This window comes from Micropterus salmoides, unplaced genomic scaffold, assembly GCF_014851395.1.
Source record: "Micropterus salmoides isolate LMB-PRFRI ecotype aquatic unplaced genomic scaffold, ASM1485139v1 Ms_hic_scaffold_4, whole genome shotgun sequence".
NCBI lineage: Eukaryota > Metazoa > Chordata > Actinopteri > Centrarchiformes > Centrarchidae > Micropterus > Micropterus salmoides.
In genome coordinates, this window is record NW_024043372.1 from 15,275,000 (window position 1) to 15,347,088 (window position 72,089).

General features: G+C 40.6%; 2 protein-coding genes across 6 annotated transcripts in view; one reads left to right on the plus strand and one right to left on the minus strand.

The window, feature by feature from the left end:
- Positions 1-1,582: 1,582 nt before the first annotated feature.
- snta1 (syntrophin, alpha 1) lies at positions 1,583-54,093 on the plus strand. The gene is made up of 8 exons (XM_038695927.1): positions 1,583-1,924; positions 11,543-11,728; positions 47,483-47,678; positions 48,024-48,213; positions 48,555-48,685; positions 49,176-49,372; positions 51,362-51,549; positions 52,440-54,093. The coding sequence occupies exons 1-8, from the start codon at positions 1,642-1,644 to the stop codon at positions 52,530-52,532; spliced, it is 1,464 nt and encodes a 487-aa protein (XP_038551855.1). The 5' UTR covers positions 1,583-1,641; the 3' UTR covers positions 52,533-54,093.
- Positions 54,094-69,786: 15,693 nt separating this feature from the next.
- The window catches only part of tox2 (TOX high mobility group box family member 2), a 118,227-nt gene continuing 115,924 nt past the window's right edge, over positions 69,787-72,089 (minus strand). For all 5 annotated transcript variants that reach the window (XM_038697244.1, XM_038697245.1, XM_038697242.1 and 2 more), the window contains one exon: positions 69,787-71,803. In XM_038697244.1, the coding sequence (XP_038553172.1) occupies positions 71,761-71,803 (43 nt within the window). In that variant the 3' untranslated portion in view covers positions 69,787-71,760. The remainder of the gene's footprint in view (positions 71,804-72,089) is intronic.

The window sequence follows — 72,089 nt, forward strand, 5'->3', positions numbered from 1 at the left end:
CAACGGATGCAGGAAAATCAGTTACAGGAAATACAACTAGAACTCAATATACCACAGCAAACATTAACCAATAACACATCAATGAAATAGTTTTGGTGGGGGTAGTCTATCTGCTTAGCTGCTTTTATGTTAGTAGGAGGTTTTAGTAACAGATGAGGATCTTTAAACCATCTGTGTGGTTTGAGAGCAATTTTCTTTAAGGGAGGTTGTCCCTCACCAACCAACCCAGAAGAGTGTTTTCTAAACTTGGGTGCTGGAAATTCTTTGCTATTTCACCTGTTGTGAAGCAGATGCAGCACAGGCTGCCCCACACATGGCTGAAGGGCTGTGAGATTACTTGCAGATGCAATAGAGCACAGAAATGTGGACTGCTTCATCAGCTTGTTTCAGTGACTCACGCATGTTCTTAATGTCTACTCTGCGCAATTAAGTGCACTTCTGCTGAGTCACCAAGACAATACTTATCCCTGTTGAGTTGGAATCAAGACCAAGACCAAGCGGCTTGGTAGCTTGACTGAAGTCATAGCTTATTACAAATCAGTTTCAAACATATAGACAAACATTAGACAACATTTTCAGTGTTTTCCATATTATTTGAGATATAGATTATTGAAAGACTATAAGAAAAACTGAAAGTACCTGTACAGGTATATTTGTTCTCTCTCAAAGTCTTTCTCGTCGCTCTTATGGAATTCCCAATCCAGCACATCCGGTCCTTTGGTTTTGGTCTGTGGCCAGTATTGATTCAGCTTTGTCAGTGCTCATATACTGTGCTGCCAACTCATTTAGTGCCTACTGGAGGGAATCTTTGGGCTAACCACCACCCTTTAAAGAACAGCATGCTTATGATGTGTCTACCTTTTATCAAGATTTTGCTGTACATTGATTTGGAGGGTTTATTTTCCGCAAGCGGTTTCGAGAAGTTGCAGCCACAGCCTAGAATTGTCATGGTACTTATGATCTGCTATCAATTTTCATCTGCTCTTTCAAGGCAAAATTAGCCTTTAAACTAATACAAGTTATTCTGTTTTAAGCGGAGATATTCACAGGGCATGAGATTTCTTTGCTGTTCACATCACAGACTTTGTGAGTATGTTTTCTGTCAACAGAGTTAAAACTGAAGACGATTTGTGGATTTCAAGCCTGATATGAGCTCTATCAGATGGAAAGGCAAATCAGTAGCCTATCTCTGCCCTGGGAAGAACAATTGATTTTATTTTCTTTATGACAGAAAGCCTGTATATCAATGCTGTGATTTTGTGTCTGTTGGGCACATTGCAAATTAGAGCTGTGATCTGAGCCGGGGTGATTCGATGCGCTTGAAATAAATAAATAAAAGAATGAATCAAAACGTAATTATGTGTGACTCAGCCGCAAACAGTTCATTAATGGAGGGGCTGCACACGAAGCTCTTTGAACTTTGAGTGTGTGAGTTTGTGTGTCAACACCGTTGCTAATCGTATCAACCTCAATTAACTTTAGGCTACTTCTTACTACTGGATAAACCTCTTTGGAGGGGAGCAAAGTCTGGGGAGTGAGAGACGGACTTGTGTGTGCGTTAACCCCTACCCCAACCCCTCCACCCCTATCTCTTTACAGGACTGCCAGCCCGTCTAGAGTTATTCCAGGAATGCGTTGAACATGGCTGCCGCGATGAAGGCGCAGAAAACAGGACTGCTGGAGCTTCGACTGACCGTGGACCGCTGGATCCGGGTGCTGGGCACACTTAACGAGGATATGCTCACAATAAACCCCGGGGAGGGTGCCGAGGAGCCCGCGAAGCCCAACCCGAGTCCCGCCGGTGCTATCAACGGAGACCCCCCGAACCTTAGCTCGTCCCCGGTCCCGGAAACCATCACCAACGTCAAGCGCACCGTGCGAGTTACCAAGCAAGATGTTGGAGGACTTGGAATCAGTATCAAAGGTAAAACATTAAAACGGCTAACTTCATTAACGGCGAGTCAATGCCAGTTAACACAAGTTTTTGCTAGGAGTTTCAGTGCAGTTTCTGTCAACGAGGGCGAAAACACAACCGTCGACTTGTCAGTTAACTTCAAACTGACCGTTAAACACCTCCAATGTGCGATAAATTCCACTTGTCTAGGACGTTTTGTCAAGACCAGTTCTCATCCGTATTTTAACACACACTTGAAACGTTTAGGGCTTTTGCACATTTTTAAAAATAAATGACAGCTGTGATTATCTCAAGCCGTGCCTCACCTCAGCAGGGAACCATTTCAGTGTCTCAGAGTCAACGGAGATGCCAATTAGCTTCTGTCGTGTAACTTAACGTTAAGCTCACGTTTAGTACGTAACCGTGTGGCTTCGCACACAACCTTGCAAAATGGCGAAACTTAAACAAACTAACGTTAAAGAGACCAAGAAAAGCAGGAAAAGGGACGTTGTTTATGCTGCGTAGTACTCTTTTTGCTTTAAAGTTGCCGTGATACATGACTAAATCTTATGCTTCTTTCATCAAAAACAGATGAAAGTGAACTTAGACAAGTAAATTAGCAACAGAAGGTCTTTAGAAGACTCCAAACAGCAACCAAACGTGTATTAAATTATAATTACCAAACCTCAATTTTGTTCTGTATATTTTTCTGTTGAGTTCGTTATGGTTCCCTTAGACTTAACAAAGCCAGAGGATATACTGTTAAAATGAGAAACACCTACTTCCCAACATGTTATTAAACCAAGACAACCCAAAACACATCAACTTTTAGCAACTGTATGCAATTGTTTTATGTTCTAAAACTCATCTAATACCTCTATTTTAAGCCATATATCTGAAAGGTGCTTACACCTGCAATAAAAAAAGAATTATCCTGTCTCTGAAAGGTATGGCTATGAGTACTAATTAAGTACTATACAGGTGAAAGTGGAGTCACAGAAACAAGAGTAAATCAATGACTGTTTCTACGCAATATAAACTAGTTTGGTTGCCTAAAATATATTTTTTGCTGAGTAAGTTTCTCTTTGAATGAGCAAAGATAAGCAGCTCCAATGCATATTGCTGCTGCACAGTTACCTCTCAATGCAATATGGTTGTGACCTCTCCATATCTTACAAGCCAGGCTTACATACCTGTGCTGTGTACTGTGCAGCGGCTGATAAAAGCCTTTTCCTAGTCCTGTTTCTTCAACCTGCAGCAACAGGCTATTATCTCAGTAGTGATCTCAGTGGGAAGAAGACTTGGGAGGATTGAGCATTGGGAAGCTATGTAAATACAAAAGATAAAATGGATAGTGCTGTGATACTGCTGCAGTCTGAGCAATATTTTGATTTTATTTCTAGGAGGTGACCAACATTGTTTTCCAGTTTTGTTTAGCTCAAATTTGGTAGGCTCTTTGAGCAAGGGAGATTCAAACCCACGTCATTTCTTCACTCCTTTTACACTATGTGCTTGCTCTGTGGTACCCTTGGCATCACATTTGTAATTTAGTTACCTATTTTATCTTTAATCTGTGAACACACACATTAGGGTTCAATCTCCCTGGTTTAAACTAGACTTTTTGTGGGGTTGTGATGGTGACATTGTGATCTATGCCACTTATCTTGAGTATCTTGGTGATTATTGGATTGTAACAACAATAATATTGAATAATGGACCCGCATTCTGATATGTATGTGCATTGTGTTTAAACTTGCATGCATGTGAGTTAAAGCCTCCACTTCCTGACACCACCTGCAGTCTGCATGTTTTGGCAGGTTATCACTTGGCCATTGTCTGATGCAGGGTCGATTTGATTGACAACTGTGGACTCTCACTGTTGTCGCAAAGATGGCTCGTCATTGTTGCTGTTGGTGAAATGCTAATTTTAGTTCCCCCACGGCTGTCACCACCAACAACAACAAAGCGAGCCCCTAATGACATAAATGTAATGTCCATCTCTGTGGAAATGGGTGGCTTTGAAAATCAGACAGCATGTTATTAAAACAAAATCATAGCTGGGACCCTGCTGGCTTGTCACTGTTGTGATGCTAGTTGTTCAAAGGCAGCGAGGAAGAAAGGGAGGAAGGTGCAGCAGAGGGATAGAAAGAGAAAGGCAAAGGCACAAAGAGCAAGCCATAGATGAAACGGGACATGGTATAAACCAAATAGGTCAGATGAAAAGAAAGGGGGGGGAAAAGAGTGAAAAATAAAGAAATAGTGAAGTGTCAAAAAGAAACTAATGAAAGAACAGGGCAAAAGATGTTGTGGGCTAGCTGACACCGCATTCTGAACAGCTGAGAGGAGCAGCCCACAGCAGGCAGTTGTCATTGCACAAAGATGAAAGCTATGTGGCTAGGAGTGGAGTACTCCACTAGTGTTAATTTTAGGGAGCCCACCCCAGCTTGCAGGGAAGCATGGAGGCAGTCAACCTTTACTCTCACTGTCTAAATTTAAGAGGAGAGGCTAGGAAGTGAGGCTCCAAGTCTCTAGACAGGCCTGCTGGTCAGAGTGAAGTGTGCAGACCTGGGTCCAGCACTTTCTTTTCTGAGCGACTTAGGTGGCAGGTTGGTGTTGGTGTTTTCTTTTTAGAAGTTAAACCAACTGTGATCAATTGGTTAACCACACCACAGAAAACATTAATTGGGGTATAATAGCTTTGACATTGTTTAAATTGTCCCAATGTGCTCTGTCACACTTAGGCAGGACTTTGTGTGAGTTTAAACACTAGGATTTTTAGGGAAAATATTATGAAACCATGCTTTTAGGCCTCAAAACTTTAGTCACAGACCATCTCAGATTGCATAATAGACAATATTTTCTTCCGTTAACATGGCTCAGGTGCGGTGTTATGTAATATCTTTTTAATCTATTATTAAAAAGATATTCTCTCTGGCTGTGAATGTTCATCAGGAATATGTAACCACATTATTGTCTACATTTTTTGTTAAAAGAAATTTCTGTTGTTTGCTCCATTGTTGATTAGTGCTGCATGCAACTCACCTGATGAAGTATGTGTGTGTGTGAAGTTAAATGCTGATCATACTGAATTCTTTGAAAGGAGCATTGTCATAGCAAACACATTGTTAGCACAAAATTACCTAATTAGGTACATGTCAGCGTTATATAAACCAGCACCATTCATTTACATGTCATGTAATGGCTCCACCCCACCTCCACCACCGCCACACTCCTGTCAACTGAGAGACAGGCTGCCAGCTAGAGGGTGCTGAACTTGTATTTGACATGAAAAGTTGGACGAGGAAAGTTGGAATGGGAAAGAAATATGGGAGGATTTGGGAGGTTTGTGTTGGGGTGGCAGACATATTGATGATATTTTTCCTACAATATGTCAGGGATGTTTTTTCAGTTAGAGGTATTTCAGATCAAAAGGAAACCTAAAAGCATGCGGACAGATAAAGGTGGAAAGGGGTTACTGTGTACCAGGGTTGGACTATAAACAAAATTTGTCCCTGGCAATTTTCATCTAGGGCTGGATCATCCACATTATCCAGTCCATTGTAGGCCTACAGTTCGCCCTCAATTGCTGTGAGAGAAAGTTCCAAAGGGCATTTTTGCGTCATCTTACTCATCTCAGTTCATTTTAAATCCTATATGTTACCTGAAAACATTTTGCATTTTCTATTTAATGTGTATTTTATATTCAGAACTCTGCTCTTTCTGTTGGTTTAATTTTTATTATTTCCTGCTTGACCTCTAACATTACATGGATGGACAGATCCACTTGAAGTGGCTGGTAGAGGTGACGACGATTAGTTCTCACTTCTTCTTCTATAAATTATATAAATACCTGAAATGAATTGGAGCTATCCTTCCCAGTAGAGTAAGTAGTCTAGTGTTAAGTTTTAAAGACTTCATGCAAGCGATACAGACAATAAGTCTGTGGTTTGAGAAATGTTATTCACTAGAGTTGACATGGTGGTGCAGATTAAGGCAAAGGTAACCTGAAGTTTAGAGAAGCAAGTTGTGACTGGAAGGTATTCAAATTTAATCCTCGAACCAGCTGGGAAAGTTTGGATGGGGGCAGTGAGCAGGACACTGGCCTCACAGGACAGCAGAACTTTTTACTTGACATTCAGAACCACAGTTGTATTATTTGCTAGTAGTAACGTTGCAACTACTCTGCTACGGTAATGTAAATACACAGTCTGCATGCAGAGCCAAATAGTTTAGCTCACCTTACAAACCCAACAAAACAATCTCTCTTTATTACAAAGAATTGGATAAGAGTTCAGCTTTAAAAAATGTTTTCTACAAGGTAACGTATTTAGGAGATAATAGCCTGAAACTCAACAATAGTAAAGAGATGTTCTATTAGCTTTGGCCTACAAGGAGTGAGGTAGAAAAACAGGGAATCCAGTAACTCCAGCCCCTGAGTGGGGATTGTTGGTGTTTTTTCAGACGATGGCAGTTCAAGAATATGCAGACAGAAACCATTGGTTATTCTTAAGAATAGAGTCTGACCGATATGGGATTTTAAAGTCCAATATGAGTTTCTATATTTGAGGATTTTAAAATCCGATATGCTGATAACATAAAGATAATGTGGAGACCATACCAAGATACTATAACATAATGCAGTATAAAAATAAACTTTTTTTATTGTTAGAAATAGTACTTGGAACAAAAGTGCAGCTAAATATATTAAAATTTAGATAAAAGAACTGTCAATTCTTTTAAATTAAGAATGAAGACTTTTCTTTTTACCATTGCTTTTAATTAAATATTTACACGGTGAGAAATGAGTAGGTAATTGAGTGAAAAGATAATGAGAGTGAGATTGAACAGAGTGAAGGAAGTGGTCTTAAATCTCGCGCCTGAGTGATTTGCAGGAACCTCTGTCCACCTGTAAACGCGCAGGTGGGTCCAGAGTATAACCGGATCAAAGCGGCCTGTGGACAGACATGTCCTGGTTTCTCTGTAGTGTCCGAGGGTTTTTGGAGTTTCAGTGGACCCAAAGATTGCTATGGACCCGAGTACAGACTCGCTAGAGAGAGTAGATTAAGTGTACTTCTCTGTTTATTCTCTTTTCAAAATAATTGTAACTCAATTATTTGCTCAACCCCTCAGCCTGTGATTGTACACTGCACTGTAACTTTTATTATTCTTTTTAATTTCCCTGTTGCTTTTATGTTTTATGTAATGTGCTATACAAATAAACTTGCCTTGCCTTGCCTTGCCTAAATAAGAGTCAAATGTATAAAACAACAGAAAACATTTTTAAAACAAATAATTTGTTATAAATTATAGAGTACTACCACTAATGAACATTAAATTAAATATTGTGGGGGCCAGCGAAACAGAAACAATAAAAATACCAATATAGTACTACTACTAAAAAATAATTATAATAATACATATACATCTCTCATGTCATTGTTATCATAACAATGATAAACAGGGCTTTCCTACATAGGCAAATAATTATGTATATATTTTTTGTCATGCAGTAGTTATTACCTTACATATAATCTTCCACAATGACTCATTTCTACATCTAGTTTATCATCTGCACTCTGTTAATTCTATCCAAAGCTATGAGAAGCCATTTCCCAACCACATTCTGGCTCTTAAAAATGCTGTCTATGATACAACGGCACAGAGGAAACTCTGCCCTTGAATTAATCTATAATACTACATGGCTGTCTACAACGAGGACCTGCAGCTTTGAGATTTCACACTGACGTTTCACATTTGAAAGGTGAGATAAGTTAGATAACTTTTGTAGGCAGGAAGCAGTGTTAGATTCTTGTTCAGCTCTCAATTATTCAGATGTCCCCTCTGGTTTAATCATTTCTGACACTAAATGTAACTAAAGACAAGCAGCTTGCAGATATATTTACAATATGTTAAACACTATAATTTAACCACTCATTAATGTTAGTGCTTCTCCACTGATAAACATGGCTAATTTTGCAACGGTCAGCGTTAGCTGCTGTACGTGATGTTAAAAAATATTTCGAAGTAATAAATTAGAAATGAGAGGACCGGTCGATAGAACTACCACACTATTTCAGAAATAAATCTGCAATCACGTCTGTCAGCAGCATTGCCTCCAACACCCAACTACCGTAACATTAAACACACTGCTGTGACCCCGGAGAGGGGGATGAAAAACGGGAGGATTAGCAAGTCTGGTTTCCAAAGGCGAGAAGTGATGATTTTTTTTGTTGTTATTATTATTATTATTATATTATAAGTCATGTAGTTGGCGCGTCAAAAGACCAACTCACCGGGAACACTTGAGTGTGAGAGCTACTAGGAGCTACTCTTCGTAGCTCCGGTAGACTCTGGTCAGCTGATGTTTTGTTCTGTGTTCATGACCTGAGGGAAGGATCCAACTCTCTGTTCAATAGTCATATATCGGCTGTTATCAACGCCAGTGCAGATTAGGGCTGGGCAATATGGACCAAAAAGTCATATCCCGGTACTGTTAGGCTTATCGGTATTTTCTGCTAAATGGGCTTCAAAACAAAACCAATGTGGTAGCTAACAAATGACACCTCACTGGTATGTTCACTGTCACTTTAACTGGTCTGCTCTTGTAAAATATCCACTGTGTCAAAACTTGTAACGTAATAACTCTGTGTTTCTCTGAAAAATGCTACAATGTGTCGCCAAATATACCTGGACGGCCGTTAATATACATGGACTGCCCGCCGAAGTAAAGTCTATGTGGCTGTGTCTCCCTCCATGTTGTTGAGTAGACTTTGAGTAGACTTTGTGAGTAGATGGCTGCCTGCAGACACAGAGGGAGGGGCGAAGCTGTGCGGTGAGGGAGAGAAAGAGGAGCAAACGCTGGCAGGACTTTACGGAAACATTAATTAACTCACTATATCGGAATAAACTCCGTATTGACTAATTTTATATCTCTTTTGAAATTTTATCGGTATACCTCATTATACCAATATACCGCCCAGCCCTAATGCAGATATATCTGAAAGTAGCTTATATCGGCCGATAATAGCTGCAAAATGATAAATTGGTCGGGCTCTACTTAAGAATAATAAGGGCAATATAGGTCATAGTATTGGCTAGCGGTGTTGTGGCAAACACCATGTCTTACTTCTTGTTTGACAGTCACAGCTCCACTTCCACCTACAGCTGCATGCATACTGTGTGCTGTATTACTTGAACAGAGATAGAATATTGATGCTTTAAAGATTGGGTAAAGTATTCAAAGTGTATGGATTACTGTCCAGTGCAAGACATGTACTTTTCCTTTGCACTGTACAGAACTTTATTATCATGGGAAATTCTGCAAATTGTCTTTATCTCCCTGTGCCAAATTCCAATACTCTTATTATATTTAAAGATTCAAAACAGTCAGGTTCATGATTTTGGTAGGTAATGTGATGACATATATTAATGATAACACCACCGACTTCGCTGAAGGTTCCCCTTCACCTCATCTTCACTTCCTATCAGTGCATCATGATTCAGAGACTCAGTAAGTACAGGGCATCACCCCACCTCTAATACTCATGCAGTAAAAAATATATATATATATACTATAAACTAAACTATCTGATGCCACAGAGAGGTCAAGTAGCAGGTAAATCCCTCTTTCTCAAACTTGAACAGCATAGTGATTGCAGCATGGTAAAAGTCAGCTCAGCCCTGATTTTTTAAGAAACATGAATGAGTTAAATCCCAAGGAATCACCCAGAGGAAGCAACCTGTGGAAAATGTATTTGAAATTAATTAAATGTAATCCTCTTTTTAGATAATTTCTCTCCAGCCAGAGAAATTAGTCCAGAGTGTAGGCAGAGTTCAACTGCCAGCTGACATTAATTACGATATTTCTCATGAAGAGTGGAAGTCTCAAATATGAGGATTACAGTGGTTGGAATCAAAATATGTGTGGCATGCATGCTTTTGTACATCGAGTTACAGATACTTATCTGTTTCAGAGTTTTCTTATATTGTATAGCTAAGTTGGTTGCACTCTAAGTCTTTATATTATATTTCACTGGCATCTCCTGCACCGTTACATGCAAACCCCTACAGTCTAGTGTGAAGTTGACATTTGCACCCAGTGCCATAATCCACAGCCTTTAAAGAGGTGGTATTATGCTTTTAGGCTTTTTCCCTCTTCTTTATTGAGTTATATATCTTTTTTGTGCATGTAACAGGTTTGCAAAGTGAAAAAGCCCAAACGGAGTTCCCATCTCCCACAGAAAGCTCTGCTCTGAACCGCTTGAAAACAGCTTGTTTGTAGTCCAGCCCTTCACTTCCTTTACTTGTGACGTCACAATGAAAACGTCATAAAGCTTGCCAAGCGGCTCAGGCATGCCCTCAAACCAAGCTAGTCTGAGCGGAGGCCCTTTGGCTCGACTCGCCTTTGTTTGGGTTTCCATTGTAGAAATGTTTTACCTGCTTCCAGTTACTTTTTTTCATATCACCTCACCTCCGTCGAGGTTCCAAACCAGCTGAGGGATACTAAAATGTAACATGAAAACAGGACAGACTGCTGATTGGTAAGAGAGAATATTCTCTATTCACTGCATCGTCATTACGAGGCCAGCAACAGAAAGTTTTATATTTTACAGTTTTCATATGTAATTTCATCACTAAATCCACTTCTGAGAAGTTTTGAGGTGAGAAATCAGCTGTGTAGATTTCGAATATTGACAGTTTTACGAGAAGTGATGGTGGAACAAAAATGTGCTTGAATATTTTCGGAGTTGAGGAGTGGCTGCGGGGGAAGCCTGTGCCAACCCGCTGAAGGAGCGTGTGAGGCCGGCCAGCCGCCCGCTCACAGAGCTCTCTGCTCCCACCGTCACACAGACCGCTGCAGCAACATGGCAGAGGAAAACACAGCTGGAAGGTTTTCGTACCGCTTATCTGTCTTTAGATTCTGAGGAATGTTGAAACGTTTTAACTTAAAAAAAGAGAAAGCTGTGTGGATCGCTGGTGTGTGTGTTGCATTGAACATTACGTCGCAGCAGTTGTGTGTGGCGTCGCTATGACGACAAGCTACGTACTATCTCTGGCTACTATCTGCAATGGAAAATGGAGCAGAGCTGAGTAGAGTCGAGTCTATTTGCGCTATGGTAGCATTTTTCGGCAAGGCAGCATAGATCGTCAGAACACCGGCAACAGTTCAACGTTTAGTCCTAATGGTTAGATGTGGAACAATGATGTTGTGTGGTTGTGGACTGGTAATAACTTATACCATCTGTTAGGTTACGGTCTCAGTCTGAAGTGGCTTTGATTTGGATCACACTACCTTGTTTCTTACGACCCGCCCTTCTCTGCTTCTGATTGGCTAGTAGTCCTTACCTGGGAACTGCGCATGTGCAACTCCCAACAAAGATTTTGTACAAGTAAGATGCATCACTCTGTAGCTCAAGAGTGGAGCGTACAACACACAGGGTGAAAAGAGGAGCTGCTGCAATGTGCAGTATGAAAAATATGGTGTTTTTTGAAAATTAAACCATGTAAACCTGTTCTGGTACAACACCTAATTAAGATTTTGAACCTGAAAATTAGCATAATACCACCTCTTTAACAACACACAGTAGTTGTTAGTGTACTGGGGGGGAAAAGATGAAACAGCAACATTTTTCCCTTCTTGTCATGCAGGTGGAAAGGAGAACAAGATGCCAATCCTCATCTCCAAGATTTTTAAGGGCCTGGCAGCTGACCAGACAGAGGCTCTTTATGTTGGTGACGCCATATTGTCTGTCAATGGTTATGACTTACGAGAAGCCACACACGATGAGGCGGTGCAAGCGCTGAAGAAAACTGGCAAAGAAGTCATCCTTGAAGGTAAGATATTTTCTATTCAGAGAAAAAAATTAAACCCAACATTGACTCTTTTTTTTCTATGTCCAGTGAAGTCTTTCTTTCATTGTCCTTTCTATTTTGTCCCTGCTTTGCTGTTAAGACGTTCTGCAGTGACAGGAAACTAGGAGTTAGGGTTAGTTAACTGCAAGACACACTTGCAAACTATCACAACTGCACAAACAACACAATTGCACTAACTATCTCGGTTGCATGATAAAGAAGTACTTCATATTTCTTTAACAACATAATCCTCAGAGTAGAAGAGAAAAAAATTCCAGTCTTTCATGAGAAAGAGTACTTCTACCTACTCTGTCTTCACTCCACAGCTCCAAATAGAGACGTAGATGGAAGTCATGGGAACTTTTGATACTTGGATAGGTTTTGATAAATTTCATCTGCACTTTGGTTGATTTTTGCTTAAGGGCCATATATGACGAGCTGAGAGAGACGATCTGTTAAATCAGAGCTTTGATTATACTTCCTTGGAAACATCCAAATAATGAGTTGAACCGAAACAGCAAGAGGAAGCCAAAGACCAAATTCAATAATATTGTTGTGGCTCACACCTTTGAGAATCTCAGCGCGCTAATGAGCAGTCCTACAGAACTGAGAACTGTGGAGAACTTATAGGGTAAGTAGACTTCATAATATATCGTTTCAGCATCCTCATCGTTATGTGCCCATGTGCAATCGCAGGATGTGCGATGTCAAGCCAGTCAAATTAACTCAAACAAGAATAACATTGCAATATCAGTTTTTTCCAATATTGTGCCACCCTATCGTGCACGCACACAGACACACACACCAGTGCGGAGCAGAATGGGCTTCCGAAAAACATTAACAACTGCGCTGTCGTATAGCTACAGTTCCACAAAAAACAACATGAAAAATGTGTTACAGGCATCCAACCTTCTAGAGATGCCACAATACCAGAAATTTTGTAGTCTATACCTATACCAGTGAAATTACAAAATTCTCTATACCAAATTCGAGACTGTGTTAAAAAACAAACTAATTAATCCCATGTACTACAACATACACTCCTTTAATAAATGATAAGGTTCAGCTCAATAACTGGAGGGAAAAACTAAAAGAACCAGCAGAGGCTACATACACACAGAAGTACAGAACAGAAGTATAAAGCAAGAAGAAGTTATGAACATAGCAGTTGTTGCAGTTGCTTGCTATCCTATGTGGTAGGCTTGGCAATCAAATATGCGGTTTGGGTAAGACCTGCTGAGCATAAGAAGGTTTGCAGTGGAGTTAGCAGGTGTTTTCCTTCCTCTTGCTCATTTACATGAGCTACCAGAGCTGATGTACTGAAACGCTCTGTCCTCACCCAGAAAAAGACAACATACGTCAATAGTTGAATGGATTAAAACCACCAAATTTTACTTAATGAGTAACCTCTTGCGGCTGTGTGACGAAGTGCATGTGAAATTTGAGGGAAAACACCAGGTATACATGATAAATAAGCACAAAATTCCTATTTAGGAGGTGGTGGGGGACAAGGAGTTTGGTTCCCGTGGTAAAAAAAAACAAAAAAGGCCAACATTATTTTTTGTTAGCTAGCTAGTGTTAGCATTAATTTTGGGGGGGTTTAGTGTCAAGTGTTTATTTTTTAGCACTTTATGTTGCATCTTAGCTAGCTAGCAATAACCTTTTTATGTAGCGGTATCTAGCCAGCGTTGGCTACCGTTAGCGCTAACTATGTTACTATTAAATGCATTTATAGCCTCCAAAGCTCCTAACCCTTAAGCCTAATTCACGCTATGCGATTTTAAGCCCGATTAGCCGGTTGGTGAGCTTGGCGACCTTCAGGCTGTGATCGGGGGTAAATCAGCAATCGATCGGCAGCGGCCAACGTTGAAAGTCATGTAGTCTGCACGAGCCTTTACATCACAAGGGTGTGTGCCTAAACCATGATTGTATACATGTCGACTAGTTAACCCTGCTACCACATAGGCCTCCCTGTGTTGCAATGGGGGAACTAAAAAGAACACTTATATATTTAGTTTTTGGAGTCATTAAAACACTCATATAGGCTGTTTTGGAGACATCAACTATCGACCTATTCTGTCGTTTCTATATGAGGACATGTTGTCATTTTGTTGGATGCGTTTGACTGTACACATTTGCCTACCTCCAGCAGGTAATGCCCAAGACAGAATTCCCTTAGGGGACAATAAAGTTGATCTTATCTTATCTTATCTTAACATGGTTAATCAGAGATGTGATCTTTAGCTTTGTGGACAGGGAGAGGGATTTAAAACAATCTTTCCTTTTGCCAACTGATTGCATCACAGGAATTCTGCATCCTCCACCAACCTGACTTTAGGTCATTGGGTTGAATTATAAATTAACTCACTACAAATGCACTTAGTGTCTAAAGGCAAAGTTTGAGTGATGCTTTATACTTGATATTTCTATTTAAAAACAATATGGTTTTTATCAGGGACCATAAAACTTGATATTTTTTGCTTTTATTATTCTGTCTATTGATCTGTTCCCTGTGTGTCAAAGTTTGTGTTTTGAGAGAGCGCTCACCCACAGAGCCTAAACAGAGGCTAAGATTTTATGTTCAGTGATGTGAGTTGAGCAGATGCTTCAGACCTTAGGCGATCTCATCGTATACTTCCAGATGAAAACCTAGTGACTCCAAAAAGTCTCTTCAGGAACTGTGAGAATCAAAGTCTAGTATTTATGTATTTTCTAAACAAAGAAATGGGTTCTATAAACTGAAATAAGAATTACGTATGAAACTCTAAAACCAGAGTTACCAGTTTTCCATGTGACATTTCTGTGGGTTAACTTGCACAGTGGGCTAGCATCAGTAACTTCAGTCAGTGGAGCAGATACAGCGGGAGCCACAGCCAGGGGAAATCATTGCAAATCCTCCTGCCTTACTTGTCCACAGTCAGGCAGAAAAGTGTTGATATCAGACGGCTCAACCAGCGCTGCTCTGTGATCCGTCATGTCAGGAATCATTTCATGGGTTTCCCTTCCCCCTGAGGACCTGATAGAGGAGTGAAGAGATGAACGAGGCTTGGAGGCTCACTGAGGGGAGAGTGTTTGTGTGTGTGTGTGTGTGTGCGTGTGTGTGTGCGTGTGTATTTTTCTGATGTCCTTCAACTCCTGTTTGTGCGTGTATGCCTGTCTGACCCAGAGATTGCAGGACGCACATCTGTAGTGAGAAGCTTTGGAGTGTTTTTAATGGAACAGGGAGAATAAAATAAATATGTTTTTTGGTCAGCACTACAGGGCTATGAGCTTTTCTGCTGCATTTTTTAAGATTCCAATTTATTTAAACACTATTTGTGCATCATAAAAATACTTGTGAATACAAATGACATGAAGTTCAAGTACAATGCTTATTTTGGTTTTGGCATTTTATCAAGATACTCAGAAACAGTCAGAAACAAACTCCTTCTTGGCAACACTACAGTGTTAAAGGTCAGTGTAACAGTCTTTCTTATATGTGCATAGCAACAAACTGCTGTGCTTGAGGCAGTTTTTCATCGCTCCGTGTTATTCATAACACAGGCGGCCTTGACTGAGATCAAGGAAAAACTGCCTCCATCACATTAAAATATCTGGAATGTGTGAACAGTAATACTGGAATTTGTCAGATAAGTACTTTGACAACATTTAAGGGAGTTAAATTAGAGGTCTCACTGTCGTTCTGCGCTTGCAGAAGGATTTCAAATCAGGTAAAGAAATATTTTTAGTAGCCTGTATTAAACTGATTTCTGCTCACTTAGATTAAAGCCATTTTGATTGTTGCAGCAGCACAGCTCTGCTTCATACCTTTTGGCAGTTTGAAGCATGTTTTCAAGGATACTACCGGTATGTAATTCTTTCAGTGAGATTGTACTGGCTAAAAGGTTGTCTTCAAAATTGCTTTCATGCAAAAGATGAAAACATTAGATTATTATTTTGATAGGGGTTAAGGGTTTCCAGCTTTGCACATGTGGCACCCCATTGTTCACTTAATAGATTTTTAATAAATAATGTGATTTTATTGTCCCACACAGTTGCTTAGCAGCCAACAGAAGAAAGAGGTAGCACTGGGTAGCTCCAGGTGTGTGACTATGTGTAAAATCTTCCTGATTTTGCATTTCCCAAACATCTTACCATAAATAAGAATTTGGGCCAAGCCCATATGTCTGTCTGAAAAAAAAGAGACTTACTATATGTTCCTAATAGGATGCCCTCTGTTCCTCTTCCTGTGTTCCTTCAATGTGTATGTGCGAGAGAGGGACAGTAAACACCTGAGAGGGTCAGATAAATATAACAGACCAGATGAAACCATAAAACCTCAGCTGCCTTCATTTCCTTCCAATGACATTTACAGCCTGACTGTGTGTGTGGGTGGGTGTGTGGGTGTGTGTGTGGGTGTGTGGGTGGGTGTGTGGGTGGGTGTGTGTGTGGGTGTGTGTGTGGGTGGGTGGGTGTGTGTGTGGGTGGGTGGGGCAGAGAAAAGAAATGAGAGGTGCATAGGGCACGTCGACATTTTCCCAGTCCTACTCACCTTATTATCACACCATTCCATAGGGCGTTGCTGTCAAAATGAATTGGGAGATTTATCAATTCTGTAAAAATAATCTGCGTGACAACATGAAACAATTAGACATGGCGTAGTAGTGGTTGTGGAGCAAAAGTGCAACAAATGGGAAATGAAAAAGAAATGAAAAGAGACTGCAGACATATATGAAGCAGCTCTACAGGGACTGGATGAGCTACAATATGAAGCACTTGTCTTTGAACTGTCCCACTGGGATTATACCCTATTTTGATTTGACTCTCACTGAAAACGCATACATCATTGCCACCAGCTTGCCAGCCAAGACGAGGCGTGTTCCACTACTGTATGGAGAACTCACGGAAACAAGGAAAGTGTGTGTGTGTGTGTGTGTGTGTGTGTGTGTGTGTGTGAAAGAAAGAAAAGGTGGTGGGTAGGGATAGTTCACTAGTAAAACTGTTCCCTGGGAAACCAAGGTCTGACAGAAAAGCACACACAAATATAACCCCATACTACATATACACATAATTACACACATGAAAAAATAACACACGTGCACAAGGTCTAGCAGAGAGGAAGGATAGATAATAATACAGGTAACAAAGTGCTTTTCAATCAATCCAAAACATAAATAAATAAAGATAAAATAAGAGCAAAAAATAAGAATAGGCCTCACACAGTGGTTTATAATAATAATAATGAATATGGCCACAAGCGGCGATTTGTGGGTTCAGCCCTTTTTTTTTTCTTTTTTTTTTTTACATTGTTATGAAACATCATGGACATATAACATTATGGGATGTGCACCGCCCAAGCCTCGAGGGCTCTGCAGCGGGTGATTAAAGCTGCTCAGAAGATCATTGGTACCCATCTCCCGAGCATCAGTGATATCGGTGAGGTGAGGTACCGATGCAGAGCCCAAAGGATACTAAGGGACAGCACCCACCCAGCCACAGCCTGTTCACCCTGCTGCCTTCTGGGAAGAGAGATGAACGTTTCTGCTGCCACCAGACTGCAGAGCAGCTTTTTCCCCCAAGCTATCAGACTTTTAAGCTCAAATTGATCCTCAGCACTGCTCCACTGATTATAGTTTATTTCTGTTTACCATTTTTATAATTGCTTCTGTATTAATGTATATTGCCGTCTATGTAGCAGAAGGGAGTTACAATACTCAATGTCATTATATAACCTGTTATATTGTGTCAAAATCAATGTACCTACCTACAAGGTTGTTAATAAGTCATTATACAGCACAAGGCTGCATAATGAAATGAAATTTGTAGTTCTTTCATGCTACACACACAGCTTAATTAAGTGTAGGCCTATAATAAATTATAAATAAAATAAAATAAAACAATATATACAGTTATTTATATACTTACATACATATACATATACACCCCTGAACATTCCACAGTGCTTTTTTTGAATTTGCATCTGGGATGAATGTAAACAGCAGCAACCAGATGATAATATAAAAGTTTCATCTTCACAATAAACAGTCTGACATTTGTGAGTCCATCTTGACCTCGTTTGTGCACCCATCATCGATGTAAAACACACCTCCTCTCATCTTGCCAGGTTCTTGTGCTGACAGCTCGGAACATGGACCACCTGCTGAGTGCTTGAACCGGAATGTTGATGAGGCAGGTCTCTGTAACGATGTGGGCACAACAGTCTCTGAATTCCTTTGTCTGGTCCCATTTTATCCAGTCTGGCTCTTTAGGAGCATAATGAAAACCAAGCTGGGCCAGCATGGCTCCGCTCCTGGCTCTCTTTCCTCTCCTCTGAGCGATCACTGCACACGCCGTGGTGCTTGGTCCTATTGTTTGGGCCGGGTGGATTGTGGTCTGCTGCTCTTTAACCCCAAAAACCCTGTCGTCATCTTCTAATGACTGTACTTATGTCAGAGATAACGCATGTTTTGGCAATCTACAAGCGCTGCCAGTTGCCATAACAATCTACCTACCTAAACATATCCTGCTTTTATCTATACTGAACAAAATTATCAACGCAACACTTTTGTTTTTGCCCCCATTCATCATGAGCTGAACTCTAAGACTTTCTCTATGTATACAAAAGGCCTATTCCTCTCAAATATTGTCCGATTACAAGTTACCATTTTTAAAAGACAGCTTGAGAGGCATTTTAACTGGTAGACTGGTGGCACTGCACATTCAAACATGAGAACCAATCAAAAGCATCTGAATAGCATCAAACTTTCTAAACGGCTGTGGCTGGAAATGGCAAAGGAAGACCTGCAAATTAAAAAACAAAGTGAATATTATTTAACATATAGCCTAGCTTTCTACAGAAAATATTCAGATGTAACCCCCATTGTTATCATGAATATTTTCAACTGTACTAATTTAAGTACACATATTTCCTAGTAACTGTAATGGATTATAGTTACCTTTATTTTGTAATTAAAGGTCCAGTGTGTAATATTTCTGAGGCTCTATTGACAGAAATGCAATATAAGATCCATAACTATGTTTTCAGTGGTGTATAAAGACCTTACATAATGAACCATTATGTTTTTATTACCTTAGAATGAGACATTTATATCTACATAACCGCGGGCACCCCCTTCTATGAAGGTTGCTGTATTTTGTCTTCATGTTTCTACCGTAGCCCTCAACGAACAAACAGCGCTACAGAGCGGGTTTCGTCATCACGGCGTTCTTCTGGTAGTGTAGATGCCCGTCACTACATTGAATACCTACAAAGAAGAAGAGGAAATAATAATGTAAGCTACTTTGTTGAGTAGAGGCTTTTATTTTGAAGTGGGGGAGAAACGGAAGTTGTCGTGCTGTTCCGGTTCAACAGTGTGCAAGAGACGAAGAGAAAATAATAAAGATGTCCCGTCTTGGTTCAGACAACGGTACCTCCGTGTTGTTATTTTGGTAACCACATAAAACGTATAGGCGAACTAATAACCACTCGGTTACATTGGTGGCAGCGGTGGTCGCTTTGCTGTGACGTCCGCCGATGAAAAAGTGTATTTTGTGAGACTGTCGAGGTAGTTTGTGAAAGTTTCAGCTAGTTAGCTCATGTTAGCCACTGCTAACACGCACGTAGCTTCACTTTGTACAGTGTTCGGCTAGCACGAGTCGTGGAGTTCATGCCGCGGTTTCGCCATGCGGTTGTAGTAGGTAGCGAGGGTAGGCAGGAATTACATGCATGAAGACAATAACACACGGCAAGATGTGGAAGTGCGACGAGGACCCCCTGGACTGCAGAGAGCGGCGTAGGGAAAGGCCATTTGCAGGCAACGTGAGGATTGAACTGCCGCCGCCCTTCGCGGGAGAGGAAAAACAAAGCTTTCCCTGCTGGGCCATGCAATATGAGGTCTACGTCCACATGCTTCAGGTGAGAGTTTGGAATTATATGCAGCGGAAATAAGCAAGCTAGTTCAAGAAGCATTCCCTGGCTATGGTGACATAGCTCAGAAGGAGGAGAAATTTCGCAGGTTTCTGGCTGGACTTGATCCGACTTTGAGGGCCAAATGTAACGAACAGGGGGCTACTGATCTGGAAGAGGCTCTGGTCATTGCTGGCCATTGTGAAGTGGCCAGAGAGACGTTTAAGATGGACTATGTCAACACGCGTGTACAGCTGGGGGTGGTGCAGCTGCTATGGTGCATTCCATATCAGATGGAGGTGGTTTGTACAGAGCTATGGACAGACTTCATGAAGAAATGAGGGAGATGAGGATGGAAATGAGACATCTGGCAGAAGAAAATAACCGACTGAGATCCAGTGACGGGAGAGGCAGACTGAGAACCTCCTCACCGGGACGAGAAGGTCAGTGTCAGTGTGCTTGTGGGGAGCAGGGCTGCCAGTTATGTCGCCCCAGAGATGATCGGAGAGGGCGTTCACCTGACCGCGGCTGGCGTGAGAGCTGTGTGGGGTCCCGAGGAAAGGTGGGATGGCCGGGTGCCCTACAATACCCGAGCAGATGCTCAACACATTGGGCACCATAACCGCTACTCTGCACCTGGGAGGTGAATCTTGGCAGCAGGTGTTCTATGTGCTTAGAGTCCACACAAGCGGGACTATTAGGCCTGGACTTTCTCGCCTCAAACCACGCCCTTTTGGATTTTGCTCGAGGCAGACTGCTACTGAAGGACACTGTTATTCCCCTTCTAAGTGCCTAAAGATTTGATCCCTGAGTGTTGTAACGTTTCTATTGCAACTGCCGTGACATTGCCCCCCCTCAGCGAGAAGCTGGTGCCCGTGACTGTATCCCCGCCCGGGCCTGTGGATCAGCTGCCTGACTTTGTGGGCTACTTGGCGCCCAACCTCCAGACTAAAAGTGAGTGTGTGGTTGCTCACACAGTGACAGTGGTGAAGGACAGGGTGACCACTGCCCGCATGTTGAATCCTACTGATAAGGACGTTATACTGCGAGAAGGCATGCATTTGGGGGAACTTTTTTCCCCACTGGTCCTGGTGGAGACTGCCCCTGCTGTTCCACCGACTATGGTGCCCTTGGTGTCGCTGGAAGAGTCTTCGGCCAGTCTGCAACAGAAGGCGCTACTAGTGTCGTTGCTGTCGTCCTAGTAAGAAAGAAAAATGGTGAGTGGAGATTTTGCATTGACTACCGCCGCTTGAACTGCATCACTGTTAAAGACTCTCACCCCCTCCCCAGAGTGGATGACACCTCGGATGCGTTGGCAGGCTCCCTGTGGTTTAGCACCCTAGATTTCTCAAATGGCTACTGGCAGGTTGAGGTCGCGGAAGAAGACCGGGAGAAAATGGCATTCACGACAGGCAGGAGCCTGTATCAGTGGCATTCGATGCCCATGGGCCTCACTAACTCACCTGCGACGTTTCAACGCATGATGGAGCTGGTGCTCAGAGGGCTTCCGTGGCAAGTGTGCATGGTGTATCTTGATGATGTACTGATATACAGCCCCACATTTGAGGACCACCTCTCCACTCTCCGGGAGGTCTTCTCCAGGATTCAGGTGGCTGGCCTCAGGTTGAATCCTATGAAGTGCCATCTGGCTTGGGATCATGTGATTTTCCTGGGGCATGTTGTCTCTCACCATGGCCTGCAGCCAGACCCCCGGAACACAGACAAAGTCACCTGGCCCACACCACGGAATCCGACTGAAGTGCGGGCATTTGTGGGGCTTTGCTCTTACTACAGATGTTTTGTCAAGGACTTTGCCAAGCAGGCTGCCCCCTTGGACCGCCTGACGGGTAAAGACACTCATTTCCAATGGACTGCTGAATGTGATGCTGCATTTCAGTACCTGAAAAGGGTGCTCTCATCGGCCCCGGTGGTTACTATGCCTGACTTCCGCGTCCCCTTTAAGGTGTACACAGACGCCTCCACGGACGCAGTGGGGGCTGTGCTGGCTCAAGACAGGGATGGACTGAAACGTGTGGTGGTCTATGCGAGTCAGTCGCTCACTCACACTGAAAAGTGCTGGTCCACATTCGACAGAGAATTGTGGGCTGTTGTGTGGGCTGCATTCACCATTATAACAGATCACAAGCCTCTGCTGGGGCTCCGCAACATGTCTATTGACAGGGATCCCACAGGCAGAAGAGCGAGATGGATACTGGAGCTGGATCCTTTTAACTGGGCCATACAACAAAGGGATGGTCGACGGCATACTAACGCCGATGCTCTGTCACGGCGGCCCCCAGATCCCGAGCCCGGAGCGGTTACTGGCACTTCAAAGGGAGCGGCCACCCAGGTGAATGCCATAGGCTCAGATGGGGAGTCTGGTGCCCACCACAATGACACACTGCTGTCTCAGCCGCAAGCTCTGTGTCCCCAGATTTCAGACCTCGCCACTGGGGGGCAGCGTGCGGACACACATGGTGAATCAGAGGACCTGTCTTTTATGCATGCACTGTCACATGATGGGTCCGGCATGAAAGAGTTGCAACAAGCTGATCCAGACATTGGTAGGGTGTTGGAGTGGATTGAGAGCAGTGGGTCCCGACCACCTTGGGGGCGGATGAGAGGTAGCTCCCGGTGGCTTAGGAAATTATGGACTGAATATCTTCGCCTTTCTGTGGTGAATGGACTGCTCTGCCGGACTGTGAATTCCTCCCTCACGGGGGATGCTCAGTGTCAAGTGGTTGTGCCCTCCTTGCTTGTGCCGGAGGTGTTGCAGCACCTTCATGGAGGCCCAGCAGCTGCACATTTCTCAGCAGAGAGGGTATGGGCACAAGCAAGGCAAACCTGTTTCTGGCCCTCTATGTTTAAGGACATTAGGCAGTGGTGTGAGCAATGTGTCCCGTGCCAAACCCGCAGGGCCCCTGTGTCTAAGCGGCGTGCGCCGATGGGGGGTCCCAGGTAACTCGGCCCTTCCAGAGAGCGGCTACTGACATCCTGGAATTGCCAGTGACTTCAAAGGGTAACAAATATGTGTTAGTGGTTGAGGACTACTTTACCAAGTTTGTGAATCTGTATGCCCTTCATAATCAGACAGCCCAGTCGGTAGCGCAATGTTTGTTTGAGGACTATGTGTTAGTTCATGGCATCCCTGAGGCTGTTCACAGTGATCAGGGCCGGCAATTTGAGTCTGAGATTGTTCAGAGACTGTGTCAACGTTTGGGGATTAAAAAGACATCCCATCTGATTTATAATCCCAAATCAGATGGGATGGTTGAACGCTTTAATCTGACTCTCATTGACCAGCTTGCCAAGTCACTACTCGCATTTGGGGGTGAGTGGGACGATTATCTGAAACACGTGGCTTTCGCCTATAACACATCTGTCCATGCCTGCACTATCTACACCCCTTTCTATTTGACTCACGGCAGGGAAGCCCGGGTCCCCGTGGATGTTTTGGTGCCCTCTCAGATGGGGCGTTCGGACTTACCTTTTTCTCATGCTGACTTTGTGACCTCTCTGACAGGGAGGCTGGAGGCGCATGGCAGTGGGGTGCCAGCGCCTATGAGAGACAAAAACTGTACCATGATGCGGCTGCCCGCCACCGGCCATACTCAGTGGGGGACCTGGTGTGGCTGCACAATCCTACTGAGGATCGCATGAAACTTGCTCCCCACTGGAAGGGCCCCTACAGGGTGCTGGCTGTGTTGGACTCTCAGGGGGAGCCGGGACTCACCTATCGTATTGGAGATCATCTGACCGCTGCTGGACAGGAGCAGGTGGTCCATTATGATAGACTGAAACCCTACACTCTACTGAGGCCTCCGAGTTCTTAGTGTAGCCCCCTGGCTCCTCTTCATGTTCCCTCGCTATTGGACGAGGGGCTGCTGGATGTGAAAAGTGGGGCGGAGGAGCTTCTGGCCACTGGTGGTTCAGGGACTGTTTATGTTAGAGACTCCGGTGAGCCACAGAAAACTGTTTCTCGTGCCGGCAGAGTTGTGAACCGGCCAGTTCGTTTCCAGGACTTTGTCACTTATAAGTAATGGTTTTCACCTGTTATTGAGGTTTCATGTTGCAGTGACATAATGTACTAAGGTAATGTGGGTTAATGCATTCCCTCGCTGGTGTGGTTCATTTAGCTTGGGTGTGTCTATCCGCTAGTGTGTATCAGCCACCTCTGGTATATGGTAGAGATTAGTGGGGCATACTTTGCTCGGACTGTGGTTTTTTTTTGTTGTGGGCGTGCCCTGCATTATATGGTTTCCTGTGTCATGTCAAGTTTTATGTTGGGGTGTGTTTTGGCAAACAAGTGACTGCTGATGTTAACATGTTTGTTTTTGTAGCGGTGTTGCTGAAACGAGGATGTTTCTTTTTGTAAGGGGGGAGGTATGTAAGCTATCTTGTTGAGTAGAAGCTTTAATTTTGAAGTGGGGGAGTAACGGAAGTTGTGGTGCTGTTTCGGTTCAGCAAGAGATGAAGAGAAAATAATAAAGATGTCCTGTCTTGGTTCTATAACGTTAATGTGGGACAGATGTTTTCAAAGCGGTGCTGAAATTGTTTGTTTTCAGCTGGGCAGGTAATTAACTTTGTCAGACTTTAGCATGCAAATGGAAACTGTTGTTTAATAGCTTTAGCTAGAAGTTGGCCATAATCAGAGAGCCGTGACATGTTTCCCCTGTCAGTGGTGTGAAATATGGATTAATTTCATGGCGCCTACTTATTCTGCAGCCTGTGGTTTGGTTTTGCTGGTTACTTAGCGAGACAATCAGCAGATCAGTAACGTTAATTGGCAATAAAATTGTAATGTTAGCTTAGAGCATGGAAGCATCAGCCAGCTAAACTTTTACTGTTAGTAGAAAAACATTTATTGTTAGCTGGATTGGTTTATTCTCCAGCGCTGTGCTTTGGCTTGTGGTGTTATGTTAGTTGGATTAATTTCATGTAGTTTCTCTCTCTCTCTCTCCAGCGCTCTGTTTTTGATTCTCACCAGCCAATGCCTTTGTAAACTTCATGTATTATGTGGTTTATAATGGATTGTGGTGCATTTACTTTGGTATGTTAGTCCAGATGAGCCAACCCTCCCAAGATGTAAGATAATGTATTACAGGAGTATGCGACATCATGTAGCACTTCATTTCTTCATGTGGCTGTTGTTTATTAATGAAAAAGTAACAATAATATTCAAGAAAACATTTGGTTTTACATAATTTATGTAATTTCGTAACACATCTATCTAAATAAACCTAATTTCTTGAATGGCAGTCTCTTTTATCTCATAGAGGACATCTTTGTCCTGTCTCAGGCACCGTAGCTGCTCGCTTGGGTAGGGGAGGGGGGTGCAATTCGCAAACATCACCACTAGATGTCACTAGAACTTACAAACTGAACCTTTAAATTACGATATTAAATTACATATAACTAGATACTCCCCAACACTGATGATTGGCCTAACGGTTGCTGATTTCTGCCTATTTATGTCCTGAGCCACGCCCCTTTCAAAGTTTAATGGTCAATATCTTGAAAACTAAAAAAGACATCAACAAGCTTTATGCAACTTTTGATAAGCTTGGTCCTATGATGATCCACCAAATATTCGGTGGCAATCGGAGCCATGGTGTAGAAGGAGATGTCAAAATGTTTATTTCAAAAAATTCAAAATGGCAGAAAATGTTATTAAGCGCACCTTAATGGTCCTTGAGGCTTTTTTGTATAGCACATTAGGCTGGATGTGTGTAATTACATTAATTACAGCGCCACCATCTGGCCGATTGGGCTCTTATTTATGTGAATTTTTGTGTGTGTGAGTGCTCTCCATGTATCCTAGGTATCAAAGTGCTGATACACCATGTTTCGTAGCGCAGGGGAATCAGGCGAATCAAATGGGAATAACAGTGCCCAGTCTCTCCTTTAAGGCATTTGTGGTCTTTGTCCACACCAAAAGTGATGGAATAGTCGTGTAAAGAGAGCTAAGAGAAATAAAGAATTTCTCACACTTAGCCAATTGCTGTATGAAGTGGGTGTTACAAGCTTGTGTTACAAATGACTGATAATGCTTACATACCAGAATGAGAAAAATACTGTGGTCTCCCCTATACACATTAATAAAGGCACAAGCAATTGATCACTGAGTAGCACAATAAAGACAGAGTACCAATTCTGTAATCTTAAGTGACTGAAAAATAGAGTAACATTTTATTTTATTTATTATGATCCGCTTTTCCCACTTGGCACCTAAAAAAACGTACCATTAAAAAGTACGTATTGGCCTCTGTCTGATAAGAAAATTTGAAGTTCTTGTTCCATGTGGTTAGGTCCATTCTTGTACTTGTTAAGGGTATTAGCTTAATGTCAGCCTGAATTTCGGCAGAATTTAATCTGATATCCAAGGACACATCATTTTCTGTGTCTGTGTGTGCATGTATGAGATAGAGGGACAGAATGAGAGAGAGAGCTAGGTTCCTCTGCCAAGACATTTCTGGACACTGCTGGTTCCTTCTTTCCTGTCCTTTTCATTAAGGTAGTTGTGCTCAGGTTCAGTGCACACACACATGGATTAAGTAGGCTTAGTTGCGGAAGCGCTACGATTGCACTCTTTCTCTTGTCAAGAACTTTTTTAGCAGGGAGGGAACGTGTTTTGGACATGTCTTGTTAGCTGTATCAAGTCTCCTGATTTTTGAATTTGGACTGTGGATGAATGCGTACGCATGAAGTATTTATCAACTTTGTAAAAGTGTATTGAGTTTGGGAAAAGTATGTCATGTTTAAAAGCAGACAACAATTAAAAAATAATGCAGTTTAGTAAAGATATGTATATATATTTATTGGTTTGAACAAAAGCCCAACCTTTAAAAGAGTGGACTGTAGATGTACATTTTGACTTCATTGTAGAACATTGAAGCAAAACATTTAATCTGCTCACAAATTTAATCACATTTGCTATCTGATATGTTCAGAACCTTTTGCTTGATAAAATTGCACTTGAACCTCAAAACCTTTGTTTCAAGGCGTGTTTAGTGTTAAGTGATTTTCTTAGTTGGGAGTTCATCTTTAACTTCTGCACTAGTGTCCAGTGATGGAGGGAGTCGGAGAGAGCAGCGCACTCCTATATATACAGATACATTTCTTTTATTTTCAATTCTATAAATCAACAGTTTGTCACATTTTGCCTTCTTCAGGAGAACTGAAAGTGCCAATCATCCTGTGTAAAATCAAATCAGTCGAATCAAAATGCTCATGGGGCAAGCGACATGAACGCAATTCAGCAAAGACAGGTCTCAAGAATATATTGCTTAATTCGAATGGTTGCATGCAATTGTTTTATTTATTTTATGATTTTTAATTGGTAATTTTCTACTTTGCTGATATTGCCTATATTATGGACACATGAACTTTGGTGTCCTTGCTTTGCAATGTCCCTCTCTCTGTAATCTGTTTCTATGTTCATGTTGATTGCTCCTTGTTACCTGTTCTATACACTATATATTTCCTTCTAAATGACTTGTATGACTTTTTTAAAAATTCTAAAGAAAGTGTTGAAACACATGCATAGACTTAAAAGTAAGGGTTTAATCATTTATGAGTGTGCAGCTCTCTCCTTAAAAGGAGATAGCCATTAGAGGCAGCCTCTGTTGAGCTAGACTCGTGTGTTGCCACACTGTTTAGATCATGCCTTTCATGCAGGGTATTTTTTGAGTCTCAGCTTTTAATGCGAAATCCCCGTGGAAACAGCGGTTGCTCTTCTGACTGTATTTAATAAATGTGACTGCACCATTCCTTTGGCTGTAAGTGCATTAGTACTGCTTTAAAACTGTCAGAATATGAACATTCAATATACACACTGGGATGTGTTTCAGGAGTGCCTGAGGTGAGATTAGATTTGAAGAGGTTAATTTGTGTCTGTGTTGAGTGTTAGTTGAAGCATGCTTTGTCAGCATTCTCAACAAGCGCTAACCTCAAACCTAATCTCTCTCTGTCTCTCTCTCTCACATCCCTCTGCATCAAATCCATTAACATGATGGCATACATAGTTGTGTGATGGACTACAACGTGGCACCCCTGTTAAACACCCACTTGGTAGTTTTGGTTATGTAGGTCACTTAAGATCATGTTCATAATATTACATTCACATTGTCTGGGCTATTAATACAAGGATGGGACAGGCAGCCCTTCCTAAAGCAGAAGAGTGCAGACTAGCAGTTTGAGTTACATTTTGCTTTGAGGGCTTAAAAACTCACATTTCCTATCTGCAAATCAAGCTCTTCAAGGACCTATGTGACTATAGCTCATCAAAAGAAGATACATACCATGTAGTCTTTTTAAGCAAGGCCAGCAGAGATATATACTCCAGCCCTATCTTCCTGCACTGATTCAAGTCTGGTTAAGGGAGTGATTTATGGAATATAATGACTTTTGGGAGAAAGGTTTAAAGCTCCTCATTTGGACACAGTGTGCAGCTGGCTAAGGCTGTCCGCACTATTCATTCGTTGTCTAAACTGTAGAAGTTCAGGTTCTGTTACTGAAGCAGCATATCTCAATCCACTTGGCTCTTCACACACAATATAATCTTTAAATAGGCTGTGCTCATGTATGCAAGCACATGCACTTGCACATAAATTTGCACACGCACATACTACATCTGCCTGTACTGCTGATTCAGAGGCTGGCCCATGTCTCTTTTGGACCGTGCCAGACATGTAGCCAGGGAGGCAAGTGAGATTTTGTTAATTCACAGTTTCCAATTGCAAATTCTCTGGTGGTGTCTTTGGGCCAAGCTGCTTCATCCCAGTCAGAGATGTAAAAGTTGGTGTTTCTGTGTATTTGCTTACATGTTCACCTGGTGGGTGCCAGCAGCATGGCCCCATGCTTTGGAGTGTTCTTTTCCAGTAGCTCTTTTGTTTGACCATTTGTGCCAGTCGTTTTTCCAGGAATGCACACCCCTTCTTCTGAGAATTACTAGCAAAAAAGAGTGTTTCACTGGGAAATAGGAGTGCTCTTATTTCTAAAAGCCCCTTTAAAATTTTGGGCCGTCTGAGAAGGTTGGTTGCAGTCTGCACTACTTCCCATGTTTATTTAGAACTACTTGCACATGTGTGACCTGCAAATTTGACAGCTGTTTTTTTTGGCCATCGGGGGTACTGGGAGATTTCCCGGTGGCCTGAGGTTAGTTTTGACCTACTGTTAATTGTCAACTTGACCATTGGCAGTGATAATATAGCAAGCTTTTTTCTAAGGTTGCACCCATAACCCTGGCATCGACCTTGAAAACTCTGTTCCGATAGGCTACTTTTGGTCAGTCCCAAATGTTTGTATTTTGTAATATGAATAACTTTCTTCCCAGATGAACAAAGTGGAAACATCTATACCTAGGCCTGAACAATTGTGCCAGTCCGTCCCTGGCTGAGGGAGTTTAGATGGCTGAGATTTATCAAAAACACAATAATAATAATAATAATAATAATAATAATAATAATACATTTTATTTCTATATCGCTTTTCAGGATACTCAAAGACACTTTACAGTAAAAGCAGAAGTTATGTACATTTAAAACAGATTAAAAACCTAAATGGCATAATATAAAATATATGAACAGTAGACAAAAACATGTGGTGAAGAAATGCATAAGAGCAAAGGGGCGACCGTATAAATAACAAAATAACAAACAGCATATAATATAACATTATTTGATGTTAAAAGCTAGTCTAAAAAGGTGGGTTTTGATAAGTGATTTGAAAGAGTTCATGTTGCTGCAATCTCGGATGTGTACGGGTAAGGAGTTCCATAGGGAGGGGGCTGCAATGGTAAAAGCTCTGTTGCCCCAGGTATGGTGCAAACACCACAAACTGTATCTACTGAACTAGATGTGGTCCAAAACATGCAAGGAAAACCAAGTTTGCTGAAGCAACTGACACCGCACAGTTTAAACACCACACCTTCACAACAGCAGCTTAGAATATAAAATATACAGAGACAGATACACAAATGATACAACATCGTTACAACCTGAATGAACAAGGGATTACTAAAACTATATCTTATGTTATGTGCATTTGTTAAGCACCATTCAATTAAAATATTTTGTGAACTAAAATAAAACAGCACATTTTAGTTTCTTTAGTTATTACCAAAGCCTTTATCAGTAATACAGTTAAAATGGGGAAAATGTGAAAAAATTGCATTGCAGGTCGATTTAAGGTGTGCGCCCCTAAATTTTGTGCCTATGCCTCAGTCTGCTGCCTTTGTTCCATTCCTTGTTTTGTTGGCTTTCACTGCCAATTAATGAAATATATCTTTAAAAAAATGTGCATGGGTAGTGTCCATTAGACAATGTTGTAGTGTTATCTGTTGCAGATAAAACTACTTCTGTCATAAGTGTAAGACCAGTTTGAAGTCCTGAATTGGACATAGCCTTTTTTTATTTTTCCTCTTTTCTTAATTTGACCTGCCTGTCAAATTTAATTGCTAGTTGAGAAGTACATGTGGACCATGTGAAACCAAACACGGCCAGTGCACAATTAATACACACATTGTCAATTTGACTGTGATCAGATTCTCAACTAGATTGTTTCATACTTGGGATACTTCAGTTAAGATATGAATGTGTGAACCCGACCATTGTTGAGACTAGAGCTACATGTATGATGGGAGGAACCTTTGGAGGAACAGTGCGCTGCTCTGTTCAGCTCCAACCTGTTTTACTTTCTGCGTCACTCATCTGTTCCCTCTGCCAAGGACAAGAGACAAGAGGAATCTAAACAAGAAGAAGACATAACACAACATGCCAGAAACCTTGAAGGAGAACCACCTCAACCCCCCTCACCGTCCACCTCCACCACTGGTTCTAAGTCCTCCAGGTTTGACACATCTGTCACAAATACAGCGCCCAACCTGTCCTCCCGCTCCACAATGGCAAAAAAGTGTTAAGGTTGGGTAGTGGTAGAACTCAGGTGCAAACACAGACCCGGTGAAGGTGTGAAAAAAGGGTTTATTCTTGAGAACAAAAAATAACTAGGCAAGGGTTGGGGAGGCCAGGCTGGGAAGCTAGAGAGCTTGTGGATCCAGGAGTGTGGCTGGCGAGGCGAGGGGGCACGAGGCAGCTGAGGTCACGGATGGCGAAAAACAATCTGGCACTGGCCCTCCAGAAGTTTGAGCTTAAGAGCACAGCGGTGATGAGTTGATCTGCTGCAGGTGTGGAGGAGAGCCAGGTGCCGAGCCAGCTACCTGCAACTGCAACGACACATTAGGGTGAGACAGGATAGGAGCAGAGGAAAACAACTGTTTGAGCTTGTCAAAAGCCAGAACCGCCCTTCGGACCAGAGAAAGGGAACAGCAGGCGAGGTGAGTTGTGTGAGTGGGGCAGCAACTTTACTGTAATCCCGAATGAAACGCCGATAAAAGTTGGCAAAACCCAAAAAACGCTGGAGCTGCTTCCGTGAGACGGGGGTGGGCCACTCCATGACTGCACAGATCTTCTTGGGATCACCCCTCAGTTGTCCCTCCTCGATGATGAAACCCAGGTAGCTCATGGAAGGAACGTGGAACTCACATTTCTCCGCTCCTAACAAATAGCTTATTCTCCAACAGACGTGTAAGCACCAGTCTGACATGCTGCACATGCTCCTCCATGCTATGGGAAAAAATCAATGTCATCCAGATAAACAAAAGTAAACCGGTGGAGCATGTCCCTAAGAATGTCATTAACTAGTGACTGAAAGATGGCTGGGGCGTTGGTGAGTCCGAAAGGTATGACAAGGTACTCAAAATGCCCCAGGGGAGTATTGAATGCTGTTTTCCATTCATCCCCATCGCGGATACGGACCAGATGGTAGGCGTTGCGGAGGTCCAGTCCGCACTTGTCAACCAGCGTAGAGTCTTACTACTTCATCCCAACCGCTCTCCGCAGCCAGGATGCAGAACTCAACCGCGAACTCAGCGACTGAGCTGGTGCCCTGACACAATGAAAAAAGTCTACTGCCTGCCTCCCTGCCCTGAACGGGGTGGTCAAAGATCTTCCTTAACTCACTGGTGAAGCTGTCGTAATTGCCACAAATGGGTGACTCCCTCTCCCACAGGGCTGTGGCCCACTGAGCTGCCCTCCCAGACATTAGCCCAATTAACAAAGCTACCCTGGACCTATCTGAGGTGTAAGTGGTGGGTTGCTGCTGAAACAGTAGGGAGCACTGGAGGAGGAACTGCCCACACGAGTCCTGGTCGCCAGAATAGCGTTCGGGTAGGGGGAAGAAGGGCTCACGTGCGACTGTAGTGGAAGGAGCTGAAGGGGAGCGGGTGGAGGTTGACTCCGCTCGGGCAGATGCCGCGGCGGTGGCAGCCCTGGTGGCGACTAGGTGGGAAGAAACCTGGGTCATTCGATCGCCGAGCTGATCCACACGGCTGTCCGGGCAATGGAGTACCACCAGCGTCTCCTGTATGGTGCGCTCATGACTCCCCACAAGCTCACCCTGAGAGGACAGGGCTCGGCGTAGCGAGTCTGCATCTGCTGAGTCCATCTTGCGGCCAGATTGTTATGTTAAGGTTGGGTGGTGGTAGAACTCAGGTGCAAACACAGACCCGGTGAAGTTGTGAAAAAAGGGTTTATTCTTGAGAACAAAAAATAACTAGGCAAGGGTTGGGGAGGCCAGGCTGGGAAGCTAGAGAGCTTGTGGATCCAGGAGTGTGGCTGGCGAGGTGAGGCGAGGCGAGGCGAGGCAAGGCGAGGCGAGGCGAGGGGGCACGAGGCAGCGGAGGTCACGGATGGCGAAAAACAATCTGGCACTGGCCCTCCAGGAAGTTGGAGCTTAAGAGCACAGCTGTGATGAGTTGATCTGCTGCAGGTGTGGAGGAGAGCCAGGTGCAGAGCCAGCTACCACGCCCCATTCACAGAGAGAACACACCTCCCAAGCAGCCATACAACCCAAGCTGTAACAAAAAGCCCAGTAAGCTCTGTCTGATATGTGCTGGGTCCAGGCTACAAGGAAAATAGCACTCATGACTCTTCCCAGGACAGTGTGCTGGTAGTCTTCCCCATCCCTGTCTTGACAGGTAACAGAAAAAGCATTGTGAATATGTTAAGAAACAGGAAGCACTCACTATATCCTGCAAATTTAGTATTAATCCCTCGTCAGCCGCAGCCTGTCGAAAAAAGTGGAACAGATAATGTTTTTAACACACTAAAATTAGCTTTGTTAAATGTTAGGTCTTTGGCAGGAAAAATTTTTTTAATCAATGATTTTATAATCACTCACAATCTTAATTTTATGTTTTTAACTGAAACTAGGTTGGACCAAGATAACAGTGCAGCTGTCCTTATCGAGTCTACCCCTCCCAACTTCAGTTTTATGAGTGAAGCTGGAGTGCATAAGAGAGGAGGTGGAGTTGCCATTTTGTTTAATAACTCCCTCCAATGCAAAAAGAAGTCTTATGGGAATTTTGCTTCTTTTGACTATGTGGCTCTTCAGCTGAATTCCTCTTCTTGAGCTATTTTTCTAAATATCTACAGGCCCCGTAAATACTGTGCAAACTTTTTTGATGACTTTGGTGAACTGCTGTCTATAATCTGTATTGACTGACTGTACAGTTATTGTTGGTGATTTTAACATCCACGTTGACAACCCCCAGGACAAAGGGACTAAAAATGTGTGTTGTGTTCTTGATAATTATGAACTGACCCAACATGTGACGGAGCTCACACACAATAAGGGGCACACCTTGGAATTAGTCATCTCCAAGTGTCTGGACATTTCCAAGGTTGTGGTGGCTGATGTTGCTGTCTCTGATCATTCCTGTGTTTTCTTTGAGATTGGTATCTGTGTGCACACAAATGTACAAACAGAGGTAATCACAAAACGGCATATCACTGAAAACACTAGTGAAAAATTTATTGAGGCTTTCTCCTCGACACCCGCCCTCTCACAGGTCTCAGTGAATGAGCTTGTAGATAATTTCAGTTCTAAAATTACAAATGTTATTGATGCCATTGCACCAGCCAAGGTGAAGGTGGTCTCTGGTAAGAGAAGATCTCCATGGAGAAATGCCACGCTGGTTAGAACTCAAAAAAGAGAGTGTCGAAAAGCTGAACGCAGGTGGCGGAAAACAAATCTCCAGGTTCATTATGACATCTATAAAGAGAGACTTCGCATTTATAATTTAGAACTGAGAAATGCAAGGTGGTCCTTCTTCTCTGACATCATCACCAAAAACACTAATAATGCACGTGCCCTGTTTGCTACTGTCGACAGGCTAACCAACCCTCCTGTGTCTGTAGCCTCTGACGTTCTATCCACCAGGGCCTACAATGAATTTGCCTCCTTCTTCACAGACAAAATTCAAACAATTAGACAAGCAATCAGTGCCTCCATGCCAGTAACAGGATATGTCTTGTCCCTATGTCCACTCAAAAACAATTTATATAGCATGAGACAATTTGATTCTATTAACCATAAAAACCTGGAGGACATAATACAACATCTGAAATCCTCCTCATGCTGCCTTGATATTCTGCCAACAGGTTTTTTCAAAAATGTTTCTAAATGCATGGCCTCAGATCTACTACAAATTGTCAACACATCTCTCCTCTCAGGTTTTTTCCCACAGGCCCTGAAAACTGCAGTCATTAAGCCACTCTTAAAAAAGAGCAATCTAGACAGGTCACTAATGAGCAGTTACAGGCCCATACCGTATATCTCCCATTTTTAAGTAAAATCATTGAAAAGGCTGTTTTTCAACAGCTTAGTGCTTTCTTGACACTAAATAACTGTTTTGATGTCTTCCAGTCAGGTTTTCGACCACACCACAGCACTGAGACGGCTCTTGTTAAGGTCTTCAATGACATCCATTTAAACACTGACAGTGGTAGAATTTCAGTCCTAGTATTATTGGATCTCAGTGCTGCATTCGACACGGTCGACCACAACATATTACTAGACAGACTTGAAAACTGGGTTGGACTTTCTGGCACAGTACTAAAATGGTTTGAATCCTACTTAAAGGACAGGGGCTACTTTGAATCTATAGGTAATCACATATCTGAGCTGACAAAAATGACACGTGGAGTTCCCCAAGGCTCCATTCTGGGGCCTCTTTTGTTTAACATTTACATGCTTCCACTGGCTCAGATTCTGAAAAACAACAAAATATGTTACCATAATTATGCAGATGACACACAGATTTACATAACCATTTCACCAGGGGACTATGATCCCAGACGGGTGCTAAGTAACTGTATTGAGCAGGTCAACGATTGGAGGTGCCAAAATTTTCTTCAATTGAACAAAGATAAAACTGAAGTTATTGTTTTTGGAGCCCGGGAGGAACGATTGAAAGTCAGTGCTCGACTTCAATCTGTAATGTTAAGAACCACAAATCAAGCCAGAAATCTTGGTGTAGTCATGAATTCAGACCTGAATTTGAGGAGCCACATTAAGACAATTACAAAGTCAGAATACTATCACCTGAAGAATATATCACGGATCAAAGGACTTATGTCTCAGCAAGACCTGGAAAAACTTATCCATGCATTTATCTTCAGTCGACTTGATTACTGTAACAGTGTCCTTACAGGGCTCCCTAAGAAATCCATCAGACAGCTGCAGCTGATTCAGAACGCTGCTGCTCGAGTCCTCAGTAAGACCAAAAAGATGGATCACATCACTCCAGTTCTGAGGTCTTTACATTGGCTTCCTGTATGTCAAAGAATTGATTTCAATATCCTGTTAGTTTATAAAGCACTAAATGGTTTAGGGACAAAATACATTTCTGATCTTCTGCTTCGTTATGAACCATCCAGACCTCTCAGGTCGTCTGGGGCAGGTCTGCTTTCTATCAAGGAGAAGCAGCGTTCAGTTATTATGCTCCGTATATCTGGAACAAACTCCCAGATAACTGCAGGTCTGCTGAAACTGTCAGTTCTTTTAAATAAAGACTGAAGACTTACCTTTTTACCATTGCTTTTAATTAAATATTTAAGATTTTTCTTTTTACCACTGCCTTTAACTAGTAGTCTTTTTCTTTGTTTTTAGCTTTTTACCATTGCTTTTAATTAAATATTTTACTGCACTGTAACTGTTATTATTTTTTGATGTGTATTTTTTCAATTTCCCTATGTTGCTTTTATGTTTTATGTAAAGCACTTTGAATTACCTTGTTGTTGAAATGTGCTATACAAATAAACTTGCCTTGCTCTGTTAAGTCTGCTTTAAGCAAACTGAGCCATAACTGGCGTAGGCCAGGCACTTCCTTACAGTTGTGCTGATGACATGCATGTACTTTATCACCTAATTAAAACTTCCTGGCTCTCGCTCCTGTGACAGTATAATTATTACTTTGAAAATAAACCTTCCCCTTGATGCCTGACCGAATCCCTCAGCCATGTCCTTCCAGTTTCTTACTACATACTGGATCTTTGTTCTCAATGCTCACTTTGTTCTCTTCACCTCAGCTCAGTTGGCAACAAAATTACATTCTATTCAATTTGGTGGTTCATTTGACCTTCACTGATCCAAGGTAATTTCATTTTGAGATAAAAAATCTTTTTGCAGTGTGTCTTTTGTGGGAGATGAGTGAAGTTGTCAGTGAAACTGAGGAATAAGAGGAACATGATTCTGGACAAAAATGTAATGCGAAGTTGCCTGTACATTTAGCTGAACAGTCAAAAATACTTTAGCTGGTCTCTTCTGCTTTCATTTCACCACTACACACACAGACTTAAAGACACAAACCTACAAATCAAACTTATGTCGGCAACTTTAAATTATAAGATGAGCTGAGCTTGCTGGCTTTGTGAAAGAATACATTCCACTGATGGGAGCACCATTAGTCTTGACCTAGATAAGTTGATGTTGTGCCCCCTTCAGCCTGCGCTAGTTGTCTTTTCTAGATGAAAAACCTCCAATTTAGGATTCCTACATATCCAACAGATCTGGGCCTAGTCGTACTTCAAAATACTTTTTGTGTTTTAGTGCCCTCAGGTAGCACATGTGTGGGTCTTCCCAGGATAAAAGAAGGTGTGTGCTGTTATTGACAATGTGTTTGGCACTTTCTGAGTTAATCCCGCCCATCTGGTGCTCCAAATCTTTAAAGTAAACAATCAAACATTGCCCAGGAAAGTAAAACTTTTTTACTTTCTTGCTGCAAGTTATTTGGAAAAATACACATTAGTGGCACAGGGCCCTATATTAAATATTGTAGTATCATGCCAGGCTAGTTTTGCTATCCTCTAGCTTCTGTCCTCCGTGTTGTTTGTGTATTAAAAGTGACAAAGAATGTTAGCACAGTAATATAAATACTGAAGTACTGGCTTTTTTCATGAAAATAAAATAATTATAAATCCTTTTTTGCAGTGTTGCAGACATATTGCCACTATGCATTACTCTCTTAAAGACTTTGGATAGAAACAGCGGAGAAGGAGCAACAAAATAAATTTACAGTGGACGTGATCAGAGAACAATTGCTGTCCACACCACTCATCTTCTTCTGTAGTCTGCAGGGTGTATTGTAGCTCTTTCTGTCCTCTATCTCTGTGTGTATCCCTGCTGTGAAACCTCTAACCCTTTGGACACAAAGCCTGGTTCCTTTTCCTTCAGAGCTGCTGGCCCGTGAGGGCATTGTGCTTAGACTCAGCAAGAGAATGGATTAACCCACAAAATAACATAGCTTTATTAAATTACAACTCTCCCTAAGACCCTCTCTCCCTCTGTGGCGTCAAGTTTGCTTAACAGGCCCCCTCTGAACCCCACTGCCCTGATCCGGGGCCCCTGATAAATTGGTGGCCGAGTCTTTGTGCCGCTCTCTCACTTCATTACAGGCTTTGACTCCAATGAACCATCTCACAGTATTGTGCAGCATGTGCATGTTTGGGATGGAGGAAGTGGGAGTAATAGGCTTGGGAGGGTGTGAATGCAGCTATTATTCAGAATAAATGAGTTAATACATATATACATGAACACAAACAAATAAACAAAAAATGAATGAATGAGCTTTTCTAAAAAACTGCTTATGTTCCAGCCAACCTAAACTTTTATTGCTGAATTTTCAACATGCATACTGAGGATTTTATATATACACTTGCACATAATAGGCCACTATGTTGTCTGTTTTTTATGCACTATTTCAGTGACATTTATAAACTGTATCAGTTTTCTTTCAAAGTCCATGGCTATTTATCACTTCCACTTGCCTCAAATGAAATCGAATCTGTAAATTACGTCCATAAGTTGCACAGTGACTGCTTTCAATCACACCAAGCAAATATACATGAACCTATAAAAGTTTCTTTGCAAATTAGGCAGGAAACATGTCTCCAGACACAAAAAAGAAGTTGGAAAGTAAAGTGGAAATGTCTGCAGCTGAACCTCTTTCACTCTGTTCTTGTCCTCTGCCAGATTCTGTTCAAGTTTCCTTCACTTTCACTTTGTTGAATTAGGATAATTAACTCTCCTGACACACTATGCAAAGTAATCAAATCTGTGCTTTGGCAGTATGTGAATTAGTTTAAAAGTCTGATTTGGTGTGCTCTGCCCTCTCCCTCTCTCTCTCAGCCTCTCCCATGCCATACCTTACACCCTGAGGTTGGCATTTATCCATGATTTTAATGAGATGGGCTATAGGAATGATGAACTTAATCATTCAGAACGCTGCCAGAAAGAGACACACATTAATCAGTGAAACACTGGGGACACATAAACCCGTACATGAGCTCACAGAGATCACTGAAAGGGGAGGCATGGATGTACACTTTTTTATATGCACGTGTACATGCATGCCTCAAAAGAGGCATAAACACAACTTGAGTGTTTGGTAACTCAGAGAAGAAAACAAACCACACATTTTCTCAACACTATAGAGCTAAAAATGACAGGATGCTAGATTTTTGAGGCCAATATGGATAACAACAAATCTGATTTATAACATAAACAAATATCTAAGAATCTCTTAAAGCTGCTCTAATCGGGATATTGATATTAACAATTAAATCTATAAAATGATTTAAGTCCCTTTATTTAGCATTTATGCACAGGATACAAAAACTTACATCTGATTATGACTATATTGTGCTGTGTTATTAACCATTTATTAAATGTTTGTATACCGCTTAAAAAGCAAAATTGGAGAACTTAAAATAATAAGAGGGTAATGTGTTACCGGCTTATGTATGATGTGAAAGGTGTTGCTAATAGTGACGAGAGTTGTAGCGTCCTTCAGCTTGTTTTGATCGCCTCTCACCGCACCCATCACTGTCATCACTGTTTTCAGCACTAACATTTCAGATAACCCACTGTTCACCACCTCCTGACTATCTGCTACAGAGAGAGTTGGAGGTGAGTAAAATATGTTTTGTATTGAAAAAATAGCTTCATACTCTCATTGGCTGGATGTGGATGTGGAGTCGTCAACAGCTCCAGATATTTAGCATGGTAGATATCTGTCTGGTGTCTGCAATGTGTTGGCCTGCCTCTTAGATGGGTCCTTGAGTAGTTCACACATAACAATTGAGTGCAGATTGGCAAGCACTGATCGCCCACTGATTTGCCCTCAACCCAACCACCGACTGTTGGCAAACTCAGCGACTTGCAAATCTAAAAGGGAAGATTTCCAATTTCCAGTTCAATTCGAAACCCTATATATAGTAAAAGGAGAGTGAATATTAGACTGACATTCATCAGGTAGAAAAACCACTGTGACTCCAAATGAATGCTAATGTTGCTCTGTATCTTTATAAGGTATGTTAATGTCGTGTTTACAGCTTGTTGTGTGGCCCCAAAAAACATATATTCATGTTTAAATTTGGTTATTACATAAGTTATTAGTGGGGCATTTTACAGTTGAAAATTAAAGTTATTTGTGCTCTCTGGTAGGCAAACCTAGTGGCGTTTCTAAATTATTCTGAAAATACAGGATCTGTGTCATTTCTGCACTGCAATTTCTGTTTACTTATCCACTACCAGCATATATGCTGATACGGGATAAAATGAGCTAAATTTGGGTGGTAACATCATCCATGCTATTATATCGGCCCAGCTCAACTCTGCAAATGTTCCTGTTTGTGTGCATACATTTGTTTACTAAATCTATAAGATTTAACCAAATCTTTCTAATATGTAGTTGCATAGTCCACATCTTAACTGTCTCAAAGCATAAAAATCCTAGTTTTTGATGTCATTCAATTCATGCTTGGCCTCGCTAATGGCTTTTATTCCTTTTTACCTTGAGTGACCTCAATGTACTAAATGGAAACAGCAAGTGCTCCTTAGTGTTGCAAATGTATGTATGATGTTGTTTTGGCCCAAGACGACTTTCCTCGTTGGTGTAACATAGGGACATTCTTCGCCAGACATGGTTTACAGAGCCAACAGCATGCTTCTGAGGTCACTGACTAACCAATGACATTCCAGCTGCTCCCACGGTAACTAGTGGCGGGGGGAGAAGGAAGGGTGCTGGCAGTTAGCTTTAGAGCATTGTTTCGCCTTTGACAAGCCAATGACACTGTTTGACCACCAAGTCAAGAAGCATATTAATGACTGCCAATAACATCAACCTGCTGTTTTTTTCATTGGATACATTTGAACCATCAGAGTGTGTGGGGATACAGGCATAGGGTTGGGTTGATATAGTGGACGAGTGTGTGTTTGTGTGTGTATTAACACAATAGAGAGTACTGAATGAGCCAAGTGAGAAAATTTAAACTTGTGCTTTGGCAATTTGGACTGTCCAGGGAACTGGGAAAGGGGGGAAAAAAGCTTTTCAAACCACTGTTAAGTGAATTGTGTCAAAACTGAATTGGCTGAAAATGTGTGGTCAGGATTTGTGAGGTTCAATGTAAAGACTTTAGCAGGAAAAGCTTAGTGGCAGATTCTGCAGAAGCAAAGAAACTCCACACACACACACACACACACACACACACACACAGTACAAAAGTAGTTTCACTGGCTGCCAGATAAGCTAAAGTAATAACAGTGCCATCTCAGCTAATTTTAGCTCTGTATTGAATGTGCCACCACTGGTATTCATGGCAACATTTCTGGCTGAGCTTAGCTGTATGTTGAGTCTCTCTGTGTTGCCTGTCTCACTCTTTCTTATTCTCAGTCTTCTTTTCCTCCCTGTCTCTCACTTTTCCTTGTTGTTCATTCCTTTCCTCCTCTCCTTCTCATTCACCACTCTGTTTGAAAGCTATCTCCTCCGATTTGTTCTGTGGGGCCACAGCTAATGCCTGACATTTCTAATCTGGGAAACACCAATGCGATCATTTCCACATCGTTTTTTGGGGAATAGTAAAGCCTCTTTCCAAAAGTAAATATCTCCTTATACGTACCTGCTATGATTGGTGTTTTCCCCCCGCCTTTTCAGTTGTGCAGTTTGCGCAGCATGAAACACATTCATAAACTCAGTCTTGCATAATAAAGAAAAATGACCACTGAGAATAGAACACTGTTTATGTGCCAGATATTAGCACCACGAGCCATGCTTGCTTTCTCACTCCTGACTTTCTATGACAGCATTTTTAAGAAACTTTAATTGAGGTAATAAGTGTAGCGCTAGTTGCATGACTGAGATATCCTCATCATATACAGATAGCCATCAATGAATTGCCAGTCTGACCTGTCTGGCTGCACTGTGCCTGCGGCTCTTTATTATTCAGTATAGTTGCAGGGTTCAGAAGACCTTCTGTGATGGCTTCCACTTGAAACAATAATGTAGGCAATCCCATTTCCATTCCCAGTTTTGTGGACTAGCCTGCCATATTGAGATTGACCACATCAATTTTGAATGGCCTTGGTCCAGCAACAAGGAAGCAGTTGGCTGCCCCATGGTACAAACATCAATGGGTTGGCAAAAGAACAAATGGACAGAAGCTCATTTCCATGAAACATTACGTATGCAAGTTGACAGCTACTTCAAAGCTGTAGCTGGTACATATTGGTTGGTCGCTGCTTGATACGTGTTCCCAGTCTACACATCCCCGTCTGGTTTTGTCTACAAATGCATTTTTTTTTCTGGGTACATTAAGGCTGATTCGCATAGTGTACATGAGGCGAGTAAAAAAGAGAATTTTTCTGGTAGAAAAGGGAGAAATAAACTTTTACAGGCCCTTTAAATGTGTGAGGGTGATGTGAGGTGGGTGTGTGTATGCTTTTAAGTTCAAACACAAAGCATAACTTTAGGGGAGCATAGGACAAAAAACTAACTGGTAACTCAAAAGAGCAATTTCACGCTCAGGTCCTTAACACCATACTGGGATACCTATAGGGTTATTATGATAATTGAGTTTTGGTCCCAGTACCAAATGAAAGAACAAAAAATCTGTTACTTAGTAGGAAGCAGACTTTTTTCCTTATCTAACCAAAATGTCAGAATTCTCAAATGTTAAAACGAAGATTTCCCCTGTTCTGAATGATTTAGATTTGGTTCATCGCTCATCTCATTAATAATCATGAATATCTGATCTGTGCTACGGACACCAAGTCAGTACTGAGGGTGTACAGGCACCTAGTTTTTTCCACTTAAAGGACAAAAACATAGAGACTCAATAGTCCTAGATTCCACACCATTATGTTTTTGTAGATGCATTACTTTGTGTGCTCATTTGTGTGTGTTTGCATGTGTGCTAACACATGCACGTGTGAGAGCAAGCTTTTGCAGTAAACCCATAGTGTGTGTGTGTGTGTGCGTGCGTGGAAACCATACTGTTAGGCCATACATGGACGGGTTACTGTTAAACCAGCAAAGACAGTGGGCGAGAAAGAGAGACAGGGAGAAAGAGAAAGTATGTGAAGCAGGCATTTTCAATACTCTTATTCAAAAGATCGGAGGGGAAGAGTCATTCTTCTCAATGTGCTTTATAGATTTGAGAGAAAAACTTTTAATGATGAAAATTGTAGCTTTCAGATACTGAAACAATCCACTTCCCAAACCAAACTGAAAAGAAACTGACCACATCTCTGAAGAGAGAGGCAGAGGGAAAGATTAAAGACAGATTAGAGATCCAGGACATTTTTGAGAAAATTTTCCAAAGAAAAAGATGTGCAGATGGTGAGACAGTGAGCCTCCTGCTGACTCACAGGAGCTATTGTATGTTTATAGTTTTTAGCATTTACAAGCCTTTTTCTGCAGCAGTTAAGTCCCTGTCAGACTTTTAGGCACAGTAATCCCTAAATGCTCTGCCACTTTTTTATGTTAGCATCATGTTCAAAAAACAAACTGTCATTTCTTCCATAAATGTTCTTTTTTTCTTATATGACCATGTCACATTTCTGCAATGTAAAATGCTATACCTTTTATACAGCACCTTTCAAAACAGTTACACAGTGCTTTACAATACAAAAAAGAACACATTTAAAACAAAAAGAGAATAAAGTCAAACTAAAAGCCATGAAAGCTTAAACGCATACAACTAAAATATAAAACTACAAAAAGACATGTTTTTAATTGGGCTTTTGAGTGTAAAAGAAGCAGGATTGAACCCCTGATTTAATATTTTTGTCTAAAGTGATGTTTTGATTAAAAATAATGACACCAGATTATTTGATTATATCTTAACCTATGATCAGTGCCTCCTTATCTCAATGTCTTATCAATATTTAGTGGCAGGAAATGAAGTTATGAAGGGAGTTTAGCAGTGACAGTGTTCTGCTTTTTATGTAGGGTCACATTTTAGGTGGACCGGAGTATCGTCTGTGTAAAAATGGAAATATATAGGGATGGGGATCGAGACCCGGTTCCAAAAGGACCCGGTTCCAACAAATTCTCAAAACCCAAAAATCAGTAAGGTTCGAGCTTATCGATACTGCTATCGAGACTTGCGGGTCCTATGATGTAACGTTATGTCTCGAGCGTCAAATGATTTAATTTGAAACGCAATGGATAAGAAAATCATCACATACTGTAAGTACGTGCAATAAAACCTTCGCAAGTAAAAAGACAATACTTTATCAATACACCTGTCTGTAAGGTAATGTTAAACAAGTAGAAATGGTTAATCAAATCATCTCTGTCCTCAGTATCTCATCCTCTATGTTTTATACAAGCACAGCTAATGCTAGCTTGGCATTAGCCAAATGTTAAAAACAAGCTAAATAGAAAGCTGTCTGGAGTACAGACTGGTCTGTAGTCTTAAAAACTCAGCTGCTGGCTGAGACAAACCAGCCGCTCCTCCTTCTACCTGGTAACGTTACCTGCAGCCAGCGAGGGAGGAGGAGGGACTGATACAGACTGATGTTATTCTGTCTAAACCTCACTCACAAGAATGGACATGTGGCCAGTCTCAGCAGCCAGCAATAAGTCATTTAACACCTCGAGAAGCACAGTTTCAGTGCTATGTGTTTTTCTAAAAACAAAATCTAGATTCCAGTATGCTATGACTAAAAGTTAAGAGTTGATCTGATCCGACCTTTTCTAAAACCTTGGCCAAAGATTAGCTTAGAAATAGGCCAAACATTGTTAAGTTCAGGGGAATCAAGAAACGGTGTTTTTTTTTTTAAGAATTCAGGAAAAGAGCCTGTCAACAGTGAGCAGTTTAAAATTTGCAAAATAAAAGGACTGTAAAAAAAAACCAAAAAAAAAAAACCTTTTTTATTTTACATGTCGAATATCTAAAGACCAAGATTAGGGTTTCATTTCCATTACCATATCAGTTGGTGTAGATGGAGAGATTGCATTAAATGAGCAGAGGGAGACTGCACAGGGCTTCTCAACAGTAATTGGAAAATCTGGGGGAGAATTAAACTTCTTTTATTTATCTTCTGAGTAAAGAAGGAAAGAAATTCTTCACATTTTTCATTTAATATCTGGTCCAGGGGAGGATCAGGGACACGCCTCAAAATGTAGAACAACATTCTTGGATGTGACTGATTAATATAAATTAAAGCTAAATATGCAGCTTTAGAATTTTTCACCTCTCCGTTAAAGGTCTTATGTGCCCCGGGAAGCTCCAGGTGAACTATGAGTGCAGACGAATGTTTAGAATATTTTGATCTCTTCTCATTTCTCAATAAATGCAGATACTTTGTCACTGAAAGTGTTCAGTTTAATGACGTTCCTCCATTTGTCATTTCTACATATAGTGACAAGTGACAAGTAAGTGACACTACTGTAGATTCTGGGTTTATGAGGGTATTGAGGATTTTAAAGTGGCAGATTAGACTTAAAACAGACATTTGCAAGCCAAATGAGAACCATTGCTTTTATAAGAATGGCTGAAGATGGCATAGTGTGTCGCTGAAATTGGATAATTTAGTTGTTCCACCCTGCCAAGGGGGACTTAACAAGAGAATAATCTCTGGCCGTGCACAGGCCATCACATATACTGTAACTTCCTGTGATGCCTCTTCTCACAAGCTAGATGCCAATCGTGTGAGCATTACATCAGTAGTAGTCGTGTCCTTTTGAACAGAGTCAGCATGACACTTTTCCACAACAGATGCCTATGTGTGAAAGCTAAAAGCCATTACTTAAGCCGGCAGATGAAACAGGCAGTGTTACAAATATAGTGTCTGAAAGCAGCTTTAGTATGAGGTGGTTTAGAGTTGCTCAGAGTTCTTCATTAAAGACGTTTCAGATGGACCCATCTGAAACTTTTCACTGTTTTTATTCACTAACTCATTCTGCCATCTCCTGATAGGAGAGAGGAATAAAAATCTGAATGACTAGTACACTGTTTATAGTGAAACAAACCCATAAAAGATGTTTTAACAAAACAACTGGATGGCTGCCTGACTGGCTGCTTTACTTGCTGGCAGGGGCTCCATTTTGGGAATGGTGGAACACCCCTCTCTCACTCCTGTTGTCCTGTGCTGTGACTCTTCAACTTGCCCTCTGGCTACATGCCTCTTGTACTGTGCAAGAAGTGTACTTCACACTTCCCCAGTGAAACTAGAGCTCCGTCTTCAGCCTTCAGCCTCATGCCTTGCCATGTCCTCTGGACTATTTTTACTCCAGCAGTGGCTACTTCTGCCAAACCCATACCACAGCCTACTGGACTGGAGCTGAGGCCGTGTGTGTGTGTGTGTGTGTGTGTGTGTGTGTGTGTAGGTGTGTGATACAGCAGTGCATTCAAAGAGATGTGAGCGGAATAGAGCTGGGTGATGTGGCAAAGTAATATCACAAATTAAATTGGTGACACTAGATTATATCCCACAAAAAATGTGTAATTATGAGGCTTGGATGTTGGGACGGTGATCATGGGCTGCAGGTTTCTTTGTTCAAATCTGGCTAGGGATGTTTGTTGGCCATCTCTGTGCCTCACTGCAATTATGGGTTGGGAAACAAAAGAATAGACTGTATTTTTTGAAGAAATTAAAGTAATTATGGTCCAGATTTTGTAATGTAGTGGCTACTAGATATGGTCATTAAGGTAGAACAAAATAGTAAGTCTTAAACTTAAGGGAAAACAATTTTGAAAATATGTAAATAATTATTTGGAACCATGTAGTTAACAATATAACAAATGTTCAATAAATATTCACTTGAATCATACACAAATTAGGACTTATTATTTTATTAAGATGTTTTTTTTGTGGGGGAAAAGGGACCGAAAAAAGCTGTAAAAAAAAAAAAAGGTGTAATCAGTCAGAACATGTTTTTAGGAATACCCATGGTGTAGTTATGTGCTCTTAACCCTCCGGTCACACAGAGTACAGAACAATAATCAATAATCTATCAGTGAATAATGATAGTCCCATTGACTGTTTTGATTCATAAAACACAAGTGCCACTATTTACCAGTAGTCATTATTAGCGGAAATTAACCCAATTCAATCAAAATAGAAAAAAGTAATAATAATAATAATACATTTTATTTAGAGGCACCTTTCTGAACATTCACGGTCACAAGACATAATAAAACAGTACAGCAATAAACGATAAAATTAACAACTATAATTACAGTGCATAAAATCAGGGTATAAAATAAAATGGAAAGTGAGTCAATGTTGCGGGTGTCTGGTGGAAGAGAGTTCCAGAGACGAGGGGCAGAGCGGCTGAAGGCTCTGGACCCCATGGTGGTCAAACGAGCAGGAGGTATGGTGAGGTGAGTAGAAGAAGAAGACCTAAGAGTACGGGTGGGGGTGTTAATATGAAGGAGGTCAGTGAGGTACAGAGGAGCCGAGGTTATGAATGGCCTTGAAGGTCAGGAGCAGAGTTTTGAAATCAGTGCGGTATTTAACTGGAAGCCAATGAAGCTGCTGAAGGAAAGGAGTAATATGATTAGTTGAAGTTTATGTATGGATTTGAGGGGAAGACCAACGAGAAGAGAATTACTATAATCAATGCGGGATGTGACCAGTGTGTGAACGAGAATGGCTGTACTAGTGGGTGAGGGAGACAGTCGGAGGCGATTAATGTTACGTAATTGGAAGTATGCACACCGAGTGACATTATTAATGTGAGCTTGAAATGAAAGTGTGCTGTCGAGTTAAAACATGTTTTAAACAATCGTTATAGAAAAAGATATGTGCACATGAAACCAAATCCCCTCTCTGCCTCCAGCTGTTGGTCAAGGCATGCCCACCCATGCTATAATCACCCACATACAATTATTATTTTAGTAAATAATATTATCTGTGTATCTTTTTTTAAGAGTATATATACTGAATTCACTTGGTTATTATTTGCCATGTTGAAAGAGCATGATAACCTCCATAAAGCTGAGTTACAGTTACAGAGAATTCTTCACAGATGAATTTTAAAACTTTTTAAAGCTGTTCTAAAGTTGTTTTAAAGTGCTGCTACAGTTTACAACTCATCTCTGATCCTGGAGGCTCCAAATTCATAACCCAAATTCCTTTTTCTCTCCCCCATCTTTCCTCTTCTCTCGCCTGTCCGCTTTATCTAAATCTCTCTCGCTCTCGCTCACACTCTCGCTCTGCATCAGTGAAATACATCAAGGAGATGTCGGCCGTCTTTAAAAGCTCAGGCTCCCCTGGGGCCGCCCTCCCCTGGGACTCTCCCCCCTCCACACCTCAGAGGGGCACTGAGCTCTCACCCGCTGAGGTGAAGGAGCCCCGCAGCATCCCGCTGAAGATGTGTCAGGTGTCACGAAAACAGTGCCCCCCGGACACAGAGAACAGGTACTGCATGTTAGACGTTTACAGCTTTATAATGTTTGATTTTCACTTCATACCTTTCTTTAGAAAAACGCAGCTCATAGACCTCAACCTGAAAATAACCTGAAAATAACAAAATGGCATACAGAGAATATTGTAAAAGGGACTTCATGCCCTATCTTGCTCACATATTATCTTTGTTATCTTGCTCACATATTCTCTTTGTTAATATCTGAAACTTCCTCTTCACCCTCAAGCTTTTCTCTCTTTTCCATTTGTCTTTTAGTTTCTCTAACTGGCCCCTTTTTCCCCCATCTCCCTTTTGTCTCCCTGCTCGCTTCTCTCTCTTCCTCTCATCTCATCTGCCAGGTATTTCGAGGTGATTTCGTCCAACAGAAAGAATTCTGTGTTCCTGCGGGCAAAAGACCCAGCCATGGCCCAGTCCTGGTACAATGCCATCCAGGCTGGCGCTGCCAACCTTTTACCGCGAGTAAAGGAGGAGATGAAGAGCATGCAGCCTGGCATGGAGGTTAAACATCTGGGCTGGATTACAGAGCAGGTATGAAAGAATACAGACGTGCTGTACATCGTCCGTACTGCAAGACCTGCTTTACCTCCTGTGGTTTTTAGTATTTCATGGTGCCCTGTCAGTGAATGTGCTGTGTTTTTTTTATATGTTATATGCTTTTACAGCCTTTTTCATGTTTTTCAGAGGTGAAGACAAGTTTTGATTCTTAAAGTGCATGCAGTGACACACAAATATAAAAAAGATGCATACAAGTTTATGCGTGGTCATCTGTAAATGTACCACGTTCTGTATGTTAATCAGAAAGTGCAATATGAGGGACTTCAAATGTTTCAATGATTCTTCAACTGTGCTACAAATGTGCATGTATGCAGGTCACCCAGGGTCCAGAGAGACCAGTACTGGCTGTGTTGACCGACAGAGACCTGCTTCTGTATCCGTCCTTGCCTGAAAGCAAAGAGAGCCTCAGCAACCCAGCCAAGAGTCACCCACTCATTGCTACCAGGTTCACACACATAAATGGCTGCATATATACACACATACACCACATTTAGTACTAGATATTAACACTCTCGGTCTTTCACTCTTTCACAAAGACTTTTACATACTGTAACTAATGTAATGTAACATTTGGCATTTTATAAACTTAACAGAGCTGTCCTCCACCCTAAGGAGCCCACTTTTGGGTTGACAGACCTTTTTTGGGGGGGGGGGCTAGTCAAAGAGCACATGCTCACTCTTTCCATAAATGAACCATTGGATATTTTGCCACACGTCACATTCATTTGGAAAACATTAGTGGAACCAGAACCTATGAGTCATGTGTTTTTCCTCCCTTCTTTCTCTCCTTTGCTCTCCACATCTCAGTTTTTGCCTCTGTAACACACAAACTTGCATACCCCTTAATTTGCTCTCCTGGACCATCCTTTTCTGTGAAACTTAATTCTCCTCTTCCTCATCCACGTTCTTCTCATACTTTCTCCTCTCCCCTTTAGACTGGTCCACTCTGGCCCAGGAAAAAGTTCTCCTCTCCTGGACTCTGACCTCTCATTTGGCCTGCGTTCGGGTACTAAGCAAGGAGTGGAGACCCATGTGTTCAGGGTAGATTCTGCCAAGGAGCTGTCCACCTGGACTCATCTGCTGGTGGAGGGTTGCCATAATGCTGCTGAGCTCATCAAGGAGGTCACCACGGGTACAGATGTTTAATTAGATTGTTTAATAATAATAATAATAATAACTTTGATTTATATAGTGCCTTTCACAAACCCAAGGACGCTTAACAAACAAGGGGGGGCCGGGATTAAAGCCCATAGGCCTCAGTGAAGAGGTGTGTTTTAAGATGGTTTTTAAAGGTAATTAGAGAGGAGGCAGAGCGGATGGCAAGAGGAAGCTTGTTCCAGAGTGAAGGTGCACCAACACAGAAGGCTCTGTCACCAAAGGTCTGGAGCCTGGAATTAGGGACAGCGAGCAGGTGACTGAGTGGAGGGATGGAGTAGATCTGTGAGGTACTGTGGTGCAAGTCCATGGAGAGATTTGTACGTCAGAAGGAGGATTTTATATTTGATCTGGGACTTAACTGGCAGCCAGTGAAGCTTCTTAAGGTTGGCAGTCCAAGTTTTGTGTGGGTGAGCATCCTAGCCGCAGAGTTTTGTACATACTGGAGTCTGTCAGTAGCCTTGCTGGGCAGACCGAACAGGATACCGTTACAGTAGTTTGACTCCCAGTTCTTTCTTCATTCCTGCTATACATTTCCCTCCACCTACGAGTAGAAAATTAAAACTTTGTTCTGCACAAAGAATTGCCAGAAATAATATTTGATTGTCTCTGAGTCGTGCTTGTCTTTGCCTGAGTGAAAAGAGAATGACACAACCAAGGTTCAACGTTTGACTCCCACTGGGGTCTCCCTTTGTAAAAATGCAACAAATGCATTCTCTGTCAAGGCACAAAAGGGCAGTTCCTCTATAACACCAAACACAACACTGCTGTCGATCTAAAACTGATTGACAGGTCTTCTACTAACTAATACAAGTAAATCTTAGCCGTAGCTGTTTAAGAGTCATGCAGATTGCATGCAAAAATGTTGACTATATTGATCAATCTCCACAATCAAATGTTAAATGGAATGCACTTGCTCTTCCCACTTGACACCTTCACACGAACATTCATACACTAATGGCAGGGGCTTCCATGCAAGGTGCCAACTGCTCATCAGAAAGAAGGAATAACATTCACACACGCAGACCAATGGCACAGCCATTTGGAGCAATCTGGTGTTCAATATCTTGCCCAAGGACACTTTGACATGCAGACTGGCGGAGCCAGGGATCGAACGGCCGACTGGACGACCCTCTCTACCTAAAATCGTTTTAATCCAAACGATTAGTGATTTGGTACAAGACGTGGTTTCTATCCAACAGAAACACATAATACATAATATAAGCCTATCTCACAAAGCAGGATTAGGAGTTATGATTTATTGTTTCTTGGACAATGACTCTGGGATTGTAGTCTTTTGAAAAATGTCCTCAATCTCTGCAAATTTCTTCTGGCTACATGTTTCCAAATGACGTGAGCTGGGTTTTAGAAAGAAAATATTTTATAATAGATTTTTATGAACAAGACAAAACCTTTTTTTGTTTCAAATCCAGCTATATATATGGCATTTCATAAGCCAGTGTCCGCTCTGGGTAACAGTACAGATCTTTTTACTTCGATGATCCAGATTCTGCATTTTAGTTATGAACGGTTCCTTTAGAAACTTAGTAATCCTACTTTTGTGAGACAGGCACCAGTTCACTTAACAGTGCAGTGTGGTAATATTGTAACATTGCCCTCTGCTGGTAGCTTCAGGTGGTGCAAAAACGTTTTATTTTAGTGTTAGAATTAGGACGAGTGTTCCATTTAACTAAGATTCAACCTATTCTCTTTTCTTAACAATAAGCTTTATTTATCCTTTCAGTGCATTAAGGTATCCCATTCACAGGATTCAACCAAGGATTCTGGGCTCTGTATTAACACTGTTACACTGAGCTCACATCAAAATGAGAACACAAGAAATATGTGATATCAGTCCAGATTTGTATATGAACAATTTCAGCTAAGCGCTGAAGAACCTTTGCATTACCTTCCTTTTCTTCCTCCACCTTTATGGTAACGCGTGTTATTTTCTCTCCCCTTGCAGCCTGTAGTTGGAATGGGAAGGAGTGTACCCTAGGAGTGCACATCGATGAGGGTTTCACACTATTCACCGAAGAGATGGGTGTCAGGAAATGTATTCTGCTCCAACAACCTTTTGAGCGCCTAAGAATGTCCTCAGACGATGGAGTTCGCATGATGTTCCTTGACTTTGGAGGCCCTGAGGCCGAGATTGTAAGTTACTGTTTTCCATCGGTATTTAGCGTTTTTAATCATGTTAAATTATAACAACCATCAATTTGAGCAGTTGAATGTCAACATTAGCTTAATTGTTATCAAGCATGACAGTTGGTTTCAGTGTTTGTGACTGAACGAAATCTAATAGATAACATTAAAAGCAAATGTCTTATCTTTAAAAGCACTATCACTATGCCACTGGCATTTTGTAAGTTCTAAATAATTATACAAATGTGTCAATAAAACTTATTTTGACAAAATAACTCAAGATCCTACTAACCTTTTAAGATAAGATAATACTTTATGGATCCCCAGAGGGGAAATTTGGGGATTACAGCAACACCAAGAGAGATATAAGTAAAGATAAACAGAGAAACTTGAACATAAATAGGTATATAAAATAAGAACTATACAAGCACATTTGAACTCAAATTACAGTCAATAGCAGTACACATACAACACCCACAACAGGTGTTGAATTAATAGTGCTTTGCAGAGCTTTTAACCACATTTCATGGTCTTCACCAGTGAAAAATGTTTGCTCAGTTGTCAAGGAGATGGCCAAAAATCTATTACTAACTACTGTTTCCAAGATCAGGAATGAACGTTTGGCAACATATTGATTTTTTATAGTATTTAAGTACTTCTTCCTCTGATTCTAACATGTTTGTTTTGTATACTTTAAACATATACAGAAATGATCATTTATCTTGTTTTTCTTAAAAACTTGCAACCTTGATCTTGCAACCTGACAAGATGTTTATCATGTAATGAAGAGGCATGCAACCATCAGTGTGAAATATATCATTACAAAGTTTTTTTCTCATTCTGACTTTTTTATCTCTATTTTATATTTCCTGCTCTCCAAAATCTATCTCTTCTTTCAGCAACTGGACCTCCACTGTTGCCCTAAGACCATAGTCTTCATCATCCACTCTTTCCTGTCTGCTAAGGTCAAGCGACTTGGCCTCCTGGCATGATAATGGCCAGCCATCCAGAACATCAACAATAGGAATATTCAATAAAACACACAGCCCAGAAGACTCTGAAACAGCAGAGAATGTTGCGCAGGAGAGGATACTGACTAACCCCTTCTTTTCAGCCTCCCTAGGCCTTTAAGATTCTGATCTCTGATCAGTCACCTCCTAGTCTTTCCTGGGAAGTGCAGAGAAAAGTGCAACATTGAAGGACCTTTGTTTAACTTGTAGTTGTAAGGGAAAGAGAGGTTTTACAGATGGTGAGAATCAGCAGCCATTTAAGGGATGTGACATCTGTCAAATGTGTTACTGTAGGTCATGACACTTTATGATGGTAAACTGTGTGAATATGACAGCCTGCATCTTAATGTTTCTAAGCTTGAAGTCCCAGCCATTTAATGTATTTTGCCCAATTGTTCATTTTTGTTTTGTTTCATTAGTCACAGCAGGCCTTTGTCATGCGAATCCTTTCATCTTTCAATCTTTGCTTTATGTGCTGTGCCAGTTATAACAAATGATATTTCACAAATTTCCTGATTGATGTCGGACAAACAATTTTTTTTTTTTTTAAAGGCAGCTTCAGTGGAGTGACAGAATGACACGACTGATCACTACATGGTCAATAGTTTGTACTGTACAAAGTACAGAATACAACTATAATGATATGTTTTTTATGTAGATGCTTAAGTTGCCTTTACCCTGAATTTCCATGAAAGAAGCTACATGCTTTTTGTTGAAGACAACTTTCAAATGTTAAATCATATGTATTTTTTATTGCAGCTGAATTCTGTCTCTCTCCTTCCCTGTTTTAAGTGAGCTCCTAATTCATGGCCTAACAAAGAGAAATGACTAGAGTATATTATAAAAGGCTTTTTTTATTAATTATGTTTTAGCATAACCAATAAAGTAGATAAAATATTGCAATTTTCCTAACAACAAAAAACTTCCTTGAATTTGCATGCCTTAGACAGACAGACTCTACAGTGTCATTTCATTTCAGCTCATCTGAAGTATAAAATAAGAACTCTTGTGTTTTTAGAGTCCTACTGACAAAGGTTGTGCTATAATCATGATGGATGACAAACAGTTGGCTGAAAGAGTGCCAGTCCAGCTAAGCTACTTCTCCCGTATAGATAAGTGTTCGAGTACAAGTACAGAGTTTAGCTTTTTTATAAACCTATTCTATAGTACAGTGTTTTTGTCTGTACTTCATAATTGAATCACCAGAGAGGACAGACAGGCTTCATCAGAAAGCACTGATAGTCCATTTTTACACAATTTGTCCAACATTTAAATATATTAAATTACCATAGAAAAGATTTTGAGTTGTTTACATCATAAAGTGTTTTATTATTTACAATTTATTATTTGTGTCGACTGAACATCCACAACTTGGGGCCTTCTCTCTATGTCCAACACTAAACAGACTTGTATTAATATATATTTCAAACCTAAAACTTGTTTGCTTTCAGGAATAAAATGTATTATATATTCTTATTTAAACAAAGGTGTGCCTTGCAGGGTTGTTTGTATATAAACATGTAATAAACTTTGTTAACTTTTATTGTTGTTGCTTGTGCTTTATCAATGCAGCATAAATGTTACTCTTGATTTTTTTTTTTCGTTGATCGCTGAAGACTAAGCTAAACTGTAAACATAAAACATACAGTATCTATGTACTTGGTTTTTTTTTTAGTTAAATATTGAACTGAAAATCATATTAAATTTAAATCAATTTTACAGATGGGTGGGTTACTGATTAAAGCTGCACTAATACATATTTTTAAATCACCAAAGGATGAAATGTGTACTGTAAAAGGTTTTGCTTGAAGTGCCAAACCAACTTGACTCTGCACTTCCCCACAGCTCCATCAAAGCATTTTAGCTACTTTCAGCCATAAAAACTATAGGGCGCACCCTTTTTATATACAGTCTATCGGGGCACCATGTCACATATCGGGTCATAACTGCTGCTAACTGCCGTTAGCTAGCTGACAGGAACAGGGCTCAGCAGACTCTTAGTAAACACGGCCGGATTGGGACCAAACACAGCCTCCAAGATCAACGGAGGCCAGGAAATACAACAGGGAATACAGTACCAAGGTGATTTACAGTGGCTTTGACCAGGACTCTGACTCTGGGGACGACAAAGTCACAGTGAGTTCAGGTGGGAACAGGAGAGGCATCAAGCAGGAAAGGCTGAGAGAGTGAGCGGTGGGCATCGAGAGACAGAATATTATTACATCTAACAAAGTGAATTAAGGGTTTATTTTGATCCTACCAGAGTTGGTGATTGTTGGAACAGAGGAAACACTAACTATGCCGGTTTTGGGGGGGTTGTTTTTTTTTATTATTTTGCAACTCCCACTATCGGACTATCGCCTGCTGAGGTACAAACTGTCCTGGTGACAGGACAGGCCAGGGCTAGCTGGTCAGCATGCTAACTTCAGTAGATACAGTATCTCTGCAACACAACACAAAGAGTCTTTGACATAATATTAGAGCTAGTGTTGTAGTCAAGACCACCCAAACCGAGACCAAGTCAAGACCAAGACCAGAGTTTATTGAGACTGAGACAAGACCAAGACTTTTAGGGGCTGAGACCAAGTCGAGACCAAGACCAGTTCCCCACATTACATGACACAATAAATGTGGAACAAGATCATAGGTACTTCTCAAATTGATCTGAAAGATCCATATTTCGATTAAAACACTCAAACACGAGTTGAAATCAACGTAAGCGTCTTTATTCAACACTTCTTTCCCATGCTTACCTTCGCGACAGACAGGGGTGACAGTCGCATGTAACAGTAAAAATAAATTTTTAATTAGGATTTTTGGTTGCATTTGAAGCAATATGTTTTACATCCAATCAAAGTTAGGATGTTAACAAATAAATCAGACAACAATGCAAAAACAATTGACTGGAATTCCTTAAGTTATGATCTTGACTGTTCTTGAAATAAAATACTGAGTCCTCAATGTCCAAGACTGAGACAAGACCAAGTACAAATGTGGTCGAGTCCAAGACGAGACCAAGACCAAAAAGTGGTCTTAAGACCGGTCTCGAGTACTACAACACTAATTAGAGCTGTTACTTCTTCACATTATGTTAATAATATTAGTTATTTTTTTGAATGTTTTAAACTTAAATCTAGGCTATCTATCTATCTATCTATCTATCTATCTATCTATCTCTTTTGTAATAGCTCTTAAACAGTCCTTTTTGAAGTCAGTGCAAATGCTCTTTTCTTATCCAGCTGCAAGTTTTAATGTCATTTCTCATGGTCTTTAACGAGCCGTTCCACTGAGCTGCTTCAGACAGCAGATCTAGCCTTCACACAGTCTTTATTTAACAGTCCCAGTTGGTGGTCTGACAGTTTTATTAAGTCCAGACAGATCTGTAGAATGGGCAGAGCAAAGATGATGATGATGAGATGCTTAAGTCAGCGGGGTGTGTGATGGAGACAGTTAGGCCTGCTGCTAGCTATTGTAAAAGAAGCAAGCAAACAGTCCCCGCTTATATGCTTTTACTGCCACGAGGCAGTGTTATCAGTGAGGCGCAGATGCTGCTTGTTACTCTGCACTGTGTCTGTGTGTGTGTGTGTGTGTGCATATGATTTTTAAACACATGTGCATGTGTGTGCCTGAACAATAAATGGAAGCTGGAGAGTCTAGTAATAACAAACTGTGAGTTGTATATCAGCCCATAAAAATCAGAATAGAGTGTTCACATTTGATCATATCTTCTCTCTCCTTTCTCCCCTCCCTCCCCTTTCAGCTCTTGCTCCTCTTGTTGAGATGTTACCATGGTAACGGCAGGGCGCTCTCAGATTGGCTGCGTCCATCTCTTCCCCTGAACTATGGTTTTGCTGATGAAATTGCCAATCAAGCCTCTCAGATTTGCTGGAGAGGAGGAGGAGATTGTGTGAATATATTTTGATTAACAAAAATGGAAGGGCACTTAGGAGGGAGAGGAAGGGGGAGAAAATTGTCAGAAAATATGATGTTAGTAAGTGAAGGGGGCTAAGAAAAAATGTTGCACTGGATAGAGTATCTTCTGCAATCCCTTCTTTTGTGTTGAAGCCTGGAGAGCAAACATTATCACATACAAAGAGAAGGAATATTGACTCTAAATAAGATTGGATAGGCACTGTAACATTTTGCCAGTCGGGCATTATGGTCTTGGAATTTCCACAATAACCAGGAATATCATGTGAATGTAGACATAAAAGAATGAAAAGAACTGGAGAGATTGGAGATGAGACTAGTCCGGGCTGATCAACTGCTGGAGTTTTAGCGCAGATAATATTTATACTATTTTGTCAAATCTGTGTTTTTTCAGCATAATAATACAGGGCAGACATTTTCAATCAATCAGTCTCCATTATCAGCTGCATTATCAGCCAACAATGAGGCATCTGTGAAAACATTAAATACACTGTGATGAAATTGGAAACCTATTGTTCTCTTGAATATAGACACAAGCATTCCCAAATGTATAAAATACACTTTGGCACATGGCATGCATAAAACAGCTCTAAATGGGCTAAAATGCGCCAAAACACTGATATGACCCAACTGTGGTAAACAAGTGTTAGGAGCAGTTTCCATTAAGTAAACAAAAGATCGTTGAATATGGCAAGAAGTAAATTTACCATGTTGTGGTTTTAGCACAGTGTCCTGCACTACAATCAAATAAACCTTTGTTATTTGAAAGATGAAAAAAGATGCGCTCCAGCTCGGGCATAAGGTCAATGAAATGTTACCATAACTTAACTTAACTTAACTTAGACTTTATTTGTCCCCGTAGGGCAATTGGTTCTGCAGCAAGATATAGACACAGGACAGACACATATGCAAGACCGAAATACATAAATACTAAATGTTAGTATCCTCCCCTCTGGTAGGCGCTGCAGAGCACTGTACGCCAAAACCAACAGACTTAGGAACAGTTTCTTCCCACAAGCCATCACTCTGATGAACAGCTGATTTCAATTCCTGTGCAATAACCCAGTATCTCTGTCTCTTATCAGCCACCTGTTTACTGGCTAACCCTTATTATTTATTCATCATCTCTATTTCAGTGCTGTTATATTGTCATATTGTAGATACTGTATACCAATCCACCTACCTCAAGTCATTACTCCTGCACAAAATACTTATTTATTCCAGCATCCTTTGCACTCTGCTCACTGCACTATTTGTCAATATGTCTATATTGTTTTTGTTCATGGTGTGTATATTTGTGTTGTCTACACTGAAGTCTGTGACTGATTTTATTTTATTTTTATTATTGTGATTTTGTATTTTTCTATGAGTAAGCACATCGTGAGAAATGTACAATCCAGAGTCAAATTCCTCATATGTGTACACATACCTGGCAATAAAGCTGATTCTGATTCTGATTATGGTTTTGGTGAAAATTTGTCTTATGTGAGGTTCCACACTCACAAGTTTAACTGATTAAAATCTATTACATTTTCACTACTTTTCTTTTAATTTGTCTATAGTGTCAAATTCTTTGTTAAACTAATAAATTAGACAATGATGAAAAGTTTTTATTTTTAATGGGAAGGTATTACAGTGGATATGCCGTTTTGAAATGACTAAATTAAAATGTCCTCTTAAATAATTGCCAGGGAAGGATTCTGAGTTGGCACCATTTGTACACTTTATCACTCCATTAGAGCTTCATGAAGTGAGCATTACTTTTTATGAAATAACCAACAGCTGTTGGTAAAGATGACGATCATAATCACTAATTGCTTATTGTGGTTACTGTCTCGATCACTTTGTTTGTAAAGACATCAATATTATCACTCTTATCATCAGTGTTGTTGTCATTGTCATTATGAAAGCTGTGGACCTTGTCTTAAGGTCTGAGCGAATCACCACGCTGTGGCAGGCTTTCTTCAAAATTAAGTGTTTAATCAAAAGATCTAGTATGGTTGTGAATGCAAATTTTCTTATAAAACTTGAAAAGCTACACCTGTTCTCCTGAGATCAGTGCTAGAAAGTAATATAGTAGATTGTACATATAAGTATTTACAAGTCCAGATTTATTGTACTTTTACTCCACTACGTTTATTTGGCATTTATAGTTACTTTACTGTTTCAGATTTTACAACATGACCGTATACATTTTTATTGATTAAACTAAACTGTTTCAGACTCTCCCCTCTGGCAGGAGGCTGTGGTCCATCAGGACCAAAAACTCTCCCCACAAAAACAGCTTCTACCCTAGCAGCTAGCCTCATTAACAAGGCCCGGGTCCGTCACTGACACTCCCCCCTTTCAAATAATACAAACGTCTCTGCACATGTAAATATTACTTCATTTCATATCATGCATAAACCTGGCACATTGCACATATTTGTTGTTAATTCTTAATCATTGTTGTTTTATTGTTATTTTTATTTTCTTATATTGTCAATTTATATATTTCTGTACACAATATCCGTTGCTATACGACTGCACAACACAAACCGGAGTAATGCACATGTAAATATCTGCCACATTGTTCTTTCTCTGCAAATAGTGTATTATTTTTTTCTATTCTTCTATTATTCTTATATAATTTGCATTTGTTCCATATTTATATTCTACATCTATTTATGTCAACTGTATATTTGTCTATACATGTGTCAATACCGCAGACAGATAATTGCAGGAAAATGAATGCAAAAGCAACATATAAAATTCACCCACCCACACAGTACGACAGACAACAATAGAAACGTATCTGTACCTCAGCAGTCGCTGTCCATCTTTCAGACACATTTTACATATAAGGTTTAACTAAATTGATTTACACGTAGGATTTAATTAAATCTACAGCTGTCTTCATAGCAGCCCTTGCCTCGTCCTTAAAGAGTTTATAGGAGCACACTTCTAAAACCCACTGTTTAATATGTAAACCTGGGTTTCCATCTGGTGCTGTCTTAGCAAGTCACAAGAAAGGATCAAAATACTTCTTCTACCAAGTAGCCCAAAGCCAATATGTGCAACTGTGTCATTTTCACACACTGTAGAAAGACTGTATATTACATGTACGTACAGTACATGCAGCAGCAGGCGATTGTGGACTCCAGTTATATCATGTTCTGCAGTGTGTATCATAGCGGACAGATGGCAGTAGAGTATTGAGGGAGGGGAGAAAAATTCATGTCGGACAGGTTTTAATGTACACCAGAAACAGTAGGGGTCTCTGTCTCTCCATACAGAATAATCACAAAGAGAGCGTTGGTGTTCAGTGGGAGACGGATAAAGAGAGGGACAGAGAGAGAGAGAGAGAGAGAGAGAGAGAGAGAGAGAGAGAGCATTTAAGCTTTGATTGGTCCTGACCTAATTCAGAACAGGACATCCCACAATATTCAGTACTGTATTTCTTGTTTTCTCTCTCTCTCTCTCTCTCTCTCTCTCTACCCTATCTTTTTTTCCTCCTTAACACAAAAGGACTAGAGAGAGGAAAGAGGGCAAGAGATTAATACTAAGGCTCGAGCTGAGCAATTCATATTCTAAATGGAAGACTGTGTTATCTATTTTCTCACACTCCTTCATTGTGCTTTTCTTCCAGAGAGGCAATCGAATCAAAGCACGACTCAAAAGGAATCAAACAGGACTTTCAAGGAACTGTGCAATGGTGACAACATTTAGTCTAGGTAGAACGTTACAACCTTGCACAGAGTCCAAAGGAAACAACTACGCAATCACTTTCACATCAACTCCTCAATAACCATGTCAAATATGTACAGAGGGATGGGGTGAGGCTAAAGCTGATTCCTGTGTCATTGGAAAGTCATTCATCCAAGCTTAATCAATCTGGGTTGTTTGATTCAATTCAAACTGCCTCCCAGGCAGAAGAAGAGGGAAAGAGAAGGGCAGAAAATGGGAGTTGAGCTGAGCTGACTCTTTCTAACTTTGACAAGGCTTCTCTCCATCTCTTGTCTCCTTCATTTCTCCCCTTTTTTTAGTTCTTTCTATCGTTCTCTCATCCTCCTCCTAGAGGCAGGAATTATAGGTACTCATTTCATGCTAGGGCATAGCTTGGATTTCTTTTTTTTTCAGTCACCAGTATTTTTTTTTAATATTGTTATTACTACTGTATGTCTTAAAGACCAGGTTAGGGTTATTAAATATGCCAAAGCGAATTGTATTTTCGCTCAAGTAAGCTCATTGGAAATATTCCATCAGGGCACCCTTTTATTCTTTCCAAATGTAGTTATGAATTTTAAAGTAGACTTGTATTACTGGAGGAGAGTGGTGTGTGATCAGAATACTGAGCAAACCCCAGATTGGAATTCCTTGTTCTTGGAGCATTGAAAGAGAGACTGTTGCTGTCAACAGTAGAGGTAAAAAGAGAGAGAGAGAGAGAATGGGGTTTAATATTGGTGATGACAAGCACACTTTGCACAAAATGAGCGCATCATACAATAGTTGATAAGCAAATTACAATAACAATGCTACATTTATCAAACAAATCTGCACATTTTTACTGCCTCTCATGTTTTTTAGGGTTAAGGTGCTTTTTTCATAGCAACACCATCATATAGACATTCAGATCCAACACCACCACCCCACCCAATTCTGCCTTCATTTTTTGGTATTCATGAGCATATGCTCCTGTGTGAAGTCCCCTGTCAATAAATATGCACAGTCTTAATTGTTCCCATCGTAATTAGACTACAGTTCTGTTCTTTTTGGCTCAGGTGTATGTTAAAGCTCTTTCTTTTGTTTGTGGTTTGGCACCTCTGATGATTTCCATGACAATCATTGGAGAGAGCGAGGAAGCGAGAGAGAGAGAGAAAGAGAGAGAGGAGGTGAGAAACAGTTGCTGGAATAAAGCCCCATCTCAATCTGAATAGCTTATTAATAGAGCTGGTCCCAGGCAAACAGATGGCAGCTGCCAAAAACAAACATAGAAATCACAGAAATGAAAACCCTAATTCAATTAGGTGGGAAGCATTCTTCACTGCAGCAGTTATTGAGCAGTTTCCATTAATTTGATAATCCATTTTTTAAAAGAAACATTAAAATGTGCCTTTTCCAGAACGTTCTCCAGTGTTTTATTATCTGAGGCTGACAAGAAGAGAAAGAAGAGGTCGCGAGCTGCATGTATGTGGGTGTGAGAAGAAAACAGGATTTAAGTCATTACTGGCTCACGGTTAACAAATGCAATTAAAGTTACGAACAAATGATTAAATTGCAGTGTTTTTAATATGAATTTATGGTTCCGGTTAAAGGAGACTACCAGATCAATGAGATGAGTTCTGGCTACTCAAAAGCAATGGGTTTTTATTGTGGACAATGGTTTATCCATGTCTTAAAACTAAAATTGTGCTGTGTCTTCATCTTAGGTATTTTTTAAGCTGTTTCATAGTCTTGGGACTCAGCAGACAGGGAACTGTAGCCAAGCTCGTGTAGTGGCTTTAGGGATGTCTGTCAGTCAACTAAAATATCTCAACAGCTACTGGATGGATGGCTGTGAAAATTTTGTACAGATATAAATGACTTTGCTGATCCCCTGACTTTACAACACAACCATAAGGTCAGAATTTACATTTATCCAATACTTTGGTTTATGGCAAATACCTGCAAAACTAATGACATTCCCATCAATCTCAGCTGTACTTTGTGTTTGATGATAATTAGCAAATGTTGGCTTACTAACACACTAAGATGGTGAACATTATATTCGCTTAACATCATCATGTTAGCATTGATATTGTGAGCATGCTCAAAGCATTACTGTGCTTAATCACAAAGAGCTGCTAGTGTGGCCATCTCTTTGTCTCATTGTGATACTAGAACTTCAGCACAAACCTTGTTTAATATCAAGTTTCAAATCTCATTCTTGACCTTGGAAACAGCAGTTGACAGAACAATCATTCACTTAATATCAAAAGCTCCTGAAGGGCTAATAAATGGATCTTGAGAAAAACTGTTTAGGAATAAACTTTGAAACTCAACTTTCAAGCGACATAGACATTGACCCTAATTATGGAAACTTGAACATCTACATATACATTTGCCTGGCAATTGGGCAAACTTCATGTCCTGATGAAAATTATGTGATCGGATTGAAAGCTCCAGAAAGAGATTGTTATGTCAGCTGTTGGACATTGTTATGGACACACTGGTCAGAAATGGAAGATTTTAGACACTCTCCCCTTACAAAAGAAACATCTCATCTAAGTATTTTCTCGCAATACTGCTCATTTCATCAAGTTTGATCATGCCTTTGTTGCTACAAGTGGACAATGTAATGAAAGAAACATTTATGAACTGGTGAGATACATTTCATTCAAAATGTTTCTCTTTATGTTGATTTAAAAAACCCAATTCAGGTGGTATTACATTTCTCTCACATTTTATTTAATATAAACATATATTAAAAATATATTTAATTTATTTGCTGTTGCAAATTAGTAGTAGAAAAGTAGCAGGTTTGCATTGTCCGTAGCATTCAATTTTCTCACAGATGAGGTTAAATTCCCAATGAACAAGTACAAAAATTCAGTAGAACTAGTTCCAGTGTTTCTCTGCATACTTAAAAACACTCTGAAGTCTGAAGAAAACTTCTCACACTTGGGTGGCAAGTCAGTTCATCATTGAAAAAGTTCTTGCGGTACTACTTCCCCTACTGTACAGGCAAGATCCAAAGAATGGACAGGTGACATTGAGAAAAAAGTTCAACTGAGAACAAATATTTATTTGTTACCATGTGGCCTTCACCAGGGTTTGTGTGGCACCACTTGGAATTCTCTGTGAATGGTTTAGCTCAGGATGAACCATTAAAATTGAAGTGAAAGTTAGAATTCCATCCACATTTTTATCTCCAAACCTTTTAAGTCAGTTTCTTTAAAACCAGGGAGACTGATTGAAAACACTTTGGAGTGACAGAAATTATCATTACTTGGAAGAGAGACAGAAATGGAAGAAAACTCACGAAAAAGAATGAAAAGATTCTGGTGTATTTGATTCTAATGAATGCAGATGCAACTGACAAAAATAAATGTCCCTTGGGAAGAAAGAAAAAGTTTGTCTCACAGACATAAATATAGAGTGATAGAGCTTAAAGACAGAATAATATATTGGATTTGAAATATGAAAAATGTAAACAGGCACAAAGCATCCTGAATTCTGCAGGTACATATTACACTGTAATTGGTAAAAGAGAAAAAAAACCCTTAAAGGTGGAATAAAGGTGTTTGGAGAAATCCAACACCGTGACAAATACCATGTCATAGAGCGAACAACGACACAGCAAGTAATGTTGCCAACGTTAGCTAAGTTGTGGGTTGGCAAACTTTCTCTACAGTTGATGCTGCGAAGCTAACATGCAGAGAGGACAAGAGCCAGCAGACCAGCTCCAAACGGCGACACTCACACTCCTGCTACTAGGCTATGGCTAACATCACAACAACAGCATGTATTGGCAAACTGTGAGCAAGTTATTCACCTGACACACAAGTTGTGGCTGAAACAGCTGGAATAGTGTTGTGTGATGAGGTGCGGGCCACTGTGTTTGTTTCCTATTTACATGGCCAGAGCACAAACACTGGACTTTTTTTCAGCACACACACAGAATGGATAGCTAGCTTGTCACACACGCTGGAGCTCACAATGCAGTGACGAAACAAGGACAGTGTAGTTTGTCCTCATTCTAACTTCCTTTGGGTTAGTCCATCCATCCATCCATCCATCGTCAACCGCTTATCCTGCGTACATGGTCGCGGGGGTGCTGGAGCCAATCTCAGCTGACATCGGGTGCAAGGCGGGGTACACCCTGGACAGGTCGCCAGTCCATCTCAGGGCCACACATAGACGAACAACCACTCATGCTCACACTCACACCTAAGGACAATTTAGGGTAACCAATCAACCTAGCCTGCATGTTTTTGGACGGTGGGAGGAAGCCGGAGCACCCGGAGAGAACCCGCACAGAAACATCTGCCACTACAGTTTTACAGAGTCTTGGCGGTGTCATGTATAGTTCATTCTGCCAGCAGAAGGAGGTGTAAAAACCTCAGGAAAAGGATGCTGCTGTAGCTATTTAAGAGGTGTTTGCATCTACAGCACATAGGAAGAAACAACATTTAACAATGATTTATTTTCAATGGGAAATTTACACAGATACCAAGTTTATCTTGGAACACTGAGTACAAGTGAAACACTGTTTCAAGTTTAAACATGAAGGTGGTTAAAAAGAATGTTTATAGCAAATCAAATTATTCTGATATTCAGCATAGTCTCCTGGGTGAAGTGTTTATTTATAGTCACAGAAGAAGACACAAGTGTTAACTCATTATGTTAAGGGTTCGGCCTTTTTAGGAGCTAGCCACAGCATTCTCATTTCTCATTTTAAACTTTGCAAATAATCATTTCAATTAATCAGATATAAAAATTGTGATGATTCAGTATTTTTATTAGCTGAGTAGCATTAGTGAACCTAACAACATACTTCCATTAGGCCTGTGCTGCATGGTTCCTTTGATCACACTTCCTGAGAGTGCAGGAGTTGCAGATGACTACCAAATATTCTGGGAGATATTTGGCATTATGCGTTGATGATAGCTTGCTAACAGCCTGTACGCAGCTCTCATGTCTTCCTATGTACTTGGCAAAATGGTGTTTAATTTTTGGACTTGGCATGTCTGAACCATGTTTGATTGTTCTTTTTTGGTATGTTGTCAAAAGAAGCATGGGCTCTACCAAAGGACCAATATGTATCATTTATCTGACCACACGGCACACAGCATGGGAGAAATCTTTTCTCTGCACAAAAGAGAGCTGTAAAAGCTTCTTTTTTGCCCCCAGAAGTCATAATAGTCTGTAGTCTATCAGTGAATTGGTGAAGAGAAACCGCTCATGATTTAATCATTGTGTAAACAGGCAAGAAGATTTTTTTAATGTATTTATTTTCCTAAATGTTTCCTACACAGTTTGTGTTTGATTATTGAATAAGTGAATTGAGCAATACTGTTTCAGACGGTATCATAGCAATGATAAAGTAAGCAATAAGTGAGTAAAAATGTATTGTGAAGTTACATTTAGTGTATATTGGCAAAGCATCGTCCACAGCTTGGTTGCTATGGTGCCGATTTTAAGAACATGGATCTTTTTCACCAACCAAATGCTATAACTGTCTATTATACAACATGCCAACATGTTGCACTGTATTCAATTGAATCCTTTTCCAATCTCATCTTCAAGTTTATTTAAATAGTGTTACATGCCATGTGCATGACAGTGCTGAATACCTTACTTGCTGAGTAACTATATTGTATTTTCATAACAAGCCTTTAATCCCAAACATCTGGACCAAAACCTTGCTACACTAACACAACCATTTCTCTCTAACACTCTGTCCAACAAGCAATTATTGGAGGATCTAAGGTGCAGCATGTGTGGGCGATATTGCTCAAATAGAGCAGCTGCGCTGCTTAACAAACCTCTGAAATGACTGCATATGGCTGGTCCCATTTTTGTTGCTCCAGTGTGAGGTGATCCAGGGCATAAAGAGACCTGACTTTCACAGATGACTGCAGGGGTGATGAGAAAATAGTTATGTGTGTGGTTCTCAATCTGACTCATCTCCACTTCAAGTCAAGACTTAAGAACTGCTGAGATGGAGAAATGTGAGGCACTATTATTTTACCTCTTAGTCAGTGAGCACAGTGGTTTCTCTTCAGGGATGTGGGCTCCTGCCCTGTACTTCCCACAGCCAAATAAGAGAAAGAGACTTTACTTCTTATCAAACAAGTCTCTCTTCCGGCCACCATTTGCTTAATGCTCTCTCTCAACCACAATTTCCACGTAAACATCATATTTGATGTTTTGGTTGGTTGTACAACATATCAGCTTGTTCACGTTATTTTCTGTTCTTAGTAAGGCAAACGGATCTGCTGGACGTATACAACTTCTGAAATACCAGATATTCATTTAACACAATAAAATAATAATAAAAAAGTAGAGTACTGTGTCATAATTTATTCCATTAATCAAATTATCTGAGCTCTCAAAAAAGAAAATATGTAGTTTGCTTTTTATGTAATATTTGTTTTATTTTATGTTCTTGAAAGCATGCAAAGCTATGGTATTTAATACAGTATCTGCTGTCCCATCCAACAAAGACCGCCTTCAATAATATGTCATGTCTGTGGCACAAAGATTTACAAGGCAACACATTTTTGTGGGATTAGACGGAATGGTGACGGAATAGTTTTAATGTTTCTGCAAACTATATAACATTTTATGACTAAGTCCAATATTCCCTCTTTTTTTAGTTCTGTTCTGCTCTGGTCTCAACCAACTCCTGAGGGAAATATCTGCCTCTTCAGCTGCTAAATGCTAAAGTACGTTCACCAGCTAGTCGCTAAGTTTGTTTGTCTGCTGTTTGGTGTTGGAGAATTAGCACAGATTCACTGAAAACAGCTACCTCATGAGGGCAATGCTATGAGGAAGACGAGACGGATTCAAAACAGTAACGTTGTGGGCTGGAAAAGACAGAAGATCTCAAGGATAATACCATTTTATAATGATCCTGCAGTGTATGAAGCAATGTAGCCATATTGATACTGAGATGTTCAAATGTGGTTTAACCCAGTCATAGAGAAACATTCTTCATCACCTGATGTTTCACAATAACTCTGAGGGGGGATTTCATATGTAGAAAAAAATAAAAAAAATACATGCCTTGCTCTTTAAAAGACAATGCTTTAAACATTGAATTAGTTGTAATATTATAAAAACAGGAAACCAACTTAATTTGGCCACCGCAGGCCACACCTATGGGTTAAAGAAAGTTGACATAACAAATATGCTGGATTATGTAAATATCTACAGGTGTGAAACCACAAGGGTGCTTTGTGCCTCACGTGTTATGTCCCTTGTGTTATAATTTGTCACCAAGGTATCGTCTACACAAAACATGCTTGTGATGAGATGATTAATTACTGCTAAATTGCTAAATATGCTTAAGTAAGTATTGCAGAATACATTTATACAGTTAAAATATTAAGTTGACTATAAAGGCATAGGACTAAGAACTATAGGCAATATTGTACTTTGTGGATGTACTAATTCATTTTGCGCAGTATAGTCAGCATAAAAAGGAAACCTTAACTGATTCTGAACACAAAGCGAAACCCATTTCTTGTTAAAACCACCCACATTTCCTGCTGTTTGTTGCTCCACCGCAGCACCAAAGTTGCAACTGAAACCTTTTGCCTGTATGCTACAGGAGCTGGTCTGTGAAAGGCTTGGTGTGTTTGGTCCTCCCTGCATGTGCGAGCCTTTAGTTCACCCATAACGCTGACCTTCTCATCCGCATCAGTTTAAACTCAAAGGACAGAGAAGCTCCATCTAGCTAGTTGTCTCATGTGGTCAGATTAAATATTTTTAAACGAAAACCGGGATGGTGCATTGCTCCACCACAACAACCAAAATACCAAATAAAAATAAATTTTTAAAGAGAATAAAGGGCAGAGTGGATCTTACAAGCCTGTTGTTGTGATGGAAATTTTCCACTGTTGGCTGAGCGACTCCACAAACGAACATGCACACCCTGAGGTTGACCTCATATTCATCATCTACAAGCATGCTCAGCCTGTTGTATGTGCATGGTTGTAGTTTAGTTTTAATAATCGGTTGCATACATATATCTACAATAATAAATTATCACAAATGGTGTACAGTTTCCAAAACTGAAAAACATTTAGCAGAACTTGCGTTGAGTTTGAGATTGGCAATTGTTTCATCATTAATTACACTTCAATAACTTGAAAAATCTTAATGTACAGAAGAAAATCTGTGATTTCAGTTGTTATGTGTAGCCTGAAGGCCATACCAAACACATGGGTCCAAAATGAAACACAAAATAGGGCTGAGGCTAAATATCATTTAAGTTCCATTTTGAATTGATACAGGCAAGTTTTAATAAATTATACCGACTGGGCTAATAAATGAACCCGAATGAATGTATAAAAAAAAAATACAAAGAAATATAAAATATATCAGCATCACATACAAAAAATCATTTAAATTATTACACTTTTCAGTTCTGTTTCAGAGAGTTTCTGGAGGTTTTACAAAAATTTTGGTTTGCCCTCTTCTAGATGCATTCTACACTGTCCTCGTCTTTGTCAGCCAGTGTACTATTACTGTTGCCATCCATTTTATTGCTGCAATGGTCTTTTCAAATCTATGGTAACCAGCAAGACCCCTGCATTCTCCTCTTCTCACCGGCACCCTCCACCATAAATTGTAGCTTTTCATTCTCTGTTGGCCTCATGACTTTGACTCTGAGACGAGGGATGGGTGTTGACAGAAGTGTCAAATTGATACTGTCTTCTCGTAGTATTTACTGCAGTATTACTACAGACAGTGACTGCCTGAACATCTGTGGATGGCAGAGAGAATATAATATGTAGTAAAGGGAAATGTCCAACATAAGAAAGAAGAAATGGAATATTATTACCATTTATGCACAATTATACCTACAGCTAGATAGGAGAGGCAACACCTAACCCCCCCCAAAAAAGGAAGAAAACAAACAAAACACATAAGCAGTATGTACGCAAAAGGCACAGAGACAGGGCTGTGTGGCTGCACCCAAACCCTCTTTTATCTGGCATTGCATTAAGAATGTATGACTGTGATTTTCATGTAATGTGTGTCATATCACAAAGTGGCAGGTTTTCCAATTGTCCAATAATGATCTATTTGCCAATTCAATACTATTGAGGAAGAGAAGGCAGGCAGACGTAAAATGAATAAAACATTGAATGGAGGGCTCGTGACAGTTCCATTTCAGTCTCTCCTTCTCGCTCTCAGAAAGTCTCTAAGAAGACTTGTGTGCAATTGGGGTAAAATCAGTACTTGGACGGTTGCCTGAGTTTGTGTGCACATTGCATTTCTCTGTTCTCTTTATCTCACACTAGACGCCTACGATGCACCACTTTCACAAGCAAAGCAAACGTCTTCTCGCATCTGCTCTCTTGTTTGTTAAGATAGTTTACTGGCAGAATCCACGCTGGCTCGTGTACACTGTGCCCGCGGCTAATTAGCTAATGCCATTGGAGCCCTGAGCTAAATATAAATATAGAATACAAATGTGACCCTCCTAAGTGCAAATAAACTGTAAGGTACAGTCAGTTGGGGGTGTTGGTAGTTATTAAAACAACGATTATCATGTCTTTAAAACAATTGGTGAAGGGGACAAAAAGGGAAATTAACAAGGCATCAGACATTATCACTTTTAAACTTTTTTTTTTATTATGCAGGTTTAAAATAAAAGAAGCATTGTGACACAAACAGATGCTGCTGGCAAGAAAAAAAAAAGGAGCAGCACCTAAAATGTAAAAAATAAAGAAAAAAAATCATTGTTGTGTTCATCATCAGTTTTATCAAACCAGAGGGAAAAAGAACAATAAAATAAGAATAAAAATACACCTCCATTGTAAGAAGCAAAAGTGATCTAATTTCTCTCATAAATAAGAAAACCTGTCAAATAGCTGATGGGCAACTAGCGGAAACAATATGTTGATAACCATTTAAAATTTTTATCATTACTGGCTTTACAAATAAAATAACTACAATTGGCAGGTTTTTTTTACACAACTTAAAATGTTATAGTTCTGTAACAACTAAAACTGAAATTATGCTACAGTAAAGAGATAAATACAGATGTCTTTGTCAGCAAAATGCATTTCTGTTAATCACACAAAAAGTTAAAAAGATGAGATCAACACAACCAAACACCAACTAGAAACTTATAAAAATCACTGTAATGTGGATGTGATGGCTCCATTCACATATTTCATTACTTCACTTCTGCATGTCGAGGAGAGAAAATTGACATTATGGTCAGACAAAATAAGAAAAAGGGGGTGGGGCGTTTTGAGGCAATATCTTTTTTTTCCCACCTGCAACATTATATCTCATTTTATCTCACGGCGTTTCTTTCTCTCCTTCTATCTCTTTCCTCTTTATCTCTCACCTGGCTCTTTCCATTTAATGATCTGCAGGACACATATTGTGTATTCAGTTTTAGATTGAACTTTATTGGAAAAAAACACACCAGTGAGCACAGATTTAATGCAAGAACGAGAGTGTGAAATACTCCTCTGAAATCCAGCTGCACAAGGCTGTTAAAATTCACGAGAAAGACTCAACACTCGAACACTGAAACACTCTTGCGCGCAAGTGTGTGTCCGTGCACATACACACTCAACTGCACACGTCATGAATGGGGTACATTCTAACGTCCAGACATACACACACACACACACACACACACGCACATAAAATGACTTACATGTAATATTAAAGAAGAAACAAATCTATCTCGACTTCCAATTCCCAATTTGATCCCATAAAAGTGATATTTACAATCACACTGTGACAGCTCAGTAGACCTCAACAGGTCTTTAATATTAAAAAAAGATTCTTTTTGTTTTGTTTCTCTTCCCAACCCAAGCTTTTTGTATTAATTTGCAGGCCCTTAAGCAAAGCTACCATAACATCTAAGCCTGCGATGAACCTACTAGAAGTTTATATTTTTCTACAGTACAGGGCCCAACGCTTATTGGCAAAAAAAGAGGAACAATTTTGCAAGCCAGAAATAAATAAAACAGCAACAACAACAACAAAAAAGGAAAAACACAAAAGGAAATTAAAATGATTAAAGAAGAGGAAGAGTAATTTTTTCTTCTCATTCTAATTAAAGCTGGATGGGGTCCCTGAGGGGACTTTGATGGTGACACAGAAGAGGAGTGCTCTACAGCCCGGCCTGCATCGGAGAGAGCGCAGACACACAACTCAGAGAGGAGGGTGGGAGCAGGAGGGAGGGAGCAGGAGGGAGGGAGCAGGAGGGAGGGAGGGGATGGGCTTTATAAGTGCTTGGCAAATTTTAAACAGCAAGAGGACTGCTAATACATTAAGTGGTACAGACAGCAGTCATCTAGTCAAAAAACTCTGGTCACAAATTCTTCTAGAAAAAGAGAAATAATAATTACATTGACAACAAAAGGTGGTGGTGTTTGGGAGGATGTTTGTTTGCGTGTGTGTGTTTGTATGTAATTATATGTAAGTGTGAGTGTGTGTAAGTGTGTGCATCAGAAGAGGGTTGAGGGGTTAGGGGTGGTGGGGGACGGGGTGGGGTGGGGTCGTGGGTGAGAGTAGACTCTTCGGTGTCGTATTTGTCGACAGGGCAAGATCTTCAATTTCAGGTGAGGTAGAGTGGCTTGTCCCTGCCAATCATGCTGCCACTGGAGAGAGAAAAAGCAAAAACAGAGACGCAGGTTAGATTACGCACAAAGATACAGCGGTAAAGAAAAGGAAGGAAGAACAGACATATTTTTCTCTGATTGTAAATGCTTTTCATTCCCTGACGGCCGCAATTTAAGCCGAAACACCCATTCTCTTAGCTTCTACCTTGCTCTAACCAAACCCCATAAATAAACAAAACATTTCATAGTGCTTTAGCTCGACGAGCACTGTAGATTTAAAAAGATCTTACAGTGCTGCAGGACTGCACAGCCTGCCAAACTGTAA

Bases quoted from the DNA above. Each gene is read 5' to 3' on its own strand.
- snta1 (XM_038695927.1), top strand. From the start codon at position 1,642: ATGGCTGCCGCGATGAAGGCGCAGAAAACAGGACTGCTGGAGCTTCGA. The intron at 49,373-51,361 runs GTACAGATGTTT...CTCCCCTTGCAG, and splicing joins CATCAAGGAGGTCACCACGG to CCTGTAGTTGGAATGGGAAG. The intron at 51,550-52,439 runs GTAAGTTACTGT...CTCTTCTTTCAG, and splicing joins GAGGCCCTGAGGCCGAGATT to CAACTGGACCTCCACTGTTG.